We start from the raw sequence: 72,089 nt of genomic DNA on the forward strand, positions 1-72,089 counted from the left end.
TTTCGTTTAACACTTTTGGTTTCCTGCCCAAGGAAATTTATGAGCTTTTAAAGCTACTATTTGGGAAAAGCTTTTTAGCTGAAAAATGTACCTCGGCTTTCGGTGCCAGCTTATTCACCTGAAAGTTGAACTTTGGAGCTGTGGAGTGTGCGCACGTTTTCTAAAAGCCCTGGCCTAAAAGCTGTATCCTGATGTCTCGCAGCTTACAGCTTTCACAAAGAGCTTACCGTAGTTCGCGAAACGGATCCAAAGAGCTTTAATCTAACAAAGCTTCGGTGTAAATTAATCTTTTTTCTGGTTAGACTTCCAAAGCTGACGCTAAGCTCTGACTCCAAAGTATCCTTGGAGGAACTGAACTTTCGGAAGCTGTCTAGGATGAACAAAAGCGTGTAAGTGTTTGTGGGCAAGAGGGGACGTACATAGTTTTCAGATGTTTCGTAGTCACAAGTCTATCCCAAAACGGGTCACCGAATCTCTGTGGTATATTGTACTATTTGTGGCAACTTCTGGCCACAGGAACAATGCTAAGCGGACCTTGTCATTTGAGGAAATCGGATTCGTGCCCTCCGAGAACGGAAGAAAGTGGTCTTTCCATGCATTTCTGTTATGCAGAGGGAGAGTTGACACAGCCTCGGTGTTTGCATATGCTCAATATACAATGAGATGGATGGATGCATGGCTCGGTTCTTGTTTTCACTACTTGGGGGCGGGCGCATAGAAATGTAGAAAATCAAAATGCAAACTGAATCAAATGCAAAGGAAAAGAAAGGGGCATAGAATTGAAGGCTTCCTTCGGGGGACCCAAACAAAGTGGCACCTCACCTCCCGAAAGGCGTCACTGGTCCGGATGGATGGAAATGTAGTGGCATGGGAGGGTACTCTTTGGTGTGGACCGTGGTTGATAGAAGTGTCACACTTGAGGCTGAAGAGCAGGGAACATACAAGTGATGACAAGTTCGAAACAACACCAACGGTTACAGATTACAGAAGGAACACACGCAGGACACCCCTGTAGTCGTACAAGTTCGAACCTCAAGTATGAAGACTATTGTCCCCTAAATTGTTTTTCTAGACATTGGACATTAATGAATATTGAAAATCCGCCTCAGCAGCATCGTGGGCATACTCTGCCAAGTGCAGCATTATTTTCCGTTGTCCCAAAGAATTCGATAAGTTATAATCTAAAAAGGTAGTGACCGTGCACACGTGAAACGACGAAGGGATCCGGGAGACGAGAACCAAAAGGGGCGCCAACTACGGGAGCGAGAACTTTGCAAAAATTGTGCGCATATTAAAATTCTTGGTGAAAGCTTTTGACATAAATTAAAACTTTTTATCAATGTACGTAGGTACGCACACAAACACAGGTAGATTGTCACACACACCACTTTCCACATACATATACACACATTTTTTTTTAAAAGAGCGTATTAAAAATCCAACCAGCCTCGAAGGGCGCCATCTACGAGTATGCGGAAGCCTTTGTTTTCATGGATTGTTTGTGTAAGATAAGTGAATAGGCCGAGACCCTTGCCAGAGACAGGCACATTTTAGGGTATCAGGAAAAGACAGAGCTGCCAAGAAGACGGTCATTCCACGCCCAAGTGAATCTAAATCGGTGATTTGGATATTTATTGGTACTGTAATTGATTGAAGTTTTCCTCCGCACTTAGCCATCACGTCATATCAAACAAAATACCTACTCCAGCTCTCCTTTTCACGCCACTGACACATTCGAAGACTGATTGAAAACTTTTTTAATTAATTTCCATGCCAAAAAGTAACTCAGAGAGTGGGTCGAGACAGCGATTGGGGAGGAATCGGGGCAACAGCACGACTGTTAACGAGCGAAGGCATCCTCACTTCTAGGAATATTGAACAAAAACTTTGGCTATGCCACACACACACACACACACACACAAACTTGCTCTAAGATGGAACTAGGGGTTATGGGTTACGCTGCTGGAAGTGATACTTAGCGGGGTCCCAGTACTATGGTGGAACCGGGATCGGTGTGACTGCAGCTTCCTTTCGGTAACTTATACTGATGCCATCGAGTGCGCATTAAAAATGAATTTCAATTCAATGCCGGCTGCTGGGCTGCCTGTTCAAAGACAACATTTTTGGGCGTAAAAATTATTTATGGGCTTACTATGCGTAACGTGTCCCCGGCATCGGAGTCTATAAGTCGGGAGTGGGGAGTGGGGCGCGCGCTCGAGGTGTCACTGTCGCTGTCAGTGTTGGTGTTGCGCATCGGGTACGTGATTGTCGGTGCAGGCTACTGATTGTTCTGCCTGTGACAAAACTTTCTCAATAATATATAAATCAAACTGTCATAAAGTCACAGTCCCAGATTGCCACGAAAAACCTTCTGCTATACGTCCGGCGGAGGCTGGTCCTAGTCCTGGTCCTGGTCCGCGAATTGCTACACATTTTATTTGCTTTTGCTTTAGCTTTACGAGTGAACGTCAAAAATCCCTTTTTCGGGTGACATTTTCTTAGACAATTTAAGTTGCCATTGTGTAACACTGATATGCATTTAATATGTGTCCGTCTGTGTGTGTTTGAGAGTGTGTGGGTGGGTGGGTGTGTGGCACACAGACAGACAATCTCCGAACCACCAACAACAACCCCCCAGATGTTACCTGTCTGCTCCATTGCTCCTCTGTCTCTGTCTCTGTCTCTGCCTCTGTCTCTGCCCCACCTACAAGTTTTCTTTCTTCGTTTTTCACATTCATGGAAATATGTCACAAAATTTATTGCAAAATAATTTTACCTGTGCTAAAGTGTGCCCTGTAATTCCTTGCCGTCTCCTTGGGCTCCTCAGGCCCCTGCTAATGTCCACGTGAGAGACGATTATGTACGATTCACGACAACTCACGACTCGCCATTCACGAGCATCCATGCCAATGGCAGCAGCATCCATGGCACTCCACGCATCATTTATTGGGCTCCAGAATGCCCTGCGAGCATTGGTTTTTGGCTTACCGACTTTCTTGATTCTTTTCTACTTACATCTTCACCGGCATCTTGCCCCATGCTGCACATTAAAATATTAAAAATTCCTTTAGACCCTTAAACAAGAAGGGATGGCAGGATTCGGTGATCGATGTTTTTAATACCCTCGCATACCTTTTCTATACCCCAATGCCAGCTAACTTTAGCTCGAACTATCTCGCATAACAGAACTTTTTGTTATGGACCGATAGTTCCCATGGAAGCTATATTATATAATGATCTGATCTTGCAGAAAATAGAAGGGAGTCTGACTGACTGAAGAATATATTTAATGGAATCGAAGATGCTTCCTACTGTGCGTTATAGCCCCTGAAAGGGTATGAAAATGTTTTACGGGGTCCTCGCTCGGTCCGCCCCGTGTTCTGCGGGGTGCCGTGGCCGTGCCTCTTGTGTGTGCGGCTTGAAACTTTTTTGAGGAGCGGAGCACAAAAATGCGTATTTGTGTAAGGACAAAATATTTCTTATCTACTTAGCCGCAAATCGTTTTAGTGTGTGCGTCGTCGTCGACGAGGAGGATGACAAAGTTTCCTTTGATGCAATTCTTTCGATTTGGCGGAAAAATGCATATTATGGAAATAATAATTATTTCCCCCCGCTCTCAGCACTGGCATGCCTAACCCACTGTTAACCCTAATCCCCCTATTCTCTCAACGAGTCGGGTCTCTATTTCAAAGTCCTTTTTCAATCAAACCAAGTATTTCCAAATTGGTGGAAACGAGCCCGGACGAGAGAGTGTCCCATGACGCAATCAGTCGAGCATGTGGCTGTGCAAATAAACGAGTACTTATACCCTATGCCTGGAAATGGGGGGGAAGGGGAAGGGGTATGGGCAGTGGTTGGGTCAGGGGATGCGAAAATGAAGCGGCAGCTCAATTAAATTCAGAGAAACGAGGAAAGTAAGCAAATGTTTGCATTTGTGCGTTTCAGTCCGTTTGAATGTGAAATATTTTTTACAAATACACACGAGTGTATGCATACATATGTATATTCGAGAAAAAATGCAAATACCAAAGTAAGAGGCAAAAATCGTCAAAAGCGTGCCAATGTAAGCGAACTGGCGAAAGCAGCGAATGCTCCGAACGCGTGTACATACGAGTATGTGTTAATATTGGTAGCGATGCTACCGGTTGGAACGGGGGCGAGGGTACGCGGGAGTGCGATTGATCTCCGTGCATATTTAAAAAAAGATTTTTCAATGTAAATCGACAAATATGCACGCATCAGGGCAAGGGAGGGCTCATTTACAAAGTGGTTTACGGTCTGTTCCATGCCAGCGTTGCAGCGAGTGGGTTGTAGGTTCGATGGGACCGGAGCACCAGGAGCACGAGAAGCACGAGGAGCACCAGGGTCGGTGTCTATTTCTTTGGCTCAACACTGGATGATGGCAAATCCAATAATTGAATCCAAGTGGAATAACCCGCAAACGACACTCGTCTCTCGTCTCTCGTCACTCGTCACTGACTGACCTGACAACTACCAGTGGCTTTCCAGGTTTAATCGAGCTGATAATTACCGGCCCTTACTGTCAGCCAGTAATGTCCGAATCAACAGTTTAATACATCGCAGAGCAGAGCAGAGCATCCATTCCGTAGCCGTAGCCGTAGTCAAGCGTTCCGCATGGTACGAGTAGAGAGTGTCGGTACGGGATAGTGTGTCGATGCAACCGAACACTCCCTACTCAATTCAAATCGTGTGAACGGAACTGCCTGCTACTGGCCACCAGCCACCATACTTCAGTCAACGCCTAGAAAGCGTTTTCCAATGATTTATTAACTAATTTAGCTGCAATATTATTTATGCCAGTCCTAGCAGGCAGACAGCAGTCAGAAAGGCAGAGGAGGAAGACCAGACAAACGGTTGTGGTGGGATCCATGGATATCCCGTGGGAGGGGGCGGCAGGAAGACAACCTGCATCGACTGCATGGGCAGGGATAATGCTCGAAAATGCTGCCACAATGTTAAACAGTAACAACAAACAGCTCAACAACAACAGCGGCGGTAACGGCAACGGCAACGGCAACAGCCTGCCACTGGATCCGGCGGCAGACGACGCTAAGAATAACGAAAACGAAAAGCAAAAATTGAGCTTCGAGAAACGGAACTTAGGCGGGGGCAAAAACAATGGAGAAGTTGGGAACTTTAAGAAATTTACACCATCAGCAGATACGAGTGCATGCCCACTAGGCGAGTGGCGGTGGCGTGGCGCCTCCAGATCACAGAGTATGATGCAACCCGGGCGAGGGATAGGGATCCGTGGGTACTGTGTACTGGGTACTGGTACTGGATGGCAAGAAGTTCAAACTGGTAAGGAAAATTTGCAGTGTTGGCACTTTTTCCGTTGCTCCTGTTGTTGTTACTGCTGCTGCTGTTTGCTGCAAACAATCTGTTTCCCGGCATCAACTTTGCTAGAAAAATTGAAACAAGCTGAACAGCGGCGGCAGTCATCTAGAACAGAAGAATATTAGTGAGGGAGGAAGGAGGGAGGTAGGCAATGTTGCTGTCAGCTCGGGTGTGGGTGTGGGTGGGGGTGCGGGGTGTGGCGTGCGGGGTGCAGTAGGCTCCCCTGTTTGCTGCACTTGCCACTGGAACTGGCACTGGTACTGGCACTACTGGCACTACTGGCAACTACCAACTTGCGGCAAGGGCATGTATCATATTTAGACATGGGAAAGACAGAAATATAAACTTATAAAGACCAGTCGCAGCTCCAACCCCAGCTCCAGTTCCGCCGCTCGCTGACCCCACAAAACCTCCCCAATTCCTCGCAAAAATATATAGTTGCAAAGGCAAGCACAAAAACCATATTTGGCAACTGAGCAGCAGTTGAAAGGACTTTGCAGCGCGCACAACTGATGAATTATGGCCAAAGTTATCGGCGGGTGTTGCCGGTTGCAGGGCTTTGGCATGGGCATGGGCACGGGCACGGGCATAGGCTGGTTGGTGTGCTCTTTTTGCAATGTTTTGTTATACTGTGTGGCAACTACTGATAATAAGATATACTTACCATTGGACAGGCGCTGCTCGGACCGCGAGAAGCACTTGCCCCGAGGCAGGCCCATGGAGCTACCAACGGAAGTCTACTAAACAAGAATTTGGGCTTGGGGCAGTAGCAGAAGCAGAAGCAGAAGCAGGAGCAGGGCAAAGGGTGGAAATGAGCCAGTGGACTGTGGGCCAAGTTAAAAAAGTTAATTGCTCGAAACGGAAATAAAAATTAGTTATTTCTCTGGCTCTGGTTGACCTCTGTTCAAATGTTGCCTTCCCAGCATCCACTCCATTTTCCTTTCACATCTCTTGTTAATTTTTTCATTTTGATTGCACTCTTCCTCTGAGAAGTCTCTGAAAAGTCAAACCTGCTTTAGCAGAGTGCAAAGGGGCGTTTCCTATATGAGATCATGATTCAGATTTATGTATGTAAAAAATTCAACCGCAAACAGCAATACATTTATTTGGTACCCTTTTAAGCCGACTTGGAACTCAAGGAGTTCTGTGTAAGGATATTCACCTTCTTCTATCGGTCTAGTTTTGGCTGCTGGAAGAGTCACTCCCTACTAGTAACATACCAAAGGAAAATAGCATGATCTCTTGTAATTTTTAAATGTCACAAGAAGGGAATATGGATGTCCTTAAACCGAGCAAGCAACGAGCAACGGGTCTGCTGCAGACCCGCTTATACAGGTCTTAAAATCTTGTATTTTATTATTTGATCAGGGATATAATGGTTCAGAATTATCTCCTGCATTTCTGCAGCATACCATTTGTACGTAATTATAGCTTGTACGACTTTCCTTCCAGAGCGTTTCCCTTCCCCCATATCCACGAATAATCCCCATTAACATCAGTGCCCAGCAGTTAAGAAAAACGGCAACTGGCTAACATTTATTAATAAAATAAAATAAAATAAATTTATTTGTTGCACTGGAACTGGTACTGTTACTTAAATTCTCTTTTAGACTGTCCTTAGCCTCTGACCGCGGCTCTGCTGACTTCTCCGCTTCGTCTGTTCGTCAATGCCTTGCCCGGTCCCAGAATTCAACAACAAAGACACAGTCTTTGACGAGCCGCCGTCGATCTCGTCATGCCCAATACATACAATTTGTTATGGTATTATTGGGCATTCCGATTTGAACCATTCGGATTTGAGCAGACAGCGAGCCATGGTTAGAGACGAAGCATAGGTGACAAGAAATTTGACAACCCCGCGCGCCGTTTGTCTACGGGGCATCACGAAAAACCCCACCATAGAACAGCTTATTTGTCCCTCATGCATCATCTTGGTATTGTCTTTGATATTGGTCATGTGTCCATATGTGCACGGTGTTCACCGACGGGATCCGTTCAGATGGGGCGGTGCATGTGTGGATTCTGCACAATCTTGGCTTGAATTGAAATGGCCCAAAAACGAGACGAAGCTTATTCGGAGTGGGAAAGTGGCTTTTTAAATTGGCATACATAAGAATATATATAATTCGCTACTGGAAAATAAAATGTCCATGGCCTTCTAGTGCATAAGGAGAATCAAATGAAACAGTTGACTTCAACCGGATGGACCGGCAGGAATGGTCAGTTCTAGTTGTAGCTACTACGCCATCAGTGGAATCACGGTTAGCCGATGATTGCCGTCAATTGAATGCCAATTGTTTTTCTTCTTCTCGTTTCGTTTTTCTTTTGTTGCATTTTTTTGGCCACGTTTTGTTTAGCATAGCAATCGGTCCGGTCGCTGTGTTTCAGCCTTCTGTGTGAGCGGCGAAATCAAACGATTTTGGGCCAGATCAAGTTCTCGTTTGCCGTTTGCCAGTTGCTGGCTTAGCAGCAGAGGCATTTTCATTTTCATTTTCATTCTAAGGGGCGTCCTGGGACAAAATGTCTGTAGCTGTAAAACCGCTGAACTGAGTTGAGTAGAGCCGAGCCGAGTGGTGAGGAGAGGAGGCCGAGGTGGTGGCGGTGGTGGAGGTGGAGACGAGGCACAGCGGACTGGCGGCAGAGAGTAGAAAGTCATGTTGCAGACTGGCAAAGCGACCGAAAATAGAAACAAATTTTACAATCTTTATTGCCTATGATTGGCATTCAGGTTTTTTTCCGCCTGGGCTTTCGACCCGCCGATTCAGTTACTGTGTCTGTCCGTCTGTCCGTGCTCTGTTTGTGCTGGCGCAGGGAAAGGGATACGGTTCAGGGATGGGCTTAGTGTGGAACTCATCCATCCAACACGATGTGTCGGACGGAAGTGCAGGCAGAAAGTCCGCAGCGATTATCCGCGATATACAGTACGACCAAGTACACCTGGCCAAGTACAGGAAGGACCATAGCAATCCCCGTCTGAAGAAGAACAATGGGCATGGAAATAAGAAGTTGATGGCATGGACTGGACTCTCTGGCAGACTTCCGAATGGCAGCCAATAATCTTGTAACAGATGCAGTTGTTGGCTTCCAAAATCACGTAGAACCAGAGAGAAGATGGTGATGCAAATTCGATTGGCAAGAGACACACAGATTTGGCAAGCAAAATGAATGAAATTGTAGTCGTAAAATAACTCGATAGGCCGCTTGCCTAATTTGCATTAAATAGCACAAATGTAAGAAATATGAGTATTTTGACCCGAAGGACAGTCCGCCCCACCGTACCCATACCCCATCCATACATACACTCACAGTCGACTCACAGATAGTTTCTCTCTCTGTCTCTATCTTTCGCACATACGCACACAGTCATACAGACCATGATTCAAATGAAGCCATGTCGCTCTTTTAGGGTAATTTGCATGGGGTGTTGGAGATGTTTGGGGTGTTTGGGGTGTTGGGAGTGTCGGGGGTGGAGCCAACGCAGAAGTAAGCTTGGAAATGCGCCACTGGGAGTGCAGTGCGGGAAAAGCGCAATGCTAGCTCTGAGAAGGGAAATTGTACTAGGAAATTTGCCGGAAATTAAAACTTGTGCAAAATAAATCGCCAAACCTCGAAATAGAACACACACAGACAGACAAACGGACAGACAGTCAGACGGACAGATACAAGCCTGTGCAGACAGAGCGAAAAGGACAGGGGCAGGGACAGGGGACAGGGGACAGGGGACTGGGGACTGGGGACATGGAGAAGAGACATTGAAAGATCGATGTACCCCACACAATATCGCACAAACATTAGCAGTTCAAGGGGCATTTGGCGTACTCGTAGTCGGTGCCTGGGTAGACGCATGCTTACACATAATGCCCCAAATCTGCCCTTTTTCCTTACCCGTTTCCTGACCCTTGCAACAAAAAAAAAATAAAATAATCACACCCATAAGCTGGTGCTAAGGTTCTAGGCTAGGAGCCCAAGGAAAGAAAAGTGAGCACAGGAAGTGCCTGAGCTTGGGCTCTGGCCGTTGTCCTGCCCACTTGGACGCCGACGCTAACGCCCCCTCCACCTCTCCAACGGTCGGTACATCCCGCCCGCGTCAGTGCTTCATTCCGCTGGATTTGCCGCTAATGGAGTGACAGTTGGCAAAGAATTATTAGATTTGCACATGCATACTGCATACTGCATTAAGAACGTACTCGCCCCGTCGACTGAGAGTTTTTGGGTGCGAACTGGGTAACCGGGATAGGGAATGGAAATGGAAATGCGGATCGGAATCAGAGTGGAAGCGAGAACATAGTTTAAGGGGCATTGGGGGAATGCAGAACGTGATTGCCCCCAAATCGAAAGAACAACGACGCGTCGTTGGGGCAATGCTATGTGAGAGCTTATTTCCTTAATATTTTCAAACAATTACATGGATATCTGGTCGATGCTCGATGGTCGATGGTCGATGGTCATTCGGTGTGAGTGAGTAGTGAGTAGGTGTTCAAAAATCATGATGTTTAATTTCCTTAAATCGGTCAAATCTAAATGGAGACATTGATTGACTGCCCAGAGCTGTCCACGAATCTCTCTCTGTGCCTATCTCGGCCCCAGGCAGGTTTCTCTCTCTCTCTCTCTCCCCCACTGATGGATACTGATATTGCCAGTACGTCACGACGGACAACAACAAGGGCCACATATTGTAATAGAGTTGGGGTGTGATTGTTTTGCGGCTGGCGTGCTGATTGCCTGCCAGCAAGTCATAATGCATGTAACCCGCACCCACACCCGCACCAGCTCCCGCGCCCGCCCAAGCATTTAATCAGCTTTAATTAAAATTGCACACAAAACCCGAAAACGACTTGATAAAATGCCATTAACTCGGAACTCAAGTGACAGGGGTTTATGGGCGGCTTCTGTGCAAAGCTTTTAATTGATAAGTTTGCGTAGCGTCATGGACTGACTATCTGTGACTCACTGTGACTGAGACTGCGACTGTGAAAGTGATTGTAGCCATCGATATCTGCCGGATATCTTGCTGCGGATAGCATGCCAATATATGCCCAAGGGGCGGAGGACATAATTCAAATGTTGTCAAAATGGTCATCGAAGCACCGAAGCTGGTTGTGATCCACTGAATACCCTTGGACTTCCTCAAGGAAAGACACCAGGGAGGGATCCTTGATGGGCGAGGGGCGTGCGACGACCACTTTGCGCTTTATGCCACATTATTTCAGGGCTTATGCCAAGACGGGAAGAAAGCTCAACGAAATTACGCTCATTTCAAAATTTTTATTGAATCTTTGGCGAAGTAAATAATCCTTGTTGAAATGAACGAGAAATCCCATTGCGGCCGCAAGTGGCTTCCCCCAGACTCCACACTCCACACTCCAGACCCCAGCCCTCGGTCGCAGGCCCAGACTGAGCGTACACCGTACGTACTCGCTATGTCACTGCTACTGGGGGACGCTCTGGGACTCACCCCCAGCAGTAGCAGCAGCAGCAGCAGCAGCAGCAGCCACAGCTTTCGCCTTTGACATTTCGCCCAAACTCCACCCCAAACTCTGCGTGATGGCGCCCACTAAATGCTGCCAAATTATACGCAATCATTTTGAGCTTAACTAAAGTGGGGCAAGTCTGCGGCCAAGTGAAGAACGAAGATGGCAATTCCATGGAGTAGGACTCGGCAGGGCTCCATGGAGAAGAGAACAGAAGAGGAATTGGGGTTTCGGTTCAGACAACAGAATTGGTTACTCGGAATGCTTCAGCTCTATCCCGAGCTCTTGCGCCAGCTCCCAAAAAATACGATGACAATGTGTCATCGTAAATTGTTTGTCCTTTCAAATTTATACCTTCATATTAAACTGGCTATTGCACGGATATTGGACAGACAGAAATGTATGTCCTTGCCTGAGGTTTTTTTGTTCTAATCGCCTCTATGGAAATTGAAGGCATTCGGACAAAAATCCTAGCTGAAAGAGACATCGTGCACGAAGAGGAGAGGAGGCAAAGAAGCACTTTTAAAAAAATTAACGTTTATTCTGCTTAAAAGCTTTCCCCGCTATCGGTACGAAAAAGCGCAAGAAACAACACGAAACAAGTAGAGGGAATGTGAAGCATTTTATGACTGTCACAGTACTTGACGCCCTTGACTTCCCGCCTGCCCAGCCATCCATCCATCCATCCATCCATTTAACCATCTAACCATCCATTCATCCCGCCGGCTGACGTCTTAGCCCCAAGCCCCTTGCTATAAAAAGTGCATGAATAACACAAAAAATAAAATTGGTTTAATAACAAAAGAATTTCGCAAGCAATTCGGTGGTTTCTGGTTCGCTTGCCACTTGAAATTTCTTCTATTTACATATCGTACTTGTATTTGTATGTATATTTGAAGATTAGATGCGACACTTTATGTATCCCCCCCCCCCCCCCCCACGCCCAGCATCTCCCCAGAACCATAGAAGTAAAGTGAAAAAATGAAATATATAAAAAAAAAATGCCGCTCAATTTGCAGCACAAACAGAACTCAAATCAAATAAGAGCCTGGCAGCAAAAAAGCAGCTAGGGAAAGCAGAGGAGTGGAAGAAGCAGAAGGAGTAGAACAAGGAGCAAGAAGCAAACGCCCCGACTGAGGCGTAGGACAGAGGACACAGAGCACTGAGGGTATGGATGGGAAAATGGAGATGCGACACCGACTACGTTAGCGGAAAGAGGAACGGGGGGGGGGGGGGGGGGGGGCGGATGGGAGGTGTCGTCGGCTGCAGTGGTACAATTTATGACAACTTAATTGATTTACTTTACGTACGTGACCAGAAAAATGAATATTGCATTACGTTGGGATTTTCGTTAGAGGTTTTTTCCGTTGCCCCGCCGGAAGTTCTATTTCAACGCAACGCTGTTTGGTGCTACACACCAACACCAACATGAATACCAACACAGGCAGCAAAAAGCACACCAACAAACACACAAGGACCTACTCCAAACGCTTGTACTGTTGTCTGCGTTTAATGCGTGCAATTAGCAATGTCGCCAGGCGGAGTGGCGAAGGGAACAGGCAGTGGGATGGGATGGAATGAGATGGGATAGGGGGCTCCTGCTGCCCCCAAGGAAAAGAGGGTGGGGTGGCACCTAATTTAATTTGTATGTATATTTTAAGGATTTTTGTAATTTTCAAGCCATGAGGCTACACAAGTTCTGAGATTTATCCAAGAGCTGCCCGCAAAAGTATGCTACAAATTTCCCCTGGAGTAAATTGGCTGGAACCCATAGTTACATACGAGGACAATGGATGCACCAAAAGAACAATGCCTGTCAATAACCAAAAATATCTTTAAACGATAGCAATAGCTACAGCTACGACAAAATCACTCAACGAGAGAGAGTCGCCCCTGGTCACACTCTACCGATGCGAGAGTTTTTAAGCAACTTCCGTATCCTTGCTGCCGGCTTTGGTTTCAGCTCCAACTTGAATCAGCTTGAATAGAGCAGGGAGCTCGCTCTGTGTTCTGGCAGTAGGAAGTGGCCGGCAAACTTTTAGGCGTATGCTATTTGAGTAACTTAAGCACGCCAGTTTATCCCGTCTTAGTCGCTTTGACCTTTTTTCTTGGCCAGTTTTTTCGTTAGTTTCTGCGTGCGGGGCAACTTTACATGGAAACGGGTAGCAGCAGATGTAACAGGACAGAAGGAAGGGCAGGAAAGGGCAGCGGAGTCAACGAGCTAACTCTTATTATTCGCTCCGTCCCATTTAGCTTGCAAATGTGACGGTCGAAGTCGACGGTTAGCTTCTCTTGGGTCCACGCCCCACCGTTCCAATGTCCCCGCAGTCTTTCGGCACTGCGGTAAAAGTTTTCCTACAGCGCTTCATCAATTCACTTTGACTATGAGAGACTGCCTTTGCGAGGCGCCGCACTTGCCTGGCCTAGACAGAAAGAATCTCCACGGACACACATACTCTAGTACCAGTTCACACACATCCACACCCGCACACCCGCACACCCGCACAACCGCACACCCGAACCCCCGCACCCACGAACACTCACACGTTCATTTCTACTTGCGACTACTTTGGCTTAATCGCACATAAGCGGTGAGTTTTTTGTGTACTTAAGAAACCACTTAAGAAGTCGTTAAATAATCAATGAATAAAGATTCTGCTTTGGCAGCCTTTCTGCGTCTTTTCGCGATGTTTTCTTTTTCTTTTCCGGACGCATAAATTGCCATAAATAAATGAAAGCGCTATGCGCTATGCGGTATGGCAGCAAAGGCTTGATGAATGACGTGCCCTTGTCTCTGTCTGACAATCACACAGACCACAGAGAAGTCCCACACTCTCGGTTGTGGCTCTCAAGAAGTCTTGGATTTTAAAAATTAATCGTATCACCGAGCAAAATCAGCTGCCATTCGATGTGTCTCTGTTTCCGGTCGCTATTGAAGGTGGTTTAGTATTATTCAGTAAAAGAAATTACACTGTGCCTCTTCTAGTGGCACCCGGAGTAACGGCTTGGAAGGCTACCACGCATCAATGGCGGCGCGACGCACAACTTTTCCATTGGCACCATGAGGGGCAGGTAATTGAGTGGAAACGTGAGCAGATTTCAGTGTTCATAAGCTTTACGAAGGTTTGGAGAATGAATTGTAGACGGCCCAAATCGGATTTATAACAAGACAATTGAAAAGGGACCACTAGGTAATGCAGTATCAATACTTATTCATCTAAGAAATGCATCCTACGATGCACAGGTCCAGACAATGCCAACCCGAAGACCGCATTCGACTGGAGATTCAATTTTTGTGTCGTAATCGCTGAAAATATGCAAAAAACCTAACAACGATTGCAACATTGTACTCGTTGTTTGGTGTTGACGTCGGGAAACTTTTTCTTTGCTCAATGGGTGATTTCAGCCATGATGTGATGTCTAACGATGCGTCTGATGCTGATGCTGATGGGCATCTTGATGGGCATCCACCTCCACTCCGGCATGGCCATATGCAGGGAACTGTATTGATTTCCCTAATTTTGCAGCAGCAGCGCTTGTTGAAATGGTTTGATCTCAGCCACTTGTTGTCCCCTGTTTGAGCCGCAGTATCATAGGTTTTGGCGCTTCTCCAGCGACTTTTTGCAAATTTTTGTCTCCATTTGGCCACTGAATTTTATTGCATTTGATTGCTGTATTTTTTTGTTCATTTCTTTTCCTCTTCTATGTTATTGACTTTGATTTTACTTTCGGCATTGGCTTTGTGGCTCCTCCACCGCGATTTAACGGCTTTTAGCTAACAGTTGGATGTCGGATAGACGACCAGAGCAAAGCACAAAGGCAGCTACAGCACCAGCATCAGCAGGCAGCCCGGCAGCCCTGCAACCCGGCAACCCGGCAGTCGACAGCCAGCTGGCGGCGGGGAGTAGACATTCGACAGCTGTCATGACGCCCTCCTCCATGCCCTTTTTCACTGTGGGTCTGTGACTTTGTCTGTGCCTCTGTGCCACTGTGACTGTGTCTGCGTCTGTGTGGAGCATGAGCAAGTGCCTTAATTTGTGGATTTTGTACAAATGGTTCGGAAGAATTGCTTTAAGTAATTGTTTTCGCCTCCTGCCTCTGAAAAATATTGTGCTTTTTTTTGGTCTTTTCACGTTCTCCTTGTTGCTGTTGTTTAAGTCGATGGCGTTGCGGTGCCCTTGGCCTTGCTCCTGCTGGAGTGTCGAAGCTGTGCACATGCGAGATACGGATAAACACTGATTCCGGATTCCGGATTCCGGATTCCGAATTCCGAATGAATGTTATTCATTTGAAATTATTTTAGTAATGCCAGGTTACACCTTCTTATTCCATTCAAGCACTCTTAGCTTGAGAGGTTTTCGATCAGTCAGGTGTCTTCGTACAAACTCTGCATTAAAGCAGGAGCTTCCTCCCATTCCGCATGTCAGTATTGTAGTATTTCAGTCATTCAATTTTTTCTTTTGTTTACTTCGATGAAAGCTGCATGCAGCTTGGAGCCTACTACATACGTGCGCTTGGGAATGGAGTGCAAAATGACTCGCATGAATCGAAGCAAAGACTGTACGGTACTGAATAATACGGAACTGGACATCCTAGCAGTGGGGTATCAACCTTTAATCAGACCCAGCTGGACTCATGTCGGTGGCGAATGGCGGATGGCGGGTGGCAGAGTAGCACCCACCACGACGGCCCCGTGGGAATTGGGACCCCTGCGGACTCTCTTTGCAATTTTCATTTTACATATTGCCCTCGGAGTTGCATATTTTTTTTACTTTTTACCTTTGTGTGTTTACTCAACTGCTGTGCCTGGTTGAGGAGGGTGCAGGTGGAAGAGTGACTGCGTTGGTGCTGGTTGCTGTCGTTGAATGCTGCTCTTAGAATCCGCCAGAATGTCCGACTGTCTGTGTGTGCCATTTTCCTCTCTGTTTGCGCACACTTCCTTGGTGGCTGGCTGTCTATTTTGCACCTTTTGTACGTTTTTAATTTTCCTGTTTTATTTCCGGTTTTACGATTCCCATCTCAAATCTAGATTGCAATAGCGGCGTACTCACTGCTCACCGTGTTGGCGTCACTGCACAACACAAACACCCACCCCCCACCCACTCAACTTCCCCCCATACACTCCCCTTTCACACATACTCGTAGACACGTCGGCAGAGATCATGCTGCAGTCTGTGTGTGTGTGCTGCTGCTGAGTCGAAGGACGGCGGTGAATCGGTGATCAAATCTTCAATAGGTATATAGGGAATATATGATATGGGGGTTTAGGCAACAGATCCTGTTGACAGGACAATACCTTGTGGTTCCAACACCTACAGAAGTTCAAAAACCCACATTAACCAAGCAAAAGTCGCTTTGTGCATGGCTATGTTCGCATTGTATGGAAATATAGCCCGTGCTCAGCTTTAAAATGTCGCCTTTAAAAACCTCCTCACCCCCGACCGTGTGCACCGTGTGAGGACATTGTACATGATTCGACAGGGATTCCATGGCCGCTCAAAGATAAAGATAAGAATAAAGCTGAGGTTGTACGTGGGACAGCTTGGTGTTGGCGTTGGATTTGGTCCTTGCAAACTGTTGGAAAAACACCGTTGAGGGACTGTGTTGAGGGGCGCCGCAGTGAACGTTTATGTGCTTGCTTGGCCCCAGCTACCTTTATAAAAAAATATTTGCATAAAAAGGTCACTGGCACCTTCTGTGTGGGGGTGAAGGAATTGAAATGCTTGTTTTTTGAGCCTGTGTGGGTCATCTCACTGAGGAAGTAAAGTCTCTCATTTTGGTTGTGGAGCGGTGAATAGATGGACCCCAGCTACAGGACGGACAGGCAGACAAAAGTGTGTACCTGCAACTGCATCATAATCAGCGGATTATCCAATAATGTAGCTACAATATTAGGCAAATCGCATCGATGTGCCCTTAAAGCCTGAATTGGTAATTTAGTTTGAAAATACCACCTCACTTAACACTCTATATAATACCCATGGATTAGGAATGGAAATGGGAATGGAATTGTGTATCCGCGCAGCGCATTTTCCTGCTCAAACTCCCCGGCCATTAACAACAAAAGGCAATTTGCTAGAACTGAAACTATGGAAAAGGGCTGACGGATGATGGACAGCGAACAGAACAGAACAGAAAGAGTAACTAGGAGTAACCAGGAGTCGAAAAGGAAGACGTTCTCAGCGCTCCGCCTCAGCCGTAGTGGTGGGGGATCAACGCATTACAAAGCGTAATACAAAAGCATTGTTCCCGCTGGTATTTCCATCCGCCAACAACGGGGCTCACTGTTCCACTGTAGACTGCAGACTCCAGACTGTGGCCTTCTGCTGTCTGCTGTCTAGTGTCGGCTGGCGGGCTGCTAGTATCTCCTGCCTGCTAAAACAAACAAGTTTTTGCGCCATCACCAAACACTCACCAAATACGAGTACTCCGGAGGGAAGGAATACTTTTGAGACGGCTGCGGGTTCGGGTGCGACTGCCAGGCCTTGGCTGCTGCTGCTGCCGCTGCCGCTGCTGCTTGGCAGATTTCTTGATAAAAAGATTGACAGCGTTGATAGTCGAAATAATTAATTGAATGAAAATGCTACAACAAATGCCTTTAATTAGTGTCTGGTTTCGTGCTTCTCTTGGACAGATGGTCCATCTGTCCCTCTGACCTACTCTTACCACTGACTGTCTTTCTGTGTTTTTTGATTTTTGGTGCACAGTTTCGCATCGACTTCTCTGTGTATATTTTATATAAATCTGCCAATTCAAGAGATCGACTTTTCCAATTTGAATGACACTCGCAACTGCGGCAAGCCCCAGGTTCAGGTGCAGGACGAGAAGCGTAGCGCACCGGATGGTTAGGGAGCGGCTAGGAGGGGTAGGCCGGTATTGATGGTAAAGTTGGTTACCGTTCTGGACGCCTTGTCGCGAATTTCCATGAAAATTATTCAAGCAGAAGGATATATGATAATTTCCGTCGGAAGTGTAATCAAAAATCGCTTAGACAAGTTCTCTTGTCTGTCGCACATGCACACAGACACAGTCCCACCCACACCCACACACCCACACACATAAATGCATTCATATGTAAATAAATTTGAGTACATAGATACATGGATACGATGATATATGTACATATGAGAGCCGTGGATTTCCCCAACCCCAGTCGAACAGCAGGCGACAAAAATATCAGAAATGAAAAGTGAAATTTCGATGTCTAAGAGGCGTAAAGGGCTCTTCTATTCAATACCTAACAATGACACATAGGAAACTATAAAAATATTAAAAATACGTCCTTAAATAGGTTCAATTAGAGCAAGAGCTGCAACACACCCGAACAAAGCACAGTTCGAAAGGTCGCAGTCAATTTCTTATTTCTATATACCTTAATTGGAATGTCTCTTAGCCTTTACATATGTATGTACGTATGCACGCATGCACAATATATCCCACTCCTTTATATACTACTCGCACGCAAAGAAAAATGTGAATCGGGTGCATAGAGCGAATTGAGTGCTGACACAATGTGACATCAATGGGGGGGCAGGCATCAAAAAAAGCATCCAGTGCGCAGCGCGGTGGCAAATGTGGCACAATGTGTGCCAATCGTATGTATTTTCAGTTGACTTGTATGGGACAATGCCATTTGTTCATATCGCTGACTATATTCACTGTGTGTCGGATTGAACCACCACTTTTGTTTTTTTTTTATTGGCTTTTGTTTTTACAAATAAGCCGCTTTTGCTGTTGGCCCTCTTTGATCCTAGTCAGCTTTTGTCCGCTTTCACACCAACTACCATCTATGTATGTTCGGGGGGGACCTACTCCTGCGAATCGTATCATGTCGGTCTCTTTTGTTTTCCGGTTTGGTCTTTTTTTATTTATTTTTTCATTTTGGTTTCATTTTGCTTTCAGAGTCCGTCCAAACGGCCGAAAAACCAAAAGATTTTAATGCCATAAATTCATATTCCCATCATTCAATTGACAAATGGCCATATGTGTGGCCAGTGACATGGTTTCTTCCTCATCTTTTATTTGGCCAGCCCTTTTCCGTGCCCCGTTGTGATTGTCATTGTCGTCGCTGCCTGAAATTGCTGATGCCTCTGCTGCTGCTTCTACTGCGGCTGTGTTTTAACGGGATTTGCAATGCATTTTAACTGAATAATTGATAAAATTTTGACACAAAAGTTTATTTAAGTGTAGAGAGACGCCAGCCCATAAACAGCCCGTAAAAGGACTGGTAGGCGATTTATTCGACTATGATATACCCGTTACTCAGGAAAGATTACCCGTGTTCATACCGTGGGTATATGCTGGGATATGTTGTGCTGGAAACGTATCCGCGAATCGACCTGCCCGAAAGCAATGTGCCCTTATTTAAGGGGCAAGGGGCTGGGGCTGGGACAAACGAACAAGCCATACGCATGTGTGGCGAGATTAACTGTGCCGGGCAAATGGGGGTGGCCTATGATTTGTTATTAATTAATAAGTTGATAAAGCAAACCCCAAAATGTGTTGTCCGAATCGTCATCGTCCAGGCCCGGCCCGGCTGCCGACTGTCCGACCGGGCAGCAAACTCTATCAAAGCCAATTGCTGTGTGCTGTCGTCTGTCGTTGACGCTGTTACCGTGATGTATGTATGTTACACTGGCAGCAAAAATGAAAAATACAAAGTGGAATTATTCATGGACTCTCGCTTTGCCTGGGCATGCCCCATCTCCAGCCCCAGCCGATGCAATGGAAGCAGGAGCTGATGCTGCTGCTGCTGCAGAAAAAGAAAGCCAACGTAGATGGGTCGCGATACTTCGCGTCGACGCTTTGCCATTGTTAGTTGGTTGATTTTTGGTGCCCTACGGCATGTACCGGCTGTGCGGCAGGAAGAGCAACAGGAACAGGAAGGAGAGACCAACGCTCCGCATCATGATGAGGATGACGACGTCTGCTGGTGCAGGTGCCTGGTGCATGGTGCCTGGTGCTTGGCGCTGATGTGGATGTTGATGCTGTCGCTGATGCTGATGCTCCTGCCAAAGCCGTTTAACTGAAGCCATCGAAAACAACAACTGCGACAACAATAACTTTGCATTCGCACTCAGATTGAAACAACTGATGGACGGACGGACTAGTGACTAGGGCATAGCTCGACGGCGCATCGGAGATAGTCTACCTCTCAATCAATCTGGCTGGATGTCTATTTTATGATGTGATTCACCTCTGAAGCTCTTTGCTTGCCGTTGACAGGGCTCCTGGACTGCAGCTAGGCAGCTGAAATTTCAGCAAAAACCTATTGGAGGCAACATCGAGTGAGCTCCTTCGTGACTAGTGGCCATGATAATAAAACTGCCGAAGTCTCCCCCATCAATTCAAGTATTAATCTGCGATGACACTCGCACGACACTCGTGTCCACTCGTGATGGGTGGGGTCAGAACAAAGGGGCAAAGTTCAAGCCCTACGTCTACTCGACATTAAAGCCAACTACTTTAACCAATTAATTTTCGTTTCCCAATAGCAAGGAACAATGAAAGAGAACCATTCAATGAATTCTAGCAGTCATATTTATGGCTGTGTTTTGAACGAATTATTGCTGGGGATGGAGCGGACGGGGGACGGAATCCATAGCTGCAGTGAAGCATTTTTATCGAGAGGCCGCATACACAGACATTGAAATGTGTGCACACAACTACACGCAAATACTCGCATGTGTATGCTTGTATGTCGCAATGCATTGTCATGCGTAAATGTGTGTACGTACGGACCTGTGTGGTCCTTCGTTGGTATGTCATATGCATGTTTGACTACTTAAAATTCAATTGGCTCTAAAATAAATGATTGCCAAATATGTGCGCAAGTTTGCGTTGTTGCTGTTGCTGTTGCTATTGCCGTTGATGTTGTTACTATTGTAACCAGTGTCAATTGTCATGTGTCAAATTCTGGCATACAAATTAGGATAATCAGAGGACAACAGTATGTTTGATTGCTTGCTTTATTTATGGTTGTTTGCACAACTCCGAGCCACGCCAGCCACAACATCGTGTATCCGGTCTCGTTGCCGGCGTCCTCGTCCACATGGGCTCCCGGAGACAGGAGACCGTATTCCAGCTACGACACAGCAGATACTACTATACATACATATGCTGGGTGTGAATATGCAGGACACAAGTGACGCACGAATATTTGCTCTGCATTCGGTCCTTCGAACACCAACAAATGAATATATGTACTCGTATGTGTCCAATCAGGGGAATACCTGCGGTAGACAATAGTTAGGCAATCGCAGACACTGTATATTTTGACCCTTTTTTGGCTCTTCATCATGAGGATCACTGTATTGCGCCTTGTATTCAGACAGTCTTTTTTCAGCCCGTCCGTGTGTCTTAAAAGCTGCATCGTTTTCCTTTTATTCCCTATACTAGACTCAAGCGAGTCGATATAGCCATGTCTGTCTGTCCGTCTGTCCAATTTGCGAATCCAGGCCCCTGTCATATCACACTGTTACAAGTGTTTTCCTAATTTCACACCGCCCCCTTCCGATCCGACGAACATCTGTGGAATCCACAATTTTGAACGAAGAACTAAAGAGAATAGATAGTCACCAGATTGTCGAATCTGGATCAGATTGAATGGATCTGAATAGCCAGAATGAACGAAACAATTTTCAGTGGCTACGCAAAGCCTTCCACGCGCTCACTCATTCTCTCTCTCTTTCACACACTCTTCCTCGTGCAGTGTGCGCTCACTGTCGGAGGGGTGCCACACTGACTGAGTATCGGGCATAAGTGGAGACTTACGGCCCTAGCTGCGACTCACAAAGTTCCTGCTTGTTTTTACATTCGTAATTGTCATAATAAGTACAAAAACGGCATCAAACAAACGTCCCTTCCGTCACCATAAAGAAAATGCGGTCCGAAAAGGATCTTCTGCAGTGACTGCTGAATTGCTGTATCATCCAGAAAAATACAATACCTTATTAGGAAGATATTCGCAATTATTGGATCTAATAAACTTTTTGGTATACCCGGTACTCGAAGAGTTTAGGGATATATTAGTTTTGGGTTGGAAGTGGATGTGTTTAACGCCCAGAAGGAATCGTTTCCGACCAGAATCAGAAAGGAAATTTCAATCGTTACGCAACGCCTTCCACGAGCTTACTCATGCCCTCTTTTTCACACACTCTTCCTCGTGCAGTGTGTTTCCCTTGGCGGAGGTGAGCGAAATGCTAAAATTACATATATACCAACTGAGGAACGGTTATAAAAGTAGAGCCGCTGCCCTTACCTTATAAAAGCATATAATCAAATACTGACAAAAAGAAAGATGAGTTTCAAACCGTCGCAAAGGAATATTCTAGTCAATATCCATTGAATGATCAATATTCTTTAATTTAATAGAAAAGTGCAGTGCTAACTATTTATTCTTGGCTTAAAAAGCCTTCTCTTGTGTGTTTCGAAATGGGAAACGAGAGCAGCAAACCATCCTGCTCATCGAATGACACAAATGACGATCCAACACAGAAGGATCCAACTACTGCAGCATTGGCATCCACCGAGCTACGGAATCCGGCGGTGATCCTAAGAAACAGCTGCTGGAAAAAGAGAGTAAAACCGCAGCGTGTGCAAGGACGAGTTCATAGATCGATGCTTCATTGCCCCGCCATGTGGGCATATCCTACGCAAGATGTGCATATCGCGCCCAGTTCTAGTAAGATATATGATTGTTAACAACGCATGATTTCACCGTAATAATTTGACATTTATTTGACAATATATTTTATCTTGTGTGTTAACCAATTGATGGAAGACAGCCATTGTCAATAAAAGAGAGAGACCTAAAATAATAGTGCAAGTGCCACACTTCTCCGGATTAATTCTCCAGAATTGAATCCTAGCCAAAGTGGAAGGTAGGAGAACCGGGAGAACCCAGAGAAAAAATCTCTTACAATCGAATAGCTTATCTTAGATTTAAAAAAAGGTATGCCAATCGAGTTCCCTAAAAAATTTAGCTTCAGAGTCGCATGAACTAGAGTCCTTCCTGCTGGAAAATGTAGGAATGCATCAAGAATAATGGGGAATTGGTCCACAATTCACATAGAGTATGATCAACAATAACAGTGCCGAACTGCCAGTGCCAAAGTGTGGGGCGTCATCTTATAAATACTTTGGGTATGTGGCAGGGGCTGCCTCATTATTTTTCCAGCTGGGGCATTCTGCTGCCAAATCCAAGAGCCAAATCCAGTTGAAAACAAGTTTTAAAATTATAAATTCATAAAAGGACAGGCGACATAGTGAGGGGGACGACAACTGTTCCAACGAACCAAAACCTGGCACCCGTGCCCCCGTTTTGGAGAACAATTAACATGTGTGGGTGGTGTGTCGTCGGGGTAAGGTAGGTTTACAGTGGTTGCAGCGTTTTAAGGCATGGAATGGGGGTGTGGTGGGGAATGAGGAATAGAGTGGGGGGTTCGACGGCATTTGGGGCGTACCAACTTAAATTTCCACAATGACTGCCAGCGGGTCCGACTTCGACTGTGACTGTGACTTTGACTGCGATGCTCCTTCTTGGAAACGTATGGAGAGCACTACAAAAGCATTTTGGGGCACCACCCACGCCCATTCTACACACCCACACACACACACACACACCAACACATTTCCACATATGAAGGGACGTGCAGAGCAGCTGGAAAAAGTGGCCGCAGCTTTTAACAATACACAACGTCAAAGACAAGTGGTAGGGCTGGGCGGCACGAATACGTCCAGCGTTTTTGTTTTTTTGCCCAATGTTTGTTGCCAAGCATCGAGGTCGGAAAGCAGGTCAGCAGGAAAGCGAGGAGCGTACTTAGGATGTGTGTCCTGAGATCGCCCAAATACATTTGCGGCAGAAGTTGCGTCGCCAGATCCATTGGGAACGATTCTAGGACCGTGGGACGAGACCCGAGACCCGCCTGGACGCTGTTCCGCACCTGACCCTCCTCCTTCTCAACGGAAACGACGACGACGACCAGCGCGCCTGCGAGCAGCAGCTGTTGGCAAAGACAATTAGAAGGACCAGGACCCCATACATAAGTGTGTACATACATATGTATATGTATATGGGGTATGAGTTTGGGAATGAGTATGAGTAAGAGGGTCTGTGTGTGTGGCTGTCATGGCAGGCAGTCTCTGCCCCTGCATGCATGTTCCTAATGAAGGCGCAAAAATTATGAACTTTGGCCAAAGATGAACACGCTTTTAATTTATAAATACGCATGGGCATGGGTAGGGGCATAGGAATGGGAATGGGAAAGGGAATGAAAGCGGGGGGCGGGCAGTCCAAGTTAGAAAAGAGCAAAAGCCATCCCAAGCACACTCCTCCTTTTTGAATCCCATGGCTGAGTGTACAAACCGAAGGCTTATTACACCCACTCTCTCCCATACACATGCGAGCATAAGAGCACAATGAATAATTTACGCATTCTGGCGAAACTTTAATCAAGTTTTCCTCATACCCACACACCCGGCCATACCCGGCTTGGAGTGGAGTGGAGCGGAGCAGAGTTATACGTATGTATATCCGGGCCCACTCAAATGGAGCTTAAGGAGTTAACGAAATAGCGCAAGCAGATATGCCAATGGATGGCAACAACATGTGCAATCGGTGCAGCAGACCATACATATGTACATATTTCAATTCCAGTTCGGAAGGGGAAGTCCCATCCAGATCCAGATGCACATCCAGATGCAAATTCAGATGCAGATATGCCCGTATGCCTATTTTCGGTCAAGGAAGGAATACTGGTGCTCGAAGAAGAGATATCTACATATGGTCGAATCCAGCCACAGGGGAGCTGGCAAAGCAGCCTATTATTATAAATAGCAACACGTGGGCATTGTACGGGTAGTACCACCCACGTGTTGCATGCATCCATTGGGCACCTGAGCCATGTGCTCGGTACGGAAAACGTAAACAAACCTGAGGGGGCCGTGCCACTCGGTCGGGTCGAGTGGTCCCGAGCAAAGACGAGGCCGTGGCCGGGGACGAGCAACCGAGCAACCAAGATACGAGAAACGAGCTACTTGCCACAGCCAACCCATGTTTGAGTGAAACTTTGGAAGGTTGTTCGGCAAAAGCTTTATGGACCCGAACATCAGCCACCGGCGGCAGCAGAAACAGCGGCGACTGGCTGCCGCTGCTACACCGTATCTTAAACGGACGGAATGGTTAACATTCCGGCAAACTGATTCTGCCATCAGTTGTTGTGCAAGCGTGTACGAGTACGGTACCCCGTACGCGCATACGGCAGCGGCATTTTGGCGTAAAAATCCACAAAGACCAATTTATAGTTTCCCAAAGATTTATTCTGAAGACTGCGGTTTCAAAAAACAATAATTGTTTGTAAGTGTCTGTGCTCTTTTTCTGTGTTTTCTGTTTTGTGTTTGGTGCCTCGGTGCCTCGGTGCTATCTGTGACGTGTCGTGAGATCTGAGTTTTCCCATTGTGACTAGTGCTGATCAGCAGTGTTTCTCTTTGAAATTGTGAAGGTCAGAGATCGAAGATCGGGGCTCTCCTTGAGTATATAAGTAATACGCATATTACGTATGTCATAGTCCCCGCTGGGGGGCCATTTATTCTTCTCAGTGCCTCTAAAAAAACAAAGATTAATTGCTCTCTGCTTCCATTCTACATTGAATTGAAGTAAAACATTTATTTACGTATTTATGTTAGCCTGATTTTGGGCTTTCGAAATGGGTGCAGAAACTAAGATATCAGTGATAACTGATCTACAAACTTTTCGCTATGAAGCATGCTATAAATGGTGCTGGAACACTTTTCAAGCGAGTTGTGAATGTTTTAGATCGCCATAAGATGGTAGGCCCACATAGACTACAGTGATCTACAGTGATCTGCAATAGTTTTTGCACAACAGCGTTTGTATACCACTGTAATGGCTAGGCCATAGGCCATAGCCAAGGGCTTGTAGAGGAGTGAAAGATATTAGTTTACGTACTTTCACATGTGTGGGGTGGGGGCTGGAAATTTAAGGTTTTAGCGTCCCTACGGCACTTACGCATGATTGGAATAAAAATGTCCTGCAGGCGGCAACAAGGACATAACAATATACATACGTACAACAAGGACAACAAGTGTTGTCTGCTCTGGTTTGCCAGTGCTTACCAAAAACGTACGAGCGCCATTAAATGTGGCAACTACAACCACCTTCCACCCGAAACACAACATGAAATTGTAACGAAATATGAAACTGCTGTATGCCAGACTCGGAGTCGGAGTCGGAGTTGGAGCCGGAGTCAGAGCTGGAGCTGGAGCATTATTCCACAACCACGACCACGACTACGACTACGACTAGGACTAGGTCCTCGGCCAGTATTAGGGCCCATGCCCATGCCCTAGTCCGGAACGTGACCCAGCACAGCCGGCACAACCTCAATAGAGTCGAGCTAGTACAACCCTTTGGCTGGTCACATATGCATATATGTGGGTCTCCATCTGTGTCCATGTCTGTGTCCGTGTTTCATTCTGCGTCTATGTTTTGGGTCCCCGTCGTTGTTGATAACTTAATAGCAGGACAATGCAATACTTTCCATTTACGAGTTTATTTCTATAAACGAGTCAAACCAAGTCTCGGACCGCCTCGGTAGGGGGGCCGGCCCACACCTGTTCCTATCTCTGACATCCATGCCGACAGCGAGCCCGAATCCAGCGGTCCGGTCCGGTTCGGTATGGTCTGGTCCGAATGTGGACAGAGACATAGACAGAGACGGGGACTGGGACTGGGACTGGGAAGGCTGTCGCCAGGGCATGGCTCGAAATAAGCCCATTTCGCTTTTAATTACCCACTGCCAAGGACTTTTAAGCAACTTCATAAGTTGCCGTTTCCGAGGGGGTCCACACTTCCGCACACTACATAAATTCACTGTACGCATACAGATGCCACTTTAGCCAGATGTCCTTGTGCCTGGATTAACTGCGTTTTCCGGGGCATGCTGGGCAGTTCGATTTGTCAATGCACTTATATCCGCAAACATATCAGATACGATCCCTTATCCTCTTTTCTTCTGAGCTGCGCCACTTTCTATGGCACTCTGCCACACCTACACATACCCGTAGTTTATGGTAGTATATCTTGAGTACGCACGACTTCGGCTGTTATTTCCTATGACTTTCACAATGTAAACGGAAAAATGTGCAGCGGCGAACTTATGCACGGGTACAAACACCGTAAAAAACGTGTAAAAACAGAGAACAGGAGAACTTCCAAGCAGCTCCAGCGCAAAAAGCAAATGCGGAAGCATCCAAATTAAGTAACTGTAAGCGGCAACTGTATGTGTAACGTGGCGTACGTGATGATGGTGCCCCTGCAACTCCAATGGAGTTCATATCGCACTCTCCACTCTCGTAGTTCCATCGTCGTCACCATCTTCGATCCGGCATACGGCATACGGCATACGGCATATCCTGATCCCGCCATTTGGGTGCGTGTAATAACCGACCAACTGTCTGCAGATACTAAATCAACTTAAAGTCCTTTGAACAACTCACGGAGCACGATCCTTGGTACCCTGGTACCCCTGCCCCCTATCCTATTTTGGGGCTGTGGACTTTTTCAGATTGTAGGCCGCATGCAGAATGGAAATGGAATTGGTCTTTTTCCGGCAACTACTATTTGCATCTGTGGCTTGGGCTTGGGCTTGGGCTTGAACTTGGGATGGCTGCATTAAATTACAAGAAACTTTAAGCAGGAAATAATTTTTGGAATAAATGGGCATATGCTTCTCATCTTAATTGCTTGGTGGATGGCAGGGTAGAGGCGTGCGGAGTCCCTTCAGTGCGGAAAATGTATCAAATGCATTTAAAATAATCCATTCCCTTGCTCACTCGCAGGTTTCAACCTTTCCATTTTATCTTCCCTTTGCTCTTTGGTCAGAAAAACACCAAAAATTCCCCTTTAGTTGTTCTGTGTGTTCTGTGTATTCTGTGTGTTCTTTGTGGTTCGCAATTTAAATGAATTTATTTTTATTTGATTGCCGGATATTCCGGATATTCGAACACTCCACAGTTCAGGCTGTTCAGACTGTTCAGTCTCTGATTCCGCTAACTCTTAATCCTTTTGTCCTTAACGGGAAGATTAAAAATTTGGAACTGATTCAAGCCGCATATGAACACATTTTCCGTAGACTCTATCGAATCTATCGATTCCCATGGGCAAGTGAGCAGCAATGAATACACATCTCTAAAGATCACAAATCCCCAAGTTTAATTTCCCCGATTATAATTATCAATTCGGTTAGGGTGCCTGGTCCGTTCTGTTTACCACTTAGAATGCACTAAAATGGTCCATAAACAATTGAAGTAATTGCCGCCGCAGACTGTATAAACATTATGATAAACATAAACAATTAGCAGACCATGGTCATGGGTAGACTGAGAGATTGTGTACAGAGGTCCACTTTATTCTTCATTCGCGGTCTTCTCTAAGCAGCGGTACAGGGGGACTAGATGAGAATAGATCGTAAAAAATATTTACGGCCGAGGAAATTCCCAGTGATCTACAAATAGGCCTTCGACCCAAAAATATGGAACTGACTGAGACCATCATTCATGGCAGAGAGCGCTTCATGTACTTACGAAATGAATAAAAATAAGTTTCGCTGAAACAAGAATTATCTATACATTTATTTATAAACTTTTATTGAGCGCGCGCAAAATGTATTTCATTGGCCATTCCTCCATTCGGCTTGATTGTCAAAATGGCATTGCGAAAGACTAGACCGGGAGCAGAGGAGCAAAGAGGCTGGGAGGCAGAGAGATGGAAACTGAGAGACGACTGTCCTAATTTTAGATAGTTGACAATTCCAAAATCATGATCAGCGTGTGTACTATTCGAGCAAACGCACCTGGGTACGCACCTGGGGCCGAGTAGTATGAGTATCAGGCATTCTCAGTTCCATTCTGACTGGTACTCAGCCACAGAGTGTGATTGCAACTGTATGTGGCATGTATGCCATGCCGTTTGAGGGCCGGAAAATAATTTACTCGCAACTCTAGAATTACTTATTTATTTATTTATGAGCCTCATGAGCAAAAAAGTTTATAATTTATTCATTTATGACTTTTTATTGTATTTATTATGATTTCTTTTGACAGAATGGTTTAATAAATATATACCCAGACCCCGCCCAGACTCCGCACAGACCCCGAACAGACCCCGCACAGACCCAGACCCAGACCCAGACCGAGCGTGGCGTCAGCTCCATAGCTCTCCATAGCTCATGCATGTAAATGCATCATGCAGACCCACAATCCACACACCCTCTGTGGCACTGTTGCACTATTGCTGGTGCATACATACATATATACAGGTGTACGCTGCAACTGCAGACATGCATAATTAAGAAGCTGCACGTGTGAAGTCGCCAACAGCTGGCACCACTAAAGTCATCAACTGCTGCAGTTGCAGCTGTAGCTGTAGCTGGAGCTCGACTGTAATGCCAGGCGAGGCTTGCAACAGTGAAGGCTGTTGCAACAGCCTGTTACATATTTTAATGCTCTTCCTCACATCCATCCTCCCTATCCTCTGCTTGCCGCAGCTCATCAGCCGGGGCTCCATAAAGGAATGGCCACATATTACTCTTGCAATTGCAGATTTATGGTTGCCCATACAAAAAATGCCCATGTCCATTACAAGCGAGGCATGTACTTCTCTATATGATTGGACCACTCAGTTGGGAGGGGTTTACAGGATTCACAGGGAAAACTTTGGATCATTGCTCTCATCGGTCGTGAGAGGGAAGTGAATACTCAAATCTTTCTCTCTCTTTCGCTTTATGAACGCAGATCACGCGCAGACATTGACAACCCTGAGAGTGTTCCGCTTGGCGAGGAAAGAACAGCTAAAAGTGAACCTCAAAAGTCAAGGAAAACGTCCAAATGATGAAAGAATTCAGAGCAAGGCTAAGCAAATCGCAGTAGTGGCGGTGCAAACGATCAGCAATGTCGGGTGACGGCAGCGTGGAGACAACTACGCGGCACCTTAAAGTGTGTTCCGGTTCCGGAGAAGGTAGCAGACAGCAGCAGCAGCAACAGCAGCAACAGCAGCAACAGCAGAAGCGGCAGAAGCGATTATCGACTGGGACAACGCCCAAGAAGCCGAGCAAAGCTGGCAACAATCTTGGCCTAATGACAGCTGGCAACAGCAGAGCAAGCGGAAGCGGAAGCGGAAGTGGGATTGGAGCTGCAAGCATCCAATCGTCCTCAAAGGTGGGCACCATGACGACAGTAACAGCGACGCCAGGCAAAGCCACGCTCAGTCACGTCCATAGCCATAGCCATAGCCATGGACATGGCCGGGGGCATGGGCATGGGCATGGACGGGGCGGCAGAAGTGGTCGGGGCGGTGCTGTAACTGGCGCAGGAGCCGGTGGTGGACCGAGGACAGCTGGTCAGTGCAACGTAGACGGATTCGCGGGCGGAATTGAGACATACCTGGGCCTCATCGGATGGCGCAAAAAGTGCCTGTACACGCTGTTGCTGCTGCTGATGCTGCTCATTGTCACAAATCTGGTGCTCACCCTCTGGATAATCAAAGTGATGCAGTTCTCTTTGGTAAACGCGGCGTACGGCTACATGCCACACTCCCTCCACACTATTAATTGATCAAATTTCATCGATTTCAGGAGGGCATGGGACAACTGAAAATCTTACCCGGTGGCATACAGCTGTCGGGAACAGCGATAATTATGGACATGCTACGAACATCAACAATCCGTTCGAGGCCTGGCCATCCCATATCCATAGGTGAGTGTGAACCTCGCTGCTCTACCCTACCCCCGGGGCATTGATTATTGAGCGATTAGATGCAAACATACAACGTCATAAACAGACACACAACAGAAACAGCACCCTTTCCCCATCCACTCATTCCCATTCCCATTCCCCTTCCCATTCGCCTTCCCATTCGCATCATTCCATCACTCGCTCACTGCGACGCCGAAGCCTATTAATATTCATTTCATAAATTTTAACAATTCATGCAAGCTCCTACTCCATTAGGCACATAGGCCATAGGTGTTATCTTTACCATAGAGACGTCTGTGGGGAGCACACCGATGGGGGTCGCCGATGTCGCGTTGTCACCACTGACTGACCTTCCCACTGCAAATGTCAAAGTCATGGTAGTGACCGCGCTCTGTTGCGCTTTGTTATAGTCTTCGGGTATGTTGCACTCGCTTCTCTGATGACTGGCTGAATGGCATTTGGCGCATGTTTAATGAACTGCGCTCTCATCGCTTTTATGCAGACTCAGGAGGAGGTGGTGTGTTTACCTCTGCTTAAGGGCAACGCAACGACAACTGCCTTGCGATTAAACATTGATACGGATATGGACACGGACACAGACATTAGACGGGACTGAGATGTGTGGCTGGTACGGCCAGAGCACGGACTACGACAAATGTGTGCCGTTGCCAGTCAAGGCATAAATCAACAGATATCAACATTGTTGGTTGCACGGCTAGTCGTACGAGTAAGCGCCCACAAATGAGATCGCGGCTACTGGTCCTGGTCCTGGTCCTCCTCAAGCAGCTAAAGCAGCGAAAGCAGCTCAAGCAGCAGGAGCAACTGATGGGACCAAGATGTACAATTACAGATAACCCATATGAAAGCACGACCAGACCAAAGAAGACGGATGCGATTTCCAAGGGACCTCCGTGTCCATGTGTCGACGAGCAAAATGCTTTCAAAAAGAAGAGAGACGTAAAGGCAAAGCATTTCCCGCAGCGATAAGCAACAACCGCAGACACGCACACGGAAGTGGGGACACTGAATGCTACATAGTTTGTAGATGGCGAAATGGCGAATGGCGAATGGCGAATGGGTGATGGGTCATGATAGTAGAAGACAGCCGGCCAGGTAGATGGTGCCTGCTGGCTGATTGCTGATAGCAGTGGCAATGGCTGAGCAACCGCGACCTGAGACAATGGCGTGAGGGAGAGGTCTGAAATTTGATTTCCGTATCCGCTATCTTATTACGTGCTATCTTAACTACGCACTTCCATGTCCATGAGTGTGTGTGTGTATGCGTCTGTGTGTGTAAATGCGGATTTAATGCAAAATAGCCTGTCTGTTGTGTTAGCTTATTTATATTGCAATTACCGATCAAATTACCAGCATTTGTCATACATACCTTAAGATTAATTGCTAATTCTCCCAAAATCAAACATCCTTCATCCAACCTTAGTCTCTGTGTCTCATCTCAGGCCACATCTCTCTGTTTCTCATTTCATTTTCTCCAACGCGCTGCCTCCACGGGTCCCATCGTCGCTACCATCAACAGAATCATCACGTAATTTTTCAATCAATACACGTGACGCGAATGGTATGATTGAGAATCATTTATTTCTGGGACACGATAAGTTCGAGTGCCTGGCGGCGACATTTCGCATCAACGATACGAATGGACGAAACCTATTTTCCGTAAATCGAAAAGAAGTCACAGTCGGTGCGCACTCACTGCGGATCGACGGTGAGGGTGGCGCCGTCTTCAGGGCCTCTGTGCAGACGCCACATGTGCGTGCCGAGCCGGGACGGGAGCTAAGGTAAGTCTCAGTGCAGGACCAAGACCAAGACCAAGACTCCTGACCAGGGTGGGAATTTGTACCGATCTCGACATGGGGCTAAGAGGCTCCCTACACGGTTCCCCGGCAAAGAACGGAAAATTGAGCGAACCGAACCACCTGGAACAAGGAACAGGAGCAGGACCAATTAAAGTAAATTAAATCGAAAGCCAATCTACTGCAGCCATTCGCCGTCCGGTCCTGTGTTGAAATTCAATGACTGTAATAAATTTTCCGGAATTCATAGCCCAGCAGGGGAGCCCAGAGCTCTGAGGACCACAAGGGAGGACATGCTGTGGCATATTAGTCGGCGGGCGTGGGGTTGAAGGAAATCTGAGAAATAAAAAATTATAAGCAAACACTCAGCTGCGCTCGTGCGCCTCTGTCAACGTCACCTTTGCGGTAACAACAAAAACAGCCATCCCCCTCCCCGCAGCACCACCCTCCCACCCACAAATCGCGGCCAAGTGTGGGACCTGCTGGTGTGGCTGTTGGTGCTTGTGTTTGTGTTCGGGTTGTTTGGTGTTCGCAATGCATTGCACCTGAACCTGCACTTGCAACACCTGCCCCACACCCCCTCCCCCTCCGCAAGGTGTCGCCATGCAGCCCACGGAGCGCGGAGTTGGTAGCGAAAATATTTATACACATTTGTATGAATGTATACAAACGTTGGCACTGAATTAAAAAGCGCTAAAGGGGCCTCAACAGTTTTTCCCCCGGTCCTATTTGGAGAGCGCTGCCCCATGCCATGCCATGACCGATGGTTTGGGATTGGGAATTCGATTGAAGAACGGGGTATGGGAGTGGATGAGGTGGAATCTGCCTGCATGCCTTCCTGCCTGCCTTCCGTATTATGCGACAAACGGCCCATCCGTCTATGACGGCCCCGTGTGTGTACATATGTACATATGAGCCATTAACAGGATCGGCCGCTTGTAATAACATTTTCATTGACAAGTTTGGTGATAGCTGCCTGTTGGTTCATGAAAATTAAAATTGTCTGGCGCCGAGTACACACCGGAGTATGAGTTTATATTGCATTTGACCATACAGCGTGGGGGGCAGGCGGCTCCAAATTGAAATTGCAATATTTTTAAAGCGCCATTTACACGGACCGGTGGCTACCGCCGCAATTGCGGGGGACTTTCCGTTCCATTAGTCAGACGCGCGTTCCAGGCGGGGACCTTTGCCGAATTTCGTCCCTGGCCTTTAGTTGGGGCACTGTGGCTCATGGTTTGATTTAATTACAGACTTGAGTCACCCACGCGTCAATTGAAGATGGCAGCAGCCAAGGACATCAATTTGCAGTCGCGTGCCGGGGCTATTGATCTCGTGGCCCTGAATGATGTGAAGTTGCGATCCCTGGACGGAAGCGTAAGTATGATTAATAGTCCAAGCATTGGACAATTCTACTACTATGATTGCAGAATGGAGTCGCACACTGCAATATATCACCGTGTCCCTCTCTATATCCTATTTTATTGCGCTGCAGGTGCGACTGGAGTCATCCAAAATCCTCATGCCCAATCTGCGCACGGCCCAACCACCCATAATGGGTTCTGCCCAGAGTCGAGAGCATATGCATCGCGTCTTCCAGCTCTGTGCCTGCTCCAATGGCAAGCTCTTTCTGGCTGCCCCGCACTCGATATGCGCCGGGGATGATTCCACTGTTTGCAGGTGATCTCACAGCAACAAACGCTGGCCATCGGCAACCAATACCGATGGCGAAACTTAACCAGAGAGCGGAAAATCGGAGCGGAAAAATACGGAAAACCACAGGCATATGTATATCAAATATTTGCTAATGCTAACTGAAAACTAACTGATACTGAAGTGAAGTGAAGTATATATATATTTATTGGAAAAATCCTAGAGAACATACAATACATACGATCCTGCATTCATAATCGTTCATACCAACTAAACATAGTATTGAACCTGTATTCGAAGAACAAAATCAAGAGCTTCTTAGACACTTGGATGTTGTGTACTAGTATATAAAACAGCAAATTCAGAGACACAGGCATATCCTACATACTTATCCAATGCATATGCATAAACATATACATATAAATATATTGAAGTAACTATTACGGCGGTAAATATACAAGAAATATAATAGGTAGAACATATGCACTCAAGACCCATCCCATCAGAGTCATCAGATCTAGTAAGGAATATGATAGAACTGTATTTATGTATGTGTAGTAGATGTGAATGTCGACGAAGGTTAGAAGCCTCTAGAAATCCAAAAGTCCAAGCCCCGCAAGCCCCCATACCGCCCATTAATCAACACGATCAGTGTAAATGTGCTTTTCCCCTGTAAATGTGTGCCTACCTAACTCTGGTGTAAGTCGTCGTAGTCAAAGGATCCGTCGTGTTAATTAGATTATGGGTCCTAGACCGTTGCGACCATTACCAGATACATATATCTCGGAATATCCGCTTCACTTTGTTGGTTTGTACAGATCCATTGCGAGAAACGTAAGCCTATCCTTTCCCTTGCATTTAGCCCTAAAGATGTGTACATAGAACTCTGTCCAACTGTCCTACTTTTCTTTCGTGGCAATTTCTTTCTAAGCAGATCGTAATTGGAGACATTCAAGTAGCTAACACCACGACTAACAACGACTAAGAACTAAGAATATGTATGTTTTTATGGCAACTATCCGTGAAATGAATAATCCAAGACAACCACAACTGGCATTAACACACAATACGAAGACAATGAAATATCATCCAATGAATCGCAAGAGCTATATTATATCTATACATGTGTATGAAATATTAATGATACGATCACGAATATACAGAATATACATATACGTATGAGTATCGCGATATGAATATGAAGAATAAATCTGGGTTTGAATATGAACATGAAATATATATAGATAAACTGAATATGAATATGAATATGAACAGAGTTGAAATATGAAATTGCCGTTGAATTTTTCAAGTGTAAGACTACACTGATATACTGATAAATATATATATAATAGATATATGATACAAATAAATGTGTATGGCATGCTTTTAGAAAGGCGTTAAATTTAATTTGTTGTTATATTTTTTTTTAGCACGATTATGAAACGTAATGTTTATATATACAATACTTATAGAGAAATGATAAGTTAGATAATATAAGGGAAAAAACATGAATATAATACCATATATAGTATTGTAACACTGCAAGATACTTAAAGAGAAATATATGATGAGTAAATAACAAATATTTTGGGATTATATGAACTTATTAGATACATCTAACTATGTGAAGTAATTCAAGAACGGGGGACAGGCGACAGGCGACAGGGGCTGGCGAAAAGTCCTTGTCCCTGCAATTGGTTGGACATACGGATTTTTTATTCGACGGCTGGGATTGTGCGCACTTTTTACAGCAAAGCGCTCAAACGAAGACTCAAGCCGAGTGCTCGTTGGTTAACGCCTTCTAGCACCACTTCAATTGAACTGAATAGCGCTTGAAGTGCTTTGTGGGTGCGTCTAAGCTAGCACTACAACGACTACGACTACGACGACTATGGCAATGACGGTGACACGGACGCCAACGCCAACGCGGACACAGTCGCCGCATGCCCAGCCAGGACAAACGATGTGGTCGTGGTCCTAGTCCTCGTCCTCGTCCTCGTCCTCGTCCTCGCGCTCGTCATCATCGTAGTCGTAGTCTCGTCGCCGTTGTGGGAGTTTCCGACGAGAACGACGACTGTAGCCGACGACTCTTCGCCTCGGCGCTCGTGCAAGTAAATTGAGTTATTCTGTGAGCCAAGTTCCATGCTACAGGGATTGCTTTGAGCTGAAAAAACGAGCTTGGCAACCAGGCAGACCAGGCCAAAGAGCTTTGCCAGCAGTGAAAGTAACCGCGCGCGCTCTGCCAATTTGATTTGAAAGCTTCTCCACATTGCACGGTATGAATGAAAGCATCTGTATTTGCCTATTTCATCAGTTTTATTCGTATTCATCCAGCTTCCCAGCCCTTGATGGGTCATTGACACCATTTATGACTCGCCAACTGTTAGATTGAACACTGTCCTAGCCTGGACCTTTCACTTCCAAATAGATAGAGTTCGTTAAGTCTAGTCAGCTCCATTTCCATATTTCCATCTTTCCATATACAGAGCCAGTGGCAGATCCAGAGTGGCGGGGATCTCTCGAAGGGAGACTGGGTTGTCAAGTACAGGAATTGGGATGCGGTCTGGGTTTGGGTCTGGGTCTGGTTCGGTAGGATGGCAGACATTTTGACGTTATACGTGTATTTAGTATTCCATTAATATTCTAATAGGCGCTTTTGTACTTTGCTTCTCCTCATTGGCGCAGTTGGCTACTGTATGGAGTCGCTCTTTTTGTCAACCCGTCTGTAGCGCCCCTCCACTTGGCTTCTACGACTATGACAACGTGTGTGTGTGTACAAAGAGTAATCACATAAAATTTTATAATTACCACACTAACAAACGCACACAAAAACACACACACGAACAAGGTACTGTACTGTCAGCTAGGAAGTAACTTTCGCGAGAGTCTTGCTTCAATTTTGACATTGGAGTCTCGCGAGGTGGTCCCTTCGAGACCCTCCTGTCCTTGCCCCGTGCCACGTGCCCCCTGCCCAGCGTTATGGCTGGGAGCACATGCATAGTTTAAATTTCAATGCATAACTCACCTGTAGTGTTCGGGGGTAGTGAGAGGGTGAGGGTACGGTTCGACCTGTCTTAAGCCGTCCTAAAATTTAAATGAACACACCTTGCGGGCGCCATATGTGAGCGGCCATAAATTGTGCAGGGCCCAACTCCAACGCCAGTGCCATCCCTTGGCCTAGACTGAGAGTCTCCGCCACCTTCCACCCACGCTACTAAAAGGGCAACGTCAAGTGCCTGCCTGTCCCCCAGGACCTCCCAGCGCTTGCCCTGAAAGGAGAGGGTGGACGCAACAGTTAGTTAGTTAACGGTATCTAAAATGGGTGTAAACCAGCGCCAAGCTGACAAATTAAGTATGCATGAAAGTGGCAGCGACACACACACGAATACGAGGGCGACTGTACCCTACCCCCCCTACCCCTACCGACCCATCCACCCCCCACTCAACACCCCAAAGGCATGAAAAGGGGAAGAGAAACATTTCTTTAACGTTGCAGTTAATAGGATTTGGCTGAAACAGAGTGGAATCAAATTAATTGTTTCATTTGTTTACAAAATACTCAAGTCATTGTTGTTGCAATACTCCTACAGGAGAGTGAGTGCGAGTGCGAGTACGAGTACGAGTACAAGAAGTGTTGACAGGCGATGAAGCAACGCAGAACGTAGATTCAAGGGGGCGCACAAGAGAGTCAAGTGCGTCGTCTATACGCATACGTATGTGCATGAGCATGTGCATGGCTTAACTGACGTTTAAGTGGGCAATTAAGCAAAACTTTGTAATGTTTTCATCGTTAAGGACGTGAGGATGTACGTGGGTCCCTGCCCAAGCGAAGTGGCTGTGCCTGAAATCCGACCCACCCCCCCACACACGAAGCTCCAAAACATCTAAAGCTCCAAATGCATTGAAAAATATTCGCCCATTCGTTGTCAAATTTAGTGCCTGTCTTCGGCCTCTGGTTGCCTTTTGGACTTGGACTTTTGATGCTCAATCAGGTTCAATCGGTGGTGATTTGTAGGGACATCAATCGCACCCTATCCCCGTCCTACTCGTAGAAGGAACGGCAGGATGCGTAGAGCAGCTAGAAACATATCAAAATTGTCGCTCTGAAATCTGATCTAGCTGAATCATTTCCTTTGGTAACATCGTGTCGATATTATAAATATTAAACTACCTACTAAACAGATTCCTGCAGGTCGGCCAGGAGATGGAGATGAGTTGGCTAATTTATTTGCATGCAAACAGGCAGTCTGAACTCAAGGGAACGTATTTTCTTGCAGAACTACTTCGTAACCGTGTAGATTTGTGCTGCGTGCAGCACACGGCAGTGGCAACGGCCTGTGTAAGCCATAAGCAAAATCAGGAAGAAACGTAGTCGTCTTATCTCCGACTTTCCCTGTGTGCCAGCCCAGTCCGAGCAACTAAACGAATTTATGTCGTAATGAATGTCAGTTGCCGGATATCTCCGTGTCTATCTGCGCTTTATGCACAGCTCAGCACTTCTTTTTCTTGTTCCGTTCCCCGTCCTCTGTCCTCCGTCGTCTATCCTCTGTCCTCCGGCTCTATCTCTGCCACAGAACATATATACATACATTCGAGTACTCGTACGAGTCCGTTTGTATATCCGCCGGGAGCGCCCACTTCGTTGTTCCAGTGCCATTCTTCCGTTCCGTTTGCAATTTGCAAACATTTAATAGTTATTCAAAACATTCGGCAGTGAAAGCAGTTTTCTATAAATTTTCCGCATTTTCGCTGGCAGCTTATCTCCCCGTGGAGTTTTAAAAAGTTGATTAGCTGCACCCTGTAATACTACGAGAATTCTGCCGCAAAACTAAAAACCAAAGAAGCCAAAACTGAATCGGAATAACGTACCTGAGCCCCAGGGCAAAGCTGCAACAGTGGGCGAGATCTGAGACTCTCTACAGTTGCCGCTTAAAATTACGAGCTGTTCACTTTGAGCTTAACTGTTTCCTTTTGTTTTAACTCATTTGCCGTACTTCCACTGTGGGAATATAGCAGGTCGTTCCGTTCCTCTTACAGTACTCTTTCGTCGGAGCACTCCTTCGAATTGGAGAGCCGACCTCCCGAGAACAGATACCCAGAGCCTCGAAGCAAAGGCGGGTTTGGATAAGGTACACCTACGCATAGGGCAATTCATTACATCTTTTAAAAAAAACTTAACAGTGTGTAGAGAGCATATGGTGGTCGGTTTTTCCCGCTCGCGGGCTTCCTGTCTCTTGGTTTTTTTGCCTTTTTGTGCGTTTTTTACGAGCTGTTACCGGTCGTGCCCCGCTATGCGCGAGTGCGTGTTAACAGGCAATTAAATCCGAATTACATTTTGCTCCTTTTGCAGCCCCATCGCCGCCCCATTAGAGGGGCTCAGCATGTGCTCTGCACCTCTGTACCGCTGTGTGTGTGTTGCCTTTCAAAAGTTAAACGGCAGGTGTGCCAAGCGCCACACTGCGTGGCACGATTTGGAGTCCGATCCCCAATTCAAGTCCGCCCATCCCCCATTCCCTATACCAATCCGAGTACATACGGGGCGATAAGGCTTGCAAAGTTCAAGAAGCCAGTTGGCAGGAGTTGCTTTATCTGCAGCGGAGGTGCCCCACTGTCCCCGTCCATGAGTCAACTGGATACACGTGCCAATTAAAGATAAATTTTAATTGCCGCCCCACAATGGAGATTTATGTTGGCGTCATTAACCAAACCCAATCGGTTTCGTTTATCTACTGGCTTTAATTGAATTGAATCTACCTTCCCACACTTCAGCCCACGCTTGCCACATGCCCATGCCGATCCCTGCGATCCCTGCGGCTGCCCAATAATAGAATTTGCGAAAATGTTCAAGAGTCAGCATTTGCATCAGAATGTCAAAGGCGCTAAACCCCAAAAAGTTATCCCAATTGAATTTTACTCGAACTCGAATGCTATGTAATGTAAAGGAGCATAACCATATGCAAACGAAGGACACGTATGCCCCTATTCAGGCGAGGCAAGTGGGTTTTATGTCCAGCATCAGGAGCACCCAGAGAAACCTCTTTAGTTGAGAACATAGTTCTGGCATTCGCACTGCCATAGGCCCCGGAAATAATGTTCAGTGTAGAAAATCAGCATAAATATACATATGTATATGTAAAGGCCATTTGCAGGCGTGCCAAAAAGTGAGTCCACCATATCATTACCAAGGGCGAAGTGAAGCCATTTCACACCATTCAGTGGCACGAACTAGTGCCACTACTGCCGAGTGGCAGGCGGAGGCTGCGAATGGGGGTGGGGTGTGGTATGCTAAGGTAATGGGGTTGTATGGGGGCAAACTTAATCCTTTTGTGAACAAACATACGCTCTCTGGCTGCCGCTGACCGTGCCAGGGGTCTGCTTTCTGGCGCTGGGGTCTGTTCTGTTTCTGACTAGGGCGGAGGAAAGGGACACACAAAAAGTGTGGCAAACGGAAATCAAATAAAAAACTCGTGCGTCGTGCACCAAAACAGCAGAAAAATATTATAACGTAAAACAAAATAAAGCAAACTTTTTCGAACGCATTTCTATTGTCAGCGGCACACACAGTCTTCGCCGGTCGCCAGTCGCCAGTCGCCAACGCCAGTCGCAGTCGCAGTCACAGTCGTCGTCGTGGCTTTTGGGAAGGTACAAAAACTTTCCTGGGCCACTGTGGCGGCGTGCGGGTCGCCTTTTGTTTGCAGCTCCCTCCCTGCTGTAAGAGCGTTTGTTTTCTTTTTGTTCTTTATTACGTATTTTATTTTTTAGCAGTAGCAGAAGCAGCAGCAGCAGCCGAAACCGTTCACTTCATTTGCCTACACGACCAAGTCAAGGAGCACTTTACATGGATGAGGCAGAGCGAGGCGGTTGCAGGCATCGTTACTGCGGTTCTTCCTACCGCCGCTGCCACTACCCCCACTGCCCCCACTGCCTCCACTCCACTGCGACTGTGACTATGACTGCCACTGGCAGAAGGCAGCAGGCAGCGGGCAGAAGGCAGCGACAGTAAAAGGACAAACTTTTGTCGCTTGGTAATGATGGCATTTTGGCATTGCTGCTCCTGTTGCTGTTGTTATTGTTGTTGTTGTTAAAGTTTTGTGCACACAAGTTTAAACAAAGCAGCCGCCAGTCCCATAAACAGTCGACAGGCGTTGCGTTCTTGGGTCAAACAGCAGTGACTTGCGGGCGGTGGGCGGATGGGCGAAGGGGCGGAGCGGTGGTGATGGGTGCGAAGGACAATAGAAAATTGGGTAGCAGCTGCACTTGTGACTGCAACCTCCCATTGTAGCCGTTCCGCGGGATGAGAGCCATCCCTTCGGAACGCTTGTCGTATACTTAATATGCTCTAGCGGAATTAAGTATACGTTTTCGTGTCTACGACAAAAACTAAAACAAAACTCTCGTACTTATTTTTTGCTGCCAAAACAAGGCGCACGCGGCGGCTTATTAACCGCAAAATTTTGGTCAGTTGGTCAGTCACCGTATTATTTACAGCTCCCAATGGACGACCTGCTGCACACTGCTGTTATCACTTAATTGAAAACATAAAACGAGCGCTCATTAGTTCGGAAAACCCCATCAATTGGGGTCGCCATAATTCCGCTTGCTAATCAGCTTATGCAATGCACTATAATTTTTGTACCCCGTGCCGCGCCACCCACTCGCACATCCCCGTGCGAGTATCAAAGAGACAGAAACAGCAACTGTGATAACAACTGGCGAATAATTTGCCACGCAAACATTAACATTAAAACAGTCGCCTGCTCGTGCTCGGGCTCGGGCTCGGTCTGTGGCGCTGGCGCTGGCGCTGGCTCCCTTGCCAGAGGACAGAAGGTTACTCGCAGGAGATCTTATCGGGGAGGGTGCAAGTGCTGCACGGTTCACTGAGCACTGGATCCCAGGGATCCTGGGGACGCAGTCGACAGCGGTTGCAGAAAGAGCGCTCTGAATTCGGGGGATCCAAAGTAAGTTTTGTTTGTGGGACAGTGGTAAGGGACGTAAGCAATGCTTATGGGGCACGGAAGATAACACTTAATTGTGTCCAATGTAATAGCAAATTTCGTTCTAACTAAATTAGTTCAAGGGAGAGGGAGATATACATAGAGGGATGACCAGCAAGTCAATGGATACACGGAATTTAGCTTCAAATATCAGGTTCCCAAACTTGGCCCAGGATGGTCTGGTCCATCTGGGGAAACCTTTCTGTTTTTGGCATCTTCAGACTTGCATTTCAAGTTGCTTTGGAGACTGCACCGATTTGGATCTTCTTCTATTATTGACCTTCTAATGTGCTTACATTCCCGATCAATGAAATAGACTCATTTTTTATAGAAAATTAAATTTTGTAAATCAAATTACTAATGACCATGGAAAAATACTAGGTGTATAAAACAGTTTTGGATCGTCGCCCGATATTTTATTCATAAATATATTATATATATTACCACCTTGCTCCCAACATTTTTGGGTCATTATATTGGTAATTTTCACAAGATAATCGCTCAATATATACCGCTCGACTGATTAAAAACTGGATTAAAATCCAAAATGTGGCCCCAACATAGATCGTATGGGGATAACTTTGCGTAAGTTATATGAATATGGTAGACAATTTAAAGTTCATTAATAATTAAAGAATCGCATCAAACACGCCTGGAGGGAGCCCTTTACATTGCAATGTCCTACAAAAAATTTAAAATATTAAATAATACAAAGCTTTATCCAAGAGTTTATTCCATTGATCGCTCAAAATTACCATTTTTTTAGAGTTCAAACACAAAAAAAAATCCTAAAAAAAAACCATTTGACCTAGAAAGCAAATATTTGATTTGTTTGATACAATTCTGAAGAATGAAAAATATATTTTAAAAATTTAATTTTCTACTCGAAATCTATGAGTAGATTTCCTAGGGGATCACAGATGATTGGAAGGCATAGCCGGCAGAAGGAGGAGGAGAGAAGGATACCTAGGTATGATGCAAATTGTCTTCGTCCTCATCCTGAAGCAGTTGAACTCATTTATGAGATGAGCTGAAATGAAATGAGATGGGATGATGGGGTCTTAATGACGTCGATGTCGGGGTCGACGTCATGTCTGGGAAAAAGCGTTTAATTTGTTTCTCAAGAATTTGCACAAAGCGTGCCAAGCTGTTTTCCCTCTTTCAGCTGCCACAACCGGCGCCCGCTACCCACTCGTCTGTGCCAACAATGCCCCATGCCCCATGCCCCATTCCCCATGCGGCCCTTCTTCAGTGCGTTTCTTTTTATGAACTCTTTGGCGTGGCTTCGGCGCGTTATCTCCGATTCCGAGTCAAGTTCGCTGGCACGCTTAATTACCGTTTCCCCTTGTCCTTAGTACCCTTTTTCCCGTGCTCGTCTGCACACGCCCACTCAGCAGCCCATTGCCAGGAAGGATAACCGACAGCCCAAAAGTATGCTGTGACGTCATTTATCTTCAATTAAAATAGCTGAGGATTGCATGAGGATTTTTAATTAAAATTTACTTTGTAAATTATACGTTTCAAGGATTTGCCCAGTGCGTGCTCCCACATCCTATTCACTCTTTACGGCTGACAATTAACCAGATACCCCCTTCCCCGCCTAACCAATCACTCGTCAGCCCCCCTCAGCCGCAGCGGCCAACGAGCGATACGAATCTTGCGATACCCTTCGATCAAATTGATCGAATATGCATCTAACAAAATGCGTTTGCAAAATCAAAGTCCACGGCATACGCTTCCTCTCGGATGGATCCAGATCTGTGAATGGACCAGCCGTGCCAAAACCATCGCTGGTTAGAAGGCTGCATATGGCTTACACTTTGCAAGGGTATGCAAAGCCGGAAGATTAAGGAATCGGATTCAGACTATGGCTATTACAATTAATAGACTCTTAGGAGCACTCACACACGCATGAGGCTCTCCCACTCGGACTAACACATATTCCCACACACACATAGAGATAGAGAGAGAGATCCACTAAAGTTGTTTTATGTCGAAAATAAATTGGTTTTGCCATGCCATTCCCATTGTCGTCATTTAGCTGCTGTTTGCTGGCTGTCCTGTCCGGACAGGACAGGGCGCTTATTTGCCAAACGCATTTACCGGCAAAAATGTCTGTTTATTTGCATATGCTGAATATAAATAAGTAATTGCCTTTCGCCAATACAATTTATGCATATTTCAATACAATAATTTCATTGTAAATTCTATCGTTGGCCAATTGCCACAATTAATTGTCACAAACTGTTCGTGGCGCTTGCCCCCAAAAGGCTTTTCCCGAAAGCCTAAGCAAACACGCAAGGAAACGTCTCGCACGGAATTGAATCGACTTGACTTTTCTTTGGCCCAACACGACTCGACTCGCAGTCAACCACAGCATGTTGTATCAATTGACAGCGAATAAAAATGTCAGTTGGGCTGGCAAACATGGAGCCAAATAAACAAGAGCCAAGACCCATGCGGGTAAACATTTAAGTGTCCAATTTTTAGGAACCGCAAACAAGACAACACCAGAAAGAGGCAAACATGACAAGGGAACACAAATGCCAATCCAATCCAAGCACTCCGTACGGGTCTGGGCAGGACGGCAACGCAGAAAGGCAGCACGCAAAGAAAACGAAGTAGAAAGAAAGAAAAGCTTGACAGCACACCGAAGGAATATAATAATGATGATGGCAGGGTGACTTGTGGGTGGAGCCCCAAGCCCAGCCCCAATCGAACATCGAACGCAGCCAAAGGTCGCCCATCGAATGGCAGCCACTTACGTGGCTTAGATCGAGGCTGGAGTCGGAGTTGGTCTGAGGGTGGGCTGTGTGTGACCTGTGTGCGTATATTGAAACGTATGAGCACATTATCTACGTGTTTACATCCCAATTTGATTCCCCGATGATTGCCCTGTCCCTTGGCAGTGCCCCTGCCACTCCCACAGAACCTCTGTCTCTGCCTCTGCCTCTGCCTCTGCTTCTGTCTTTGCCTTTGCCGATGTCGGTTTCCCTTTTTGTTTCGTTTTGAAAGATTTGTTAGAACCAGGTCGACGACGCTCTTTCACACCCCCCGACAGACTCATGGCGCGTTGGCTTTGGTGGCTCCTTTTCGATTTCCGTTCGACATCGTCGTGTTTCCTGTATCCTGTGAGCTTAGTCACTTACAGCCAATCCACAGAAACAGGCAAACAGGAACCCACTCCGACCACTTCAGATCCAGATCCACATCCACATCCACATCCAGATCCCCAGATCTATCCCAGTGGCAGTGGTTCCTCCGCCTCCTCCAGTGCCTCTGCCACACCCTTTCCAATGGTTACATTGCGTTCCACTTTTTTTATGTAGTGTATGTTTACTGCCGCCAGCTCGTCTCATGATTTCCGAGGTAACCCTAATAACTGCTGATTGTGCGATTTCCCCAGTCCATGCCCCACCACATTTCGACGTGTTGCGTGCCGCCCAGCCATGTGGCAGGCAGGGCCCATGCTAGTAGCTGTCAGCGTTTCTGTTGGCATTGACCCTCCGGAGACCTTTTCGTACACTCATAAATGTCTTTCAATCATAATGTTTCAATAAGTCAAAATCGATTACGAACTTCATATGAAATTTATTGCACTTTCGCAAATATGACATTGACTGTCTGTGCGTGTGTGTGTGTGTGTGTGTGGGTGTGGGTGTGTGGGTGTTTATGGGGTGTATGTAGTGAACATGCTACGGGTGTGTGTGTGTGTTTGTGTGTGGGTGGATGAGTGTAATATATTTATGTGTGCACATAAGAACGGGCGGGCGGATGATGGCTGCTGCTTGGAAAGTGGTAGCGAGAGGGAGAGCGGAAGTGGGTGGTTAAAGGGCGCGGAGTGTGGGCTGGGAATGGGTATGTGGAGGGAGCGTGGGGCTCCAATCTGACGCGTGTGTGTACCACATTTGTGGTTTGTTTATCGAAAGGTGGGCAGTGGCTGGCTGCCACTGCCTGCCTGCATGCCAGCCTGCCTGCCTCCGTCGCCGCAATGGAAGTGGCCGCGTGCACACACAAAATTGAATTTGCCGAAGGGGCAAAGTGCTTAAATATTTAGTTAAATGATTGACAGGGATTGCTCTGGTCTGGTCTGGCTCGGTTGGATCGTAAATACCCACAAGCACATACACAGATACACTCACACGAGCGCACAGTCTCCATTGACATTGACTGTTCGATTATTTGAATATTGACAAATTATTGACTGCTGAGCATTCAGACGAGCGAAAGGGATTAGCAGCACATTTTCCCCTTCGCTCTCGCTATCAAAACTCATTCCATTTGTCCTATCCTCATGCCACATGTCGCCATCTGACAAACTGGCAACATATCTTTTTATGAGATATTCCCCCCCCCCCCCCCCCCCCCGTTCATCTTCATTCAAGCGGAAGTCGTTGGACATTGACCAGCCCTACGAGCAATTCCCCTCACAGCCCCAGCACCAGCATGCTGTGGGGCGTCACAGGGGGATGAGCAAATCATTCGCTAAAAGCTGCCGCAACAGAAGCAAACTCACATTCACATTCACATACACATATGCATATGGCGCACGCTGGAGTTCGCTTCAGCAGTTCTTTTGCATTTTATTCAGAAGCCGCTTTTGTGCCATTTTTAATTTCGCATTGCACTGAGCTGCTCCTCCCTGTACCCTGAAGGAGCTGCGTTGCACCGCGATTCAAGGTGCGAGGTGCGAGGTGCAAGTTGCGAGGTGCGACAGGACCCATTTGTGCTTTTGCTTTCGCATTACTTGCGCAAACAAGCGGCGCTTAATCAAAATCATTCGCGACGTTGCATCGCATTTCGCAAACAGCAACAAAAGCAAAAGAACAGCCGAGGACAATAAGTCGTAAAGTGGGCCGCGCACTGGCAGAGCACTGGAGCACTGGGGACCATTTTTTAGTGGCCATCCACGACCCATGCCAAAAGCCAAAGCCAGAGTCAAGGGCCAGGGGCCAGGGGAAGGATCAGGCACGGGGTATTCATTATTTTGAAATTTTTAGCGCGCATTTCAGCGCTTTCCGCTTCCGCCGCCTGAGCCGGAGTCGGAGCCAGCGCCAGCGTCAGAGCCGGAGCCGGAGCCGGAGCCCGACCCAGGGATAGGCAACCATAAGAGAATTAAAAGAATACGCAAACCAAGCAAAGGATAGAATAGCACGGCGCGGGATGGGATGGGGCAGATGTTTCCACTGGAGCACCACTGGATGCGACAGATTGGGAGTGGGTTTTGAAGGCGGGAAAAGCCCTCAAGCTGGTTTAAATAACAATTTCGCGATAGCAGCAGGCAGTAGACGGGTAGGGGTCGTCCCTTAGCTCCCAACTGGGCGCTGGGGGGAGCCGCAGGTGTGCATCACCTGCTGTTCGGCTTAATGAATGCGACATTATGCTCTGTTCCTACTGCTGGGCAGGCGGCACCATAGAGCAGCAGCAGCAGCAGCAGCGAAACGAAAGCCAAAGTCCTTGGCACGGATTAGGTGGAATTCCTCCGCCTCCTTAGATCTCCTACCCCCTACCCCACTCCCCCAAAACCTTTCTACCTTTCCACCTTGCTAACCACCTTGATTAGTATAATGCGAAATAATCGCTGAGGCAGCGCTCAGCGCAAGTGAAAATGAAAATGAAAGTGAAAGGATTTTATTATTATTACTCTTTTACTTTTTACTGTGTTGCTGTTGTTGCTGCTGCGGTTGTTGTTGTTGCTTGTTGTTTGGATGGCTGGTTGGTTCGTTGGTTGTTTGGCCACTTGAATGGCTAGGAGCTGCATAATTACATCCGGCGACTGGCGGCACTGTCAGCAAGTCGTCAGCAGGGTCCAGGCCCAGCCAGCCTTTAAGCATTTAATACCCACTCGTTACCGCCTCGAAGCCACAACGAAGTCCCGGCCCGAAGGAATCCAAATTTTATCATTTTATTAGCCACAGACTAAGCTCTCCACTCTCCAGACCGAAACCAAGACCGATAACTAGCCACGAAACTGCTTTCAATCCTCAGGAAGGGCTTAATTGTGCTCGGTGGGTTGGGCGGTGGACACCGCCAATCCCATTTTAATTAATGCGTCTAGTGCGCCACACATTTCTCGCAGATACCGAAATCATTATAAATTATATGTATATACTTTACAAATCAGTTAACAAAAATTAGTTAAGCTATTAAAGTTGTAATTATATTATATAATTATATTATATTAGCCATATATATTATATATTATAATTATAATTGTATTTATATTATATGGAAATACTATTAATAATTAATAGTTATTAATTATATAATTGGCAGAGCAATGAACGCCTGAGCTAGCCAGCCTGAAGCAACCCAGTTTTGATACGCCACCACCACAAGGAGCTCAAATCTATGCCATCAACAATTTTGAAGAGCCGAGAAAACCGAAATCGCAGGATCATAGAAAACGAGGGGTAACGTTGTGAGTTGCTACGGAGACCGCAACTCTACATTTATACCCGATACTTAGTATGTGTGGCTCTCCTCCGTCAGACGCCGTTAGTATTAAACGACACGACAAAGAGTGCGTGCGAGAGAGACAGAAAATCCGTCTAAACATGTCTGAACATGTCGTCGGGCACTGCGTAGCCACTGCAAATTGATTTGTTCCTTTTGGCTATAAAAATGATCCGATCTGATCCAGATTCAGCAACCGGATAGATACGGCCATTCTCTATGATTGTGCGTTTTTAGTTTTCTCGAATCCGCAATATTGTGGATGCAACAGATTTTCGTCTTTTGTGGGGGCGGAAGGAGGTGGGGCGAAATTTCGAGATATACTTTTTATAGTGAGATTTAACAGGAGTGTGAATACTAAATTTGGTTGCTCCAGCCTTAATGGCCCAGATTTTCCTTTGCGGGGGCGGAAAAGGGGTGTGGTGAAATTTTGAAACTAACTTGTCAAGGTCCTATATCACAGCAGTGTGGATCAAAAATTTGGTTGCTCTAGCTCTTATAGTCTCTGAGATCCTTGAACTCATATTTTGCAATTGGCAAAACCGACCATGAAACCTGTGTGTGAGAGAGAGACAGAGCGAGAGAGAATTACATTTTTTCTTGATTCTGGCTATAATAATTATACGATCTGGTTCAGATTTTGCACTCTAGAAGATATAGTCATCCTCTACGATTCTGCGTTTCCTCGAATCTTTGAAATTGTGAATACCACAGATTTTCGCCCTTTGTGGGGGCGGAAGTGGGCGGGACGAAGTTTTGAAATATTCTTGTAACAGTGACATATCACAGAAGTCTGGATATAAAATGTCGTTGCTCTAGCTCTTATAGTCTTTGAGCACTAGGCGCTGATAGGGACGGACAGACGGACAGACAGACAGGGCTCAATCGAATCGGCTATAGATGCTGATCAAGAATATATATACTTTATGGGGTCGGAAACGATTCCTTCTGGACGTTACACACATCCATTTTCACCACAAATCTAATGTACCCCTATACTCATTTTGAATATCGGGTATAATTACCATATCTATCAGACTACCGAATCTGGATCAAGTCGCATAATTATTATACCCAGAAGGAACAAATTTTCAGTGAAACAAATTTTTCATTTTCAGGGGCTACGCTACCTCCTTCCGAGATTACTCATTCCCTCTCTCTCACGCACACTCTTCGTCGTGCAGTGTGCACCTTTCGGCGGAGAGGATCGAGATATAACGGCTGGTGTTGGTGTGAGAAGTGAGAGAGATACAAAACAGTAGTAGGAAAATGGAACCAGATAAATTATTTTAAAGCTCTAATCAAATAGGTCATTATTTGGAAAGGGGATACACGAAGTACGTATAAAATACATTGCGTAAGTAACATAAATCATAAGCTGACTGAGTACCGGGTACAAGAGCATAGCCGCGGCCCTTGCCGCGACGCCTTGCAGCGGCCTACCTCCCTTATTAGACATGTCAATACGGTTTTTTCCAGAACCGCTAACTGCTAACCATGGCTGGAACATACAGTGCAAAATACTCGTACTCGTATAAATTAGTAACAGCAGCGCAAAAAAGGACACCAGGGCCGAGCCCCGCACTGGCCGAAACGACAAACGCGTTATTAAAATAATTTAAGTGAGAAAAAAAATTAGATACCACGCCGAATAGGAAACATTGTTGCAAGCGTACACGTATAATAAGTCGGGGTCGGGAATAGGGATGGGGAATGGGTGGAAATAGTTTCAGGTGTAATGCTGGTGGCAGGTGTGGTGGCTAACAATGATGGCAAAATGAGCAGAGCGTGCTCAGTGCATCAACAACAACACCACCACGATTGGAGAGAGGGCGAGGAGGAGTGCGAGTGCCACTAACGTTGCAAGGGTCACGGATGGTGCTGGGATGCCCCGTCTGCGGCAAACAATACTGATGCTTAGCCTCAACAAACAAACGCACACACACACACATACATATATACCGACTATGCCTGTGGTGGGTGGGAATGCCGGCCTGCATGGCGACTGGCTTCCGTTTCCTGTTTCGTTGTGCTTTCAACTCAACTCGAATCCTGTTTGCCGTTTAATTAGAGACACATACACACAGTCACACAGACACACAGAGATAGATGCATACAGACACACACCAGAACGGGAGGCGCAACGTCCTTGCGTTACGTCATGGCTCCTGTCAGTGTATGTGTAGGGGTATGTGTGGGTGAGCGTGGACTGCGAGCGTATAACGATGTGGTAGGTAATCAGAAACTGCTTTTAATTATTCAAGGTTCCATTCTGATGAATGAAGACAACAACGATGATAACAGCGACGACCAGCGCCAAACGGCGCAATAAAGGGCAGCAGCAACAGCAGGGGGAGGCACCAGCATCAGCACCAGCAGCAGCAGCAATAGCACAAAGAGCAGCAGCAGGCAACGAATGCCAAAGAAACTGCCTCCTGTCTGAGTCCGAGTCCGGTGCCTCGGCATTTAAGCAACAACAGCAGCACCACCACCACCAGAACCACTGACTGACTGACGTTGGGCGAAAGGGGATTAAAACTCACTGCAGCAACAAAGTGTTTGTGTGTGTGGGGGTATGGGGGGGTGGGGGTGTGGTACTCAGATAGGTTCACTGCTGTTTGATGTTGGTCCTGTCCTGTCCACCGTGGTTGCTGCCCTCTTACTCCTGCCGATGCTGGCCCACGCCATTAATATGTGTATGTATGTATGTATAAAAAGTCAAGCACTGATGGCAGCAGCAGCAGCAACAGCGCTGACCACAACAAACGCAAATAAGTCACTTGAAAAATGCCCATCGACACTGGACGACGACGACATAGTGTGGGGGTCCTCACAGGTGGGTGACGGGTCACCCGACGGTGGCGGCTCGGGTGTTGACTGACGGGTGTCCGGTGGCGGTTGGCCAACAATAAGACGCAACACAAATAAATTTAATGCACCTGTCTAGCCTCGGCTCCCGCCCAATCACACCCCCCAATCACCGTATGGAGAGTGAGCAGAGGGAGACAAGAAGAAGCGTTAGAGGCTCATCTACATTTGACTCGTACTCTTAGTAGCTGCCACTGTGAGCTGTTGTTGGTGCCACTGTTGTGTGGTGTTCAATAACTGATGCGACTGATATTACTGATGTAATAGAATCCTGACCGATCGCCTTTTGCTTGGCTTTGACTACTCCTTGACAAGATTACCCTCCCTTCCCCTAGCGAAGCCTCAAGGCAGAGCAACAAGTCACGCAAAAAGGTTGGGGCTCCAAGGCAGAATGAAACCAGAACCAGGAGACTGTCAAACCGAAAAAACAAAAACAAAAAAACCACCTAACTGACGTCCGTTCAGCTGAAAATGCAAACGTCGAGTGAAAGGGGACTCTCTCCACAGTTCCACTGGCTTTCCCCCGGCGCGCCGGAAGGTGGCCCCAAGCAAGTCCAAAAAGTATTTTGTCACGCTCGTTAAAGCAGCAAAAGTTGCGGCTTAGCCCCGCGTAGCCATTTGGACAACTGGAGTTTGGCCAGCACTGCGACCAAAGTTGGTTTCAGGTTGGGTTCCCGTCCATTCGTTCGTTTTTTATTGTGATCGTGCCTGCGATTGTGGTTGGACTGCAGTACAGGAGAAAGAGACAGAGCGGAGTGGGGTGGGGTGGAGTGGAGTGAATGTGGATGTGATTATGTGCGTGCCCGTGAAACGCGGCTTTTGTTGTTAATTCTGTTTACTTTAAAATTCCCAACTCCAGGGCAGCGGCAGAGGCAGCAGCAAATCCGTCGCCGCCTTGTCTGGCCCCGGCAAATATTTGTCGTATTAATGAATGCACGGGTTAATGTGTTTACATGCGGCTGCTTCTCTGGTGTGTAGAGGGGGGGCATGCGTGGGCCTGAGTTCGGGTTCGGGTTCGGGTTGGGGCAGGAGCAGGGGCAGGGGCAGGGGCAGGGGTGTCCTTGGCTGAAAGTGTGGGTGTGGGTGTGGATGCATGGGTGTACGAAGGTGGGCGGAGGTCAAATCTGGCGGCGACAGCTATCAATTTTGCAAGTGGCGCGACATTAAAACACGACACCAACTGTGAGACTGTGGCCAAAAAATCAATAAGTGGTCTCCGCTTCCCAGACGGCCGACAGGAGAAAGGTGGAGAGAGAGCGAGAGAAAGAGGGAGAGACAGATGAAAATGGCTAAGACCAAACGCGGCTTTTACGACTGCCTGCGAGAAATATTTTTTGGACACAGAGAGAGCTCATTGACCGCATACGGTTTACTTTTACGTACTGCCGCAAACAAATTATTGTACACATGAATTTCCACTTAAGTCCAATGAAAATGTTGAAACAATGCCCTGGCCCAGTGGCAGGCAGCGACAAGAGTTACTGAGTGACTGAGGGGGTTGGGGTGGGGTAGGAGTGGGAGTGGGAGTGGGAATGGGAATGGACGGGAAACTGTTTTAAAATGTAAATTTCCCTAGCAATCCGGCATTAAGGCCAATAAACAGAGAGTAAATGTGCCATTTAATAAATGCGAAATACGAAAAACGAAATAACGTAAGTATTATGTGTACGAGCAATACGTAATACGAGAAACGAAAACGAGAATGGGAAGCACGAACGAGAAGTACGAAATGCGCAACCCTGCAACAACAGTGCAAAGTAGGCTAACGTCTTGTGCAGAATATGGACGGACATCCATGGGGCGAGGGGTTGGCCAGAGTCAGAGCTGGAGCTGGAGCAGAAGCAGAAAACAGGAGCAAATGGAGGAACCAAAGGACGAGGGGCAATAAGTTAAATTGAATTAAAAACAAATTAATTAAATCCCTCATGAAAATTGTGCAAACCTCGAGCCTGCGATCCTGCGAGCCTGCGTCTGTGAGCTGCGCGCTCTGCCAACTCTCTGGAAGCAGCCTAATGGTCCATCCTATCCCCGTCCTTATGCAGTGTATGTGTGTGTGTGTGCGGTATGTAGAGGATGCAGGATACGGGATACGGGGGGGAAGCAGAGGGCCTTTAAGTGCCTGGAGGCGCATTAATTTCCGCATAATTAGCCAACAAATTTGAGGGCCTCAATTTTCGGCACACCTGATGCGGCCCGTACCCGAAGTGGCATCAATCACACCGCCCTGACACGCCTCACGCAGATAATTACGTGAGTCCGGAGTCCCCATCCCAGAATAGAATCTGAGGCAGGAGGGTGGGTATTTTATTAACGAAAGAGGAATCCAAAACCAAAACCATTTGGATTCAGACAAGAAACAATCGTCTGCTCATCAAGACAGCTAGAGAGAGAGAGAGAGTCACACAATAGAAAAACTAATTCCACTAATAGGAATCATAAAAAGGATAACACACAATAAATAATGACATTGGAATATTTATTATTGGAAATGCCCCTCACGTACGTATGTATTCAATTACTTGTTGAACTGGTGGTCGTGGTCCCACCCCAGAGAGACGACGCCCACCTCAGACCCATCGTTCTGTCTGTCTGTCTGTCTGTCTGTTGTGTCTTCTTGATGTGTGGTGTGTGGCCGTCCGTGCACTCCGGACTTACTCCGGACTGCGAGAGGATTGTTCGAGAGGAAATCATATTTTCTGTTATTGTGGCAGAATGAGATTATTAAATGGGTTTTTGGGTAAAACCCAATAAGGCCTTGAGCTGGCTGGAGTCAAAACAGCAGACGGCGGAAAGTAAACAGTAAACTGACGCCCGGACACCAGCAGGACGAAGCACAGGAGAACAAGGAGAAGCAACGACAACGGTTTGCCTCGTGAAAGTGTAATGGCCTGTGGTGTGAGCGCGTACGTGATATGTATACATTGCATCGAAATATATATATACATACACACATGTACATATTCATATAAATATATATATTTGTATGTGCATACGTGTGTGTGTCTGTGGCCCCTATGTCCCCATGGGGAGGAGACCCTCAATGCGCGGTGCCCGAGTGCGACCCTCGTCCGGCATCTTTGGCTCGGACTTTTAAAGGTTCATTTGTGAGGAGCACCTACTGTTTCCACTCTCTGTCTCCACGATCCAACAATGGCAACAGTTGTCGAAGTTGTGTCTAAGCCAGGTCCTCCCGGCCGGCTGTCTGCAGCAATTTGTAGCCATTTACTGATGGCCCGGCAGCGCTCTTTCTCAACCTCCGTCTGCTTCTCTATCTGTTGTATCTGTTGCTCCATCCAAAGCAATATCCAGAAGATATCTTGAAAAAGGCTGAGGCGTATTCGGCACGTATTGTTTGTCCTCTCAATTGGGCCATGATTATGTGTGTGTGTCTCAGTCTCAATCTCACTCTCAGTCTCATTCTACGTATTCGTATCTGTCTCCTCATCTCCTCAATCTTGTGGATTGACGCTGGTCGCCAGTCTCTGGCGGCTACATTCAATAAATGTTTAAGCCCTCGTGCTAAATGAAGTTTACCATGTCTCCGACTGCGACTGACCATCCCAGATATCACGATGCTCGCCGAAAGGAAGCAGGCCAGCCGCCGCACCACTCAAATTAGCATCAAAGTCCGGATACGGCGGCCTCCCTACGTTTCGAGTGTTCTCAGCCCTTGTTAATTGCGGACGGAAATCGACAGGACGGCAGCTGTGAAATGTGCAAATTGCACTTCAATTGTCTGCTTGCAAACAAACGAATAAACGAATAACGAATAACGAATGAATAGGGGATAGGCAATAGGGAATAGGGGAATCGACAGCAAGATTGCCGACCATAATGATGGGAGTTGAGTTGTCCTTGTGCTTTGCCGGACATGAGTCTGCTAATTTGCGCTCCACTCACGCGTCTCGCCTGAACGTGTCACGTGTCCATCACTGACCCAAGTTGCGGGTGGGGGGGCAGGTATAACAAATAAAACTTCTCAAAGCGCAGAGAGTACGAGTATAGGCGGGTGCGAAGCTTATGCAAATTATTTCGCAATGAGCAGCCGACGAACATGTCTTTGAACGTGCCACGGGGTCACGGGATGGGGGATGGGGGATGGGGAAATGGTGGCTGCAAGATGCGAAATGGATGTCGTCCTTCCACTCCATCTCCCACACCCAATCGCACTTTCACAGTGTTGCAACGTAAGTTGGTGGCAATGCAAATTAAAATTCAAGAAGCGACAACGTGGCGTATGGGTAACATTTGCATTTGCATTTCCATCCCACTTTCATCTTATTTCTCGCTGGAGCTGGCGCTTGAGCTCATTCTGCCGTCTACCGGCTCCTTCCTGCACTTATCCATACCAGTGTTGTTCTTGTACTTGTTCTTCTAGATTTCTCACCTTTGCATTGACTTTTGCCACACCTGCGGTGTGTTCGTGAGACGTGGTTGGGTCTGAAAATAGATTCGACAGATAGGGAACGACTACAACAAATACAAACTGCTGATTACAAACGGAAAATTGAAAATCTTAAGCTCTGCCATATTGAAAACGGTAATCGGGTCATGGCTGAGGCGTGTGTCAGTGTGCCATAGGCACGAGCGCGGGTATCGGGCAGCGGCAGTGGCAGTGGCAGTGGCGGGGGCAGGGCCAAGGAGCAAAGCACTTCATCCAGCAATACCCGCAGTCGATGTCAGCCCCAAGCCCAACCAATAGCAATCAGAATGAGCCCAAACTTTATTTCCAGCAGCTGTTTAGACTATGAGCCACGTGTGCTGGCTGTGCTTTCATTTAAGTCAACTGTCAATGTTTTGTTTTGTTTTGTTCCAGTTTTGTTTTGACTCCCTCCAAAAGATGTTGCCAGTGCCAGTGCCAGTGCCAGTGCGATTGTCTTTGTCTTTGGCTTTTTGTGGTCGGCGATGTTGCCTTCATCCTCTAGCTCCTTGCCTCTTCATCGTCGTCGTCCCTGGCAGTGGCATCCCAGTGGCAGAGCAGAACTCAAAGAACACACAGATAAAGTCAAAATTGTGTCGAAAGTCGAAACTGATTCTGGTGCCGTGCATATTAATGAGAGAGCGAGATCAAACGGCTGAGGATGGAGCAGGAGGAGGACCTGGCACGAGTGCACCGAGGCGCCCTCCCAGTGCCATCCCAGCGAAAAGTAATAAAGTTGCGGTTAAATTAAATTGTGCAGATGTATCGATAAAGCTTTACGAGTTGGGGTATGCACAGACCCCCCAGTCTGGGGTTCAGTTTTTTGGGCCTGGCCATGGATGAGCCTTGGCATGGAGGGCGGGAACGGCTTGCAAGCATTTTGGATTGCAATTAGAAAGGCCGGCTAGCAGCCATCTATTGATCTTTTGCAGTGTCTAGTGCTTTCAGCTAAGTCGATTTCGTGTCCAGAGGTGGCGAGAGATGCGGTGCCAATGCTGTGGGTCCGTGTACAGCATCCAACAATAACTGATTAAAATGTTGGCCACAAAACGTATTAACATGTCGGCTACAGACAACACAATTTGGCAGTGATGACAGCCCACAGTCAACGGTCGACGGTCGACAGTCAGCAAGCGACAGGCGGCTGACTGCTGACGGCTGTCGGGTGTCTCTTGGGTGGAGGGAATGAAAGGGCAGCAGAAATGAGAGAAAGGTACAATGACAAAGTCATGGAAAGGAAAACAGCCGCAGCTAACACATAGAATCGGAGAGACACACTGGAAAAATCGGAACATCGCAAGGGCCAAACAGACAGACAAAACAAATAAGCCAAGCATAAAAGTTTATATTGCGGTCTATGATTCACTCTCTCGCACAGCACGAAGCGCCAGCGCCCCTCCCCTGCGGCCGAAGTGGAGGAGGGGTCCTCACAGAGTCAGGGCCCTTTGCGGTCGGCTTTGGTTCGACCTCGAGCAGGGACCGGCTGATGGCATCCTGGCTGGCTGATGGCCCAGTCACAGCTGCAGTAGAACCATTCAAAAAATTTTGATATTTTCCATTGCCCTGTGACTGCGTTTGCGTTTGCCGTTGCCGTTGCGTCTCCGCCGGAGCTGCTGCTGCTGCTGCTCCTACGTAAACAAGTGGATGGGTATGGGTATAGGGATGGCCAGCAGAGCAAATGAGTCACAGGTTGGCATCTTGGAAGCCACCCACAACAGCAGCACCCGGGAGCATCCCCACGCTACGCTGGTAGATTGTTCGAAACCCATTTACTTAATGGATATAATAAATTTTTCTACAAATTGAAACTCGTAATTTCCATTGTTCTCGCGCTGCTGCTGCTCTTGCTGCTGCTGCTGCTCTTGCTGCTGCTGCTGCTGCTGCTCCTTCGTTGCTGCTGCTGCCGCCATTGTCTTCCTCTGTCCCAGTGTCCTCGTCGTCGACAGTTCTGTTGTCTGGCGGTATATGTAGTTCCTCTTCCTGCTGGTTTGCTGCCAGCAGGCGACTGTGGCCAAAATTTCAGTCGGTCCGACCAGCCTCTTGTGCTGCCGAGCTCAACCGTAAAACTACTTGTAATTACGTTAAGCATTGTGGCTTCTACTCATCCTCTTCACTTATGTATGTGTGTGTGTGTGTTTGTTTCTATGTGTGAGTGTGTGTGGCGCAGCCCAAGCACCAGCCCTTTCCCTTTACCATTCCCTTGGGCTCTTTTTGGTGGGGCTGGGATTGCCCGTGTCAAATTTGTTAGCCCAAAAACGACCACTTAACCCATTGACACCGACAAGTCATAGGGTGTGACGCGCCACGAGCGGAAAGACTGGGGGAACTGAAGACAGTGACTGTTAAGGGTTACGCGATGATCCCGATTCTCGTCGGCTGCTTCCCAAAGCGAAGATCAGCAAAGGGTTAAGCTGCACACACACACACACACCCGTACTCTACTGCGGAAATGTAATTTGTAGCAAGGATAAACATCAGGGGCTGTTGGAATTAGTGCCGGTAAAAATATAATGTCCTTAATTCGCTTTAAACATAGCACACACACACAGCGAGACCTGGGAGCCAAGACCCAAGCCAGGACCCAAGGAAATATGTTTTGAGTTTCTTGTGCTTGTGGGCCCCCGACTTAATGTCTGGCTTCATAAATTTTATGTCGGTGATGTTTAATTTGGCAACGGTAACTCATGTCTGCTCGGACTTGGGCCCCCACACAGCTCTGGGGCTGCAGCTCTTGCCGACTGCTTCATTTGGGTACATAAATAAATGTGCTTTATCCCCCAGCACCGTCCACCGGCAAAAGAACACCGAAATGAAACGACAACGACACGTAGCGCTGCTAGACAAAAGATGGATTGTTATCGCTCAAGATAACAGAGAACACACACACACACACACAGAGAGAGAGAGAGAGAGCAGAGCAGAGCCATATCCCCCGTTGGCACATCACACCTTTTGCGGCACCCAAAACGTTATTTCATTAGTGTCTAAGCCAAGCAGGAGGAGAGGTGGAGGGAGGTAAGGTAATGCTGGGGCCAAAACTTTGCCATTTGCTCTAAGTACGTGAAAATTTTTCATCAGCAAATTAAGAATACGTCGACACGGTCCTGGCGAGCCCAAGTGGATGTTAGATTCCCGCGTGGGCCAACCAAAGAAGAAGATAATTTCCGTGTTCTGGTGCCTGAAGTGGCCAGTGAACAAACACAATTAAAGTCCGAGATTCAAAGCCAGCGCCCAGCTAGATTAGTTCGAACACCAATGCTTTAGAAACCGCTACTTCGAAGTCGGAGCTTTAGTTGCTCGCTCTCGAATGTAAGAGCTCGTCTGTGCGCTTAAGCAGATAGCGACGGCGGCCACGCTGATCAATTCCTTAAACGCTGCAATCGATTTCTGTGCTAATTTTACAAATTTATGTAACTAACACATACCAAATTGCATACATTAAATATATTAAAAAGAAACTGAATATTTGGGAAATTAATTGCATAATTCGTTAAAGAATTTCTTGATCTCTGGAGGTCTGCCGTGTATTGCCGCTCTCACGCCTAAAATTTGAGGTAACTTGTGTCGTGGACTACCGTGTGCTCATAGAGTCGTGAGCACGATCATACCCGAGCAATAGCAGCGCAGCGCGATAAAAGAGAGAGAGTGACCTTTCGTTCGAGTCAAATTCAAATCTGTGCATGTGTATGCACATACAGACGTGCGCAAGTTGGATCGCCTACATTTGCTTTGCTTTCGTCTTACTTCTTTTCCTTTGAATTCTTTTGCGCTTTCACTTATATTAAAAAGGACCTTAAGATTAAATCATATACATATATATATAAAAGAGCTTAGTGCTGAGCATTAGTAAAATTACGAAGAATCATTCTTGAGTTAGTTCCTTTTTATCTTCATTTAGGTCAACCTCTAGGTCTCTGATCAGCTCTAGCATTCTTTAATTAATTATTATTTGCACATAACTAATATTCTTCCACAGATACCGAAGCAGTTCATTGGGTCCAACGCGCTCGCCAAGGTTGGCCCTTGTTTTGGGTATTGAATTGAAATGTTGACGTTCGTGAGTAAAAGGCTCAGTTTTCTATGAATTGTATTGTATATATATTGTAAATCTTGAGCTAGCTCATCATCGTATGTTGGCGATCTATGTATTAAAGTAGGCGATTGTTCGGTTTAATGCAGTTTATGGTTGGTGATGTTGTATAATCCGATGGAGAGTCCAACGGAGAGCGAAAGCTTCGAATTAGGTTTATGGCGGGAGCACGGCAAGTCTATTTGATGATTAGCTCGATTCAAGACGGGGTTAGATTGATGACGCGGGGGGTCGCTTCTAGACGGTGTCGGATTGAAGCGCTAGTGAGTGCCGCGAGAGCCCGACAGATAGAGAGAGCGATAGAGAAGGTGAAAGGAAAAACAAAAAAAGACATATGTGTATGTATAGAGGTTACAGTGTGGTACATTGGGCAGTGCAAGTAGCAAACAACAATGGGATTTTACTCTACTTGTGCACCACTGACTACTGAACCCAACACTTATGTTTAAGAAACATTTGTATAATAAAAATATTGAAATCTTTAATAATATAGCCGATAAAAGGCTTTTTTTTTAAATCAATATGAATTTCGAATAAATATGCTGAATTCTGTCTAAGAACACAATGCCAATGATAGTTAGTTATGCCAACTTCGTTCCATGCATCGCCGAAGGTCGGGTGGGAATAGCGGAACTCGTGAACTCCTATAACTATGATTCCATTGCCATCTGTATCACTCGGGGAATGATTACATTTCTTTTGTTTTTTTTTTTTTTTATGAAAGTAGAAGGGTTTGTAGATCACTAAATTTTTTTTATTAGGGTATAGGTATAATAAGTATAGGGATAGGAAGGACCCCGACCCCACCCGACCAGATGAGGCCTTCCGAGGCTGTAACGAAAATAATATTAACCTAACATAACCTAGTGCCAATACATACCTCAAAGAGACCTTCTTTGAGTGGAGAGCCGCAGGGTGCCTACGGTGGTGGGTGTCGAAAGTGGAATTGGATGTTTAGTTCTGAATCAATCTCTGAAGGGGCAAGTAAACCTGATAAGGACTCGGATTTGGATTGTGATTGTGACTGTGGCCGCGGCCGTGGGTAAACATAATTTGTGCATATCGATATTAACATTTATGAGTTCTTTAATAAGTAATTATACCAACACCAAGCAAAAGGGGCATGCTCCATGCCTAGGCACCTACATACTAAAAAATTCAATTAGTGCAGCAAAGCCAGATAGTGAAAGTTTCACACAAGCGGACACCACCACATATGCCAGCGACGGCTTATTATATGTAAAATGAATACATTTATTTATGTGTAGGTAAGTACATGTGTACATGACGACACATACTCGTGCAAATGTTAAATCCAAACAATGAAATCAAATGATTTAATTATAACAGACAATAAAGCAACAGAATAATTGCGGCCAGTAACGGCAGTTGCAAGGATTCTGCTCTGTCATTGATGCCGCTGCCAGGGATGTCCCTTGCTGTTGCTGCTGCTGTTGCTGTTGCCGTGGCTGTTGCTGTTGCTGCTTGCTGCTGATGTTGCCTCTGACTGCCCCAACAACAGTAAGCTTTCGGGGGGCGGAACAATAACCACAAAATACGCCAGACAGCGAGTGCGGCAGGACAGACACTCGACAAACAGCGGCAGAATCCCTACCAGCAGCAGCAGCAGCAGAAGCAGTAGCAACAATGAATTGTAATAACAATACACATGCAACTGCCACGGCCACTGCCACTGCAATAACAATTGCAATTAAAATGCGTGTGCAAAAACAACAAGCAACAGCAGCAACAATATCAACATTTAGCAGTCAGCCAATAAAAAATAATGCAAATAATTCACGCCACCAACAACAGCAACAAAGGCAACAACAACAACAACAGAAACAGCAACGAAGGCAACAACATGTTGTAAACTGTTAAACAATTGATTAACAACAATTAGCCGCTTATTAAATCACAATAACATCGCTTCGACACAACAGCAACAGCAATAACAACAGCAACAACAAAAACACAAAACAAAAACAAAAAAAAGCCAATTTCAATGAAGCCAATTCGGGCAAACTCGCATGCCAATGCCAATGCCAATACCCATGCCATGCCCCAAAACGTACACGCTATACTCGCCCCAAGCCATAACCAGAAATACCAACGCCACAAACGCAAAACCAGCTCCATTACCACGCCCCAATGACCGATGTCCGCCCTCTGATGCGGCTAACAGCTGCATGTGGACAAGTCAATCGCTTAGAATATAACGCGCATAAATTATTGCCACCCATCCGTATCCACATCCACATTAACAGCCAACCACCCTCCTCAGTGCGTGCCAGCAATGCGATTAAATGACGTGAACGGTTTAACCAGGTCGAAGCATAGCACACAGTAATGGGGACACACAGCCACGTTGCCAATTACTCACGCATTATGTCTAGTTAGAGCTGTTGTTGGTGTGCTGTGTTGCCCGGGTTGGGTCTGGAAGCCACCAGCCACCGGGCCTGCTCTGAAGGAGCATTGGACAAACTTCAAAAGTGTAGCATACTTATTGGCTTACCTTCGGGTGGTGGCTGCTTGCTGCTTGTTTGTACGCAGTCAGACGGAAAGAAACGCATGCAAATTTTAAAACAACACATGCTGACAAGCAGGCAACAGGCAGCAACAGCAACAAGGAGAGCAGCAGCAGCAGCAGCAGCAGCAAACAAAAGCAGAAACTAAAGGCTGGGCCTGGGTCCGGGCAAAAGTTGCAAATGGCTAACCGCAAAATGGGCGACAAATGTGAAAAGTTTTTTGCTTTAATTTCCGACACTGCCGACTCCAAATGGCCCCCCGATCAATATGGCCCACTCGCACATAGAACACATATTCGCACAAGGGTCTAAATTTAACCAACATTCAGGAGGGATGCACCCGCTCATTGACACTCATTAATGTTGACCTTCTTGAAAGTAATTAAAAGTGACCCTCAAGTATAATGCTCAGTAATTTTTCAATATGGAGAAGAGAACCATCCAGAGACCATCCAGTGCAGACTGCAAAAGTGGCCACAAATCCGAGCAACCATCGCCATCGCCATCCCATCCCGAGGGCAAAAACCATTTCCGTAAGCAATTTATGCATGGCGATAGTTTTCGCACACGGTGTGACCCATGACAAAACACATACGTACATACAAGCAAGACCGCACCCGCCCGCCCCAAGCTCCAACACCCCAACACACACAGAGAGATTCAAGGAAAAGCTGCAAACATTTTGGTTAACGAGACTTTTAATCTGTCCAAAGGTATTTAAAGTTGGCTAAGCCCCAACTCTGACTGACTTTTATGGTTACGGAGCAAGTGTCAAAATGTTTGTTGACGACAATGACCGCCCCCCAAAGCCCCAGACCGAGCCCAAGCCCAAGCCCAAGCCCAAGCCCAAGCCCAAGCCCAAGCCCAAGCCCAAGCCCAAGCCCAAGCCCAGCCCCTCCCTGACAACAAGGGGACACCATGAGTGGTAATTTATTTTGCCCTTTGCCGGCAGCAGCACTACCAGAAACAGCAACAGCAGACAAAGCAACAACATTCCGCACAAAGGACACAGCGAGAAGGTAGTCCAAGGTCCTGGTCCAGCGCTCAAAGCCAAGCAGCAGACTTGTCGAATTGCACGTCACCCCCCCAAACACACCGCCGCACACGCACACATGCAGAAGGTTATGGGGAAGGTCCTACATTAGGCGCTAATCTTGATTTTCCATAGGGCGGACAGGCAGGCAGGCAGACAGGCGGACAGCCGGACAGGCATAAAAAAGGCAGCGTCCCGTGTCATCTGGCAGTGACAAGAAGCACCACCCAAGGTTAAGCAATTGAAACAACAACAACAGCAGCAACAACAAAGCCCAAGTCCCCAGTTTCAGTCCCAGCCACGCCCCACAACCACACACATGACACATGACAGGGCTCCAACGGCAGCTGTGTATTTTGTTTTTTTGGGTTTTGTATGGGGGGTATCCAAACCAGCGAGAGATTTAATTGAGCAGGGGATCATAAACCCTTACCCAACGAAGCTGCAAACATTGAGAATGATTCGATGAGTCAGCATTAGCAGGAGAGCACAGCCAGCCTTCGGCTACGGCCAAGTCTGGGCCAGCACCAACACTGACGTTGATGGCCTGTCAAAAACTGGGCCCAATTCATGGCCCAATCTAAAATCCAATGCCTGGTATGCACAGTCCATAGCGTCCGAGCGTGTCAAATGCATGCCCTGCAAAGCGGTCAAGTGCAGTGTCTGGCAAAAGCCACTGGCCGCCAATTCGGGAAATCGGATTTGCCCAGGATTTCAGCTCGTTTCGGGTGCCCAGAGAGTTGGTAAAAACTAAACAAAATTTTCAAAACTGTTAGTTAAGTAACTGCTGGATTAATTCCAAACGTGTGTAAAGACGAATCACATACAGAAATGTGCTCCACTGCAGTGCACTGGTCTCTCCTTTGTGTGGGTGTGTGTTTGTGTGTCCTTGATGTATCACTTCCGCTGTCTGTTAACTTACGAGTACGGCCATAAATACGCTCGGCGGCCAAGAGCACACGCGCCAAGCGATCCAGCGATGGTAGCGATGGGAGCACCCGGCATTCAGACCATTTAATAGCAACACGTCTTTCTGGTATTTTCACACGCTTGAGCATCACATTGGATTCAACGTCACGTTTTAGTGTCGGCCCGCCCCCACACCTCCACACCTACCACCCACACCCATATCCGCGACAGCAACCCAGCCTCCACTCCACTCCCGAATGACAGAGGCGACGCCTAATATGCTTATGTTGAATGGCTGGCTAGCTGGCTAGCTGCCTGGATGCCTGGGTGGCACACACACAAAAAGAGACAGACAGACCGTCGAATTGAACCCTTTTTCGCTTGCCATTTTAAAGTGCCCCAAAAACAGGGACCAAGCGCCATTCCACACATCGCAGCAACAGCAGCAGCCACAGACCCACACACACGCAGACATTGGACGGGTGTCAATGTTGATATTTCAACTACAATATTATTTTCACTTTTAGACAGACGAGGACGAGAGCGTAACCAAAGCATACAGTTAGTTTATTTTGGAAATTATAATAAGCCACTTTGTGGCGCCGCCGCCGCCGCCTCATCCAGCGGTATCATGGGAGTCAAAATGTGTGTGTTTGCCAAAAGTTATTCCAGATTGAACGTGCCGTCTGACGAGTGCTCTAGGCATGCCCCGGTGCGGAGGTATGTCCGACACATAACTTTGTGTGCACCGTCGTCGTCGTCGGCAGGCACTCTGTAGCGGCGAGTGCAGGATGTCGATGGTCTATCCTGGCCCAGCTAGTGCGGAGGAAGTCAGATTGGTCGCACAGGGGATTTCTCAACGCAGGACACCGAGTGGAGTGTCTATGGGACCTGGGATATCTATGACTGCACTTAATAAGATAAGCCGCGGCCTCACTGCAACTAATGTAATTTGTACGGACAGAGCCGCCGACAACTTGCGAGTGCAGTCGACAGCATTTCCAAATTCAATCAACCGTGGAAAAATGCCTCAGAGTGCATTCGTTGGGTCTGTCCCCAACCTTGTGACGGTGAAGCGGTGCGCTGAAAAAAAAATGCAATTAAGCCCTCAGCTTGGCAGATACCGAGCTTCAAAGGAGCTCGCCGGGAAAACGGCACCAATGGATGTCCACCCTGAATGCGGTCACTCGAATAGTTATAGAGATGGCTTGGACATATGGACATGGACCGCACTCCATTCCATTCCATTTCCAGAAGAGGCAACAAGCAGTAGAGGCAACGTGCCCGACAGCACGACAAATGGCAGGGATAATTAGGATTATGCCCATTACGTAACTCTGGTCGAGCGGAAAACTAATTTGCAGCAGAGCTGAGGTGGCCCTTGCCTCGCGAGTTCAATCTGCCAAACAATCCCAGTCCAGACCCACAGGTTACTGGCCCAGTAGGCGACGGTACGAGACGTCCTTCCCTCTCATAACTCTCCAACGACCTTCTAGTTTCGTATAGCCAGATCTTTCGGGGACAACATTAGCTTTGAGGTCAGATCCGCAATTGCTGACTATTTTGATGGCATCCTGTTTTGACTACAAGCTGACTCTCAATCTGGCTATAGAATACCATCGCGTATAATGTCGAATTTACTTATCGTATTAACAAACATATACTCGTAAGGCCAGGCTGGGTATAGTAAAATTTGTATTCATTTTTATTGTTGCGTGATTTTGGCACGTGCGGAAGCACCTTCAAAGGATGGATAAGTTTGTGCAACGCCAACCGTCTCAAGCTTCTACCGGGCACTGCCCGGACGTTTCGCAACCGACGACTTCTGTCAGTTCAAAGACCAGCCAAGGGCCTTCTATAGTAGCAGAAAATTATAAGACCACGCCTACGTCCATGACGGACGTCCATGGCGCGTCTGCAGCGTGATCTCAACAGCCGCAGTGCTTCACTTTGAGTGCGTGCCATGTACGCTCTCAAGTAAGTTAAATCTACATCCACATTCTAGAGAAATTAAATTCCCTTTTTTGTCCCGCAGAAATCCTACCAAAAACGCATACACTGTATTTGATGTGCCACATACCGAACAAGATCTTATCTTTGACGACGAAGGAGAATCCTCCGATTAAACCAAAACAACACAGTGGGATCTTCGGCCAATTCAGTTTAATAGCTTCTGAACGAAAAGGGATATCTCCATGAAATAAACTGCATTTGAAAATAAAAATATTATTTTATGGGATTTTGTACCTGCGACCGCCCTTTTTGACCGTTTTTCGTGCGATGTTGCGTCAATTAAATCTATCTAGAAGCCAAACCGCTCCGAACTGCGGACAGACGGACGGACGGACAGACAGACAGGGCTCAATCGACTCGGCTATTGATGCTGATCAAGAATATATATACTTTATGGGGTCGGAAACGATTCCTTCTGGACGTTACACACATCCACTTTTACCACAAATCTAATATACCCCAATACTCATTTTGAGTATTGGGTATAAAATGGCTCGGGGGAGAATTTAGATGGTGATTTTTGTAAACTTAAGTCAAAGTTGAAAAATTGGCCTCATATTAGATAGTGTGGAAAATTCGTTTTTCTTTAGAACTATGTATGCAACGAACCAGTTTTTATTAGTACTGATAAAAACAGAAATATCGATTTAAAGATACCAAAAACCGAATCATACGTTACATAGTTTACTTTTTATTCTACCTGAAAGATGCATTAAGTGAATAAAAGTTTATTATTTTATAAATTCGATTTTTGAAAGCTCAGGAATTTCTCTATTAGATGTGTTTATTTATTCTATGCAATTCTCCATCTCCATCTCTCTATCTATTCTTTGAGTTTTGTCACCTCGTTTCGACTGCTGGCCCACTGTGCGCCGGCGACTATTTACGACCAACTTAGTGTTTGCGACCACACCCCAAAGTAAGAGCAAATGTATTAAATAAATATGTAAATATAAACTCAAAACATCAGCAAATATGTTTATAGTGGTTTTCTGCCAGTACAAATGTTTATTTATGTGCTATGTCCAGTTCATTTTAGAAATCGGCAGCTAAATAGCAACCGAGTTTGAATTGGAAAGAACCTTACGATTTGCGAATACCGCAGAACGCAATACTATGATTTGATAGCGGAGCTTAGCTGACAAATACATTACCCTCACCTGTGAATACTGCATATGCGCATCAGTTGCAGTGGGTTACTTCATCGTGGGACTCATCGGTTGTCTGGGAAATGACCGAGGCTGCCCCAGCTACCATTGACCTTCACCAAGGCTGAGCTGCATCGAAATGAGAATTGTTGAAATATTGCCGCGGGACGCGAGGGGCAGTGGCAGCCCCATCCGCTATCCACTCAGCGCAACTTTTATCATAAATTTGAGAGGCCCGCAACTGAAATAAACGGGGGCAGTGCTGCGAGTGCGGAGGAGTTGCTGAGTGGGGTAATGTGAATATATTACCAGTGGCCCAGCACTGAGCCCGCCTGGGGCACCCTCTGCCACAGCCTCTCAGAGACAATGGAATGCCTGAATGTACTTGTTGGAGCGGAGGCAACAGTCGTCTTAAAGTTAAAGTATTATTGTAAATATCTTGAAACGACTTTCGGGAAATTCCACACGCCCCTTGCACCGATCCCGAACCGCGTGCCAAATCCCCGTGCAATCCAACCTGTCACGGCGGAAAAGCTTTGCTTCCTGCTCCCTCAGGACAGATAAGTTCAATTTGTCAGCGCTTTTTCTTTTAAGCAGTGCTTGTGACTCTCATATGCGAATCAGACAAAGGTCAGCTGGGTCGCAAGCCTGAATCGGTCCTTAACCAGATCGCAACCATCCCTATCATCCCTATCCCTATCCAAACATATCCCAGACTGATGACGGCTACCAGCTGGAGTCTGAATCTGAAGCGGGACTCTTGTCCATGGCAATTACCACACGCTCGGCCTTGCACTTGGCCGATGCGATGACAGGCGGGAATCAAATGTGTCATCAAGTGCCAGCACTCTGGGGTTGCTTTGCGTGGTTTGCCGTATGAATATTTAATGACTCGTATGCGAGTGCCGGACTTGGTCCTGGTCCTGGTCCTGGTCCAGGTCTGGCTGTCCTTGTCCTTGTCCTTGTGAGAAACATCCACACACACGGACAATGGACCAAGCCGTAGCTGAAGGCAAAGCCGGTGCAGGGGCACGGGGCTTGGGCCAGGGATATTAGCAATGCAGGTGCAGGTGCAGGTGCAGGGCAGTAGTAGACACTGACTGGAAGTTGTGCTGTAAAATCTTACAGTGCAGTTTATGCAAAATTGCCGATAGCAATTTGCAAATTTAATGGCGTGAACAAATTCAATCAATGTATGCAAACAAAAACAGAGCAGGAGCGTAGCCAAAATGTCCTGAGGGGCAAAGCAGTATACGGAATTTACGGCTCCTACTACGGCTTTGTCTCTGGCATTTTCGAAGCTGCAGCTCCTCCGCCTGAGCTCTCGACAATCGTGAGTCGTCAGAATGGTTTTTGGCTGGTGCTTGGATTCGGCAATCCTGGGCCCTCAATGAGTTTTAGTTAAAACTGCAAAAGGCAACAATAATCAATGCTTGGATTCGTAGTCCATGACCGATAAGTAATATGTATGGCAGTCCATGTCCACTGTCTGCTATCTGAGGGCAGTCAGGTGCCATAATTGTGTGGATGCCTTGCTCCTACGGGAATTTTCACAGCTGCTGCCTACTGCTTCTACTTCTCACATCACATAAATTTCAGTGCTTTGGCATTTTCCCGCTCTGAAAACCCATAGGGCTGATCGAAATTTGCTAAAGTTGTTAATTGTTGAAGGACAATTAAAAGCTTGTGTGGCCACAGACGCAGAGATACGATTGCCTCTCTCTTCCATAATGGTCCTGCTTTCCGGGCTTCCTGTAGCACGCAGGAAATGTTCAAGCTGCTGCACGGTGGGTGGGAGTATCAGTCTCAGTCTCAGTCAGAATCTGAATCTGTAGGTGAATATGAATGAATGTGGGCCGCTTGGTAAAATATGGAGACTATTTTTTGTTCGTTCCGCACAAATTTGTCTTTAGTAAGCGGACAAAATGACAAGTCAACTTAAAAACTTGGTCGAGGCAAAACCCCCCCAAAAGCTCTCTCTCACGAGAACTATGGTCTAGGAGTCTACCCCGACCTCGTTTTGCCTATCATCAGTATGGAGTGTGGAGCGTAGGGGAAAAGGAATATCTTGTAAAATATTGTAAAAAGCAGCCTGCAAATTAATGATAACGGCCCCGACCAACACCTTCAACTCGGCAGACACCCGGGCACGCCGACAAAGGCAAAGGCAAAGGCAAAAGCATGGAAAGGCTACGACTTACTCGTAAGTGACATGAAACAACCAACTACTTACTTGACGGCAGGACGAGAGAACGGGCTCGAGAACCGGTGCCTGTGGGAAGGAGAGTGAGAGATACCAAACTTGACAAGACCAGCACCCCCTGTCGCCGGTTGGTTGGCTGGCTAAGGCTGGGTGTAGCGGTTGAGGCGGGTGTAGCGGGTGTTTTGACTTTGACTTGACAAAGTGCACCCGGAATTTGTCTAACTGCAGAGCGCAGTAGACCAAGTAAGTAATGCTTCCTGTTGCTACACTTCACACTCCACACACAACCCACTGTTCCTCTGTCCCCCACACACCTACACCCACTTACGCGTTTCAGTTATTTATGTGCGGGAATTTTTCATATGCCTATCAGATCGCCTCCCAATGACTGGAATGATTGGAATATAGACGCTACGACACTCCGGATCAGTAGGGGTAGCAGTCGCCTCTACTGGCGTTTCCAGTCAGTTATTACTGAAAAGCAACATGAAAATAAGACCGTCAAAATTTGTTGTTTGCATCGTGATGGTGATGTGGACGGTTTTGCAAAACGGCGTTGCCTCGCCGCCACAAGCAACTGGCAACCGGCATCCGTCCAGCAGCAGGGATCTCGGCATGCTCATGTCCGAGTTTGGGTCCACCGCCACCTACACCTCAACACTAGGACAATGGTCGGGTTCCAATATGCTGGATCAGGACGTGGGAAAACTGTTGAGAACAAATGGAAGCTATGGCAAAATGTCCGACTTTCACTTTCTGATCACAGGCGGATATCGGCCGGAGAAAAACAACTTGGTCAAATATGTGGTCTCTGTACGCTCAGAAAAGGAACGCAAATTTTTTGGCGATAATCATTTTTGCGGCGGAGCAGTCATTTCCACGAAGGTCATTCTAACGGCTGGCCATTGCCTCTACAAGGGGTCTGTACCGGGTAGCTGCTTTTCTCTGCTACTGCAGCCACCTGATTTCATGCCTTTGCTTTGGCCTCTTCCCAATGCAGAACTACCAGGATAAAGGCCAGCAGGATCAGGATCGTGGCCGGTACGCCGCGACGGTTGCAGCGCACAGACCAAACGCAGATCCGAGAGGTTTCTTCGGCAAAGCCTCATCCGAAGTACTCGCCAAGGCAGCTCAAGAATGACATAGGCCTACTCTTGTTAAAGCAAGACTTGAACCCTGATGGCGATTTCGTCCAAATTATTACTCTATCAAGCTCCTCGCCACCGCCGGGACTGAAGTGCACCGTCGTGGGCTGGGGCACGGTCATACAGGTGGTTCCAAGTTGGCCCAAGCTGCCCCACTTGCCGCTCCCTAGTTCTAACCTGTCTTTCATTTCATTCTTTCCCTCAGTTCGGTCCAACTCCCGATGAGGCCGTCAATGGTGATGTGGCGGTCAATGATAAATCCTTTTGCTCCTCGCTGGAGGGCTTCTCCAAGGGCATGATTTGTGCCTCGGACGCGAACGACCACGAGGTGGATAGCTGCCAGGGTGACTCCGGTGGTCCCCTCATGTGCAACAGCATTGTAGTTGGCGTCGTCTCGTTTGGTGCCGGCTGCGGCGAGCCCAAATCGGCCGGCGTCTACACGGATGTTTCCTTCTTTGGTGATTGGATAAAGTCAAATAGCAGCACTCGTAACGAGGTCGCCGTCACCCTTCCATTCGTCTTGATCCAGCTACTGATGCTTCTGATCCATCTGTCAATATATGTTTATTAGATTTCACATTCTGTGCATTCATTTCTCTGCATTCAACAGGAGGACGTGGACGTGGCCGTCGCCGGCGTGCAGCTACTAAGTAATCACCGTTCGCTGCTCATCGCGGTATACCTGTGAACCTGCAACATACAACCTACGAGCCAGCCAGCCAGCCAGCCAGCCAGCCTGCAAACGACAAACCAAAATTGACTAAACCAACGGGCACGGCCTGTCAGGCTCTCGCGGATATAGAGGACGTGGGAGGTGTCCGTGACCGGGCCCGTACCCGTACCCGTGTGGGGGGATGAGTGGAGCTGGGAGCCAATTGCAAAATGCGGTGCATACCGCCACATACGCATGTGTATGTGTGGATCGTGGGACAACGGTTTATGGTTTCGCTGCAGGCGGATACATAGGTGCACTGTTTGTGACAGCAATTATCGCATCAGGTCCAAACACCTGCCCCATGCCGCATGCCCCATGCCGCATGCCCCATGCCGCATGCCCCATGCCCCATACCGCTACGTTCAAGCATGAACATTATGCAACAAATGGCAATGGTTAATTTCGCGCACTCACCAACTGTTGATTAGACCAATTAGGGGTAACAGTAGCATTCTCGTTCTCTTCCTCGTCCTCCAGCGGCAAAAGCTTGAGTTCGAG

The 72,089-nt window shown here is 46.9% G+C and overlaps 2 protein-coding genes across 2 annotated transcripts; both read left to right on the forward strand.

The window, feature by feature from the left end:
• Window positions 1-24,982: 24,982 nt before the first annotated feature.
• On the forward strand, window positions 24,983-35,635 carry LOC108153705 (delta-sarcoglycan). Its single transcript, XM_017283830.2, has 6 exons — window positions 24,983-25,185; window positions 29,643-30,410; window positions 30,482-30,602; window positions 32,140-32,401; window positions 33,670-33,793; window positions 33,912-35,635. The coding sequence occupies exons 2-6, from the start codon at window positions 29,799-29,801 to the stop codon at window positions 34,098-34,100; spliced, it is 1,308 nt and encodes a 435-aa protein (XP_017139319.1). The 5' UTR covers window positions 24,983-25,185; window positions 29,643-29,798; the 3' UTR covers window positions 34,101-35,635.
• Window positions 35,636-70,149: 34,514 nt separating this feature from the next.
• LOC108165256 (trypsin-3) lies at window positions 70,150-71,453 on the forward strand. Its single transcript, XM_017301293.2, has 3 exons — window positions 70,150-70,651; window positions 70,732-71,002; window positions 71,082-71,453. Exons 1-3 carry the CDS (start codon window positions 70,218-70,220, stop codon window positions 71,445-71,447), a joined length of 1,071 nt encoding a protein of 356 aa, XP_017156782.1. The 5' UTR covers window positions 70,150-70,217; the 3' UTR covers window positions 71,448-71,453.
• Window positions 71,454-72,089: the final 636 nt, after the last annotated feature.

The sequence above is a fragment of the Drosophila miranda genome, chromosome XR (assembly GCF_003369915.1).
Source record: "Drosophila miranda strain MSH22 chromosome XR, D.miranda_PacBio2.1, whole genome shotgun sequence".
Classification (NCBI taxonomy): domain Eukaryota; kingdom Metazoa; phylum Arthropoda; class Insecta; order Diptera; family Drosophilidae; genus Drosophila; species Drosophila miranda.

Bases quoted from the DNA above. Each gene is read 5' to 3' on its own strand.
- LOC108165256 (XM_017301293.2), top strand. From the start codon at position 70,218: ATGAAAATAAGACCGTCAAAATTTGTTGTTTGCATCGTGATGGTGATG. The intron at 70,652-70,731 runs GTCTGTACCGGG...TTCCCAATGCAG, and splicing joins GGCCATTGCCTCTACAAGGG to AACTACCAGGATAAAGGCCA. The intron at 71,003-71,081 runs GTGGTTCCAAGT...TCTTTCCCTCAG, and splicing joins GCTGGGGCACGGTCATACAG to TTCGGTCCAACTCCCGATGA.
- LOC108153705 (XM_017283830.2), top strand. From the start codon at position 29,799: ATGTCGGGTGACGGCAGCGTGGAGACAACTACGCGGCACCTTAAAGTG. The intron at 30,411-30,481 runs GTAAACGCGGCG...CATCGATTTCAG, and splicing joins AAGTGATGCAGTTCTCTTTG to GAGGGCATGGGACAACTGAA. The intron at 30,603-32,139 runs GTGAGTGTGAAC...TACCATCAACAG, and splicing joins TGGCCATCCCATATCCATAG to AATCATCACGTAATTTTTCA.